Below are 72089 nucleotides of genomic sequence, written 5' to 3'. Positions count from 1 at the left end.
AAGACACTTTATTCTAATTAATCAACATTTAATTCACTGGATTGAGATTTTGTTTGCTCCTATTATCGGATCGTATACATCCAACAGATTTCCATATCAGATTTTCAACCTCTCAATAGCAACCATCATCATCATTAATTATTAAGTTTAAATCTTATTTTGGTTCAATTCTGTTTTGGTTTCTAAACTTTTAAAAATGTTAAGTGTCAAATCCTAACTTTTAGAATATACTTACTTTAATCTTTACTATTAAAATTCTATTAACTTTCAAACAAAATGATGAGATGACTTGAATTTTTATATGACTAGGCTACCAAATAAGTTAGTCACACTAAAAATATAGGATTTTGATTTTGAATTAGATGGCAAAATGATTTTTTATAGAAGAACTCAAAAGTAATTTTATATTCGAGATTTTGATTGTTTGGTATTTTTACGAGTTGGTTGTAAGCATTTTACTTCACTTTCATTTTGTTCACCACATGCTAGATGTATGCAATTTCATCAAATAGTTTTAAAAAATCTTAATAATAGGGACCAAATTAAACAACTTTTAAAAGTTTAAGGACTAGAACGGTCATTTTTAAAAGTTTAGATACTAAAATAAAATAAGATCCAAAGTTTAAGGTCAAAATCTAATTTAAACCTTATTATTATAATTATTATTATTATTTTTTACTTTCAATTTCTTTTTTTTTAAAAAAAATGTTTTTTTCCTTGAAATTTTAAAATATTTATTTTAATTTTTTTTATACTAAAAACCGACATATTTTATTTCTTTTATCTTGAATTTGTGTCAAATTGTTTAACAAATGAACAATATGATTTTAGATATGTTACCTTAATTTAAGCCTCAACTATGTAATTTGGTCAATATTACGGCTTAACTTTAGTTCTTTCCTTTCTGTAATATTTCTTTCTGTACTCTAATTCTTGTGTATAAATTTCTCAAACGACAAGATATATGTATTAGTCATTAGTGCTCGCATAAGAACATAGCAAAATAAGGTAAGCATTGAATTTGTGGAACTTTTTTTCTTTTTTCAGAAATTGAGTTGGTAAATTCTAGATGGCACAAAATAAAACATTTTGTAGTAAATATTTGGGATTAAAAAGAATATTTTGAAACTTGTCCCTTACAAACAAAATATACTAAAAATTTTATAATTAAAAAATATGTTTTCATTAACGTGTGTGTATATATATATATATATATATTAAAAATGACTATGTAGGGAGAATCTTTACCTATCCCTTTTATCCTTATATTTTTCATAAATTTCTATATTGTCGAATGGTTGTGACTTTTTTAGTGTAGGTGTCCGTTTGAAAAATAGTAGAAGTGACTTTTCCAATTAAATCTTCTATAGAAAGACACCTCATTTACAAAACAGCACAACTCAAACGAAACCTTTTATCCAAGAGATACAAATAGGCACAAATCTATAACTTCTTCCATTTGGCGTCCAAGCTTTGGTCACGGGCATTCAACTCTCTCTTCGACCATCTTTACTTCATTAATAAATTGAAGAAATCCAAGAGGAATAAGGTCAATAGACCACTTTGAAAAAGTTGAATAAATATAGATTGTCAATCCAAACGCTTAAATGATGAATAATAGAAGAAATCTTCTTAGCGTGAGCATTTTGCACGTGAATAATAAATATTTGGTAGAGTGATTCCAAACCATTATTATATTATTTTGCTCTTTTGGATATTATATTAAAATTTATTCGTTTGTTTTTAGATTTTGAAAAGTTTTGATTTAGAAATTTATTTATATAAAAAAAAAACTCAAATGTGAAACGACGAAAAAAATCTTCTCAATTATCTATGTGGATAATGGATTTTCGTAACAGGTGTAAAATTTATTTATTTGTTTTTAGATTTTCGAGGGATTTGATTTAGAAGTTTATTTATATGGAAAAATCCAAATGCGGAATAATAGAAATATCTCCTCAATACATATAGATAATGGATATTCACAAGATGTAATTTTATTTGAATGTTGTATTGAAATGTGTTTGTTTGTCTCTTGATTTTGAGTTATTGAGGAATTTGATTTAGCTAGGAGTTTATTTACATGGAGGGATGAGATTTTAATTTCAAAGGTGTTTGATGATTGGTGTCTGCCTATATTGACTCCATTGGAATGATTGATTCAAATTGGGGGCAATTTATTTATTGTATATATTTCGATTATAATTGGGTTAAGTGTATACGATTTATTTAAATTTATTTATTCTAAATTTTAGTGACTCATTCAATTTTTCTTGCCTTTCTTATTTTGCATGAAAATTGAAAAGAAAAACCACCATGTGGGGAGAGGGAGGGAATGAAACAAATAAAACTGCTAAATAATCAAATAAGGTACCATTACTTCTCTCCCTTGATTTCATAGATTGTGGGATCCATTGACTTGTTTTTTACTCAATTTTTTCTTTTTTTTCTTTTCTTTTCTTTTCTTTTCTTTTCTTTTTTAAAATTTTATTGCAATGTATTTAGATTTGAATACCCACCTCAACAAAATTAATTTGATTTCATAAGTTACACGATATTCACAATATTTCTTTTACCTTAACTTTCACTATTTTAAATTTTGTTTTATCTTATTGAATTGTATATTATAATAACACAATCAAATAAAATTCATTTGTTTTATTTTATCGCATTGTATTTGAATATAATAACTCACTTTAATAAAATTCATTTGATTTCACAAGATACATAATCTCCAACAATTATCATTGCATTGAATTTAAATATAAAAACTCACTTCCATAAAATTTTGAATTTTAGACAATATGAAATGGATTGGATGATATATGTATGGTTTCAAATATATTTTTATATTAAAATCTTGCAAAGGAGAAAATTTTGAGCATTCTACTTGTGAATAATTAATTAGGTCAAATGTCTACTAAAGAGAAAGAAAAGTTAATTGAAGGACTTTATAATTTTTTAGAGCTTGAAAGTTAATATAATTGAAATAACTTTGTGGACCATAAAAAAAATTAGATAGTATTTAGTAAATATCATAATAAACCAACATTATTGTTATTATATTATATTCTAAATCTATTATGACTTGATCTTTAATTTTTAGTTATCCGTTTTTCATCTTTTAAAAATATTAACTTACTTATTCTATATATGAAAGCTTAGTTTAAGACTAAGCAAAATATTATTTTACTTTATTGAATTCTACGAGACTAAAATTTAAAAAGAAATATATAATCTTTTGACCAATCAAGTTATCTTAAGAATGTAATCGTTTTATCACTTTTATTATGAGTTATTTTAAAATATATTATTTAAATTAATTTTATCAATGATCGACCTAAAACATAATATATATGAAAAAAACTTAAATATTTAAAATAATAAACATCAAAACTACAAATAATTGTGCTATTAATTCAAAACCTTTTTAAAAACCACAGTTTTAAATTTAATTTGAACATTCATATTTTATATTGTAATGGTAATGATTTGATCAATATTTCATAAAAGAAAATATTTTTAAAAAATAAAATATAAACTAATTCTAAATAGTTTAGTGGATACAACGTATCAATAGATAAAAGATTTATTGCCTCGAATGTAAGAGTTCCAAAAACTTAAATATGTGTTTAAAATAATTTTTAAAAATTACTTAATTGGTAGAAAACATAAAGAGTCATCTAATTTTAAATCTATTTTCTTAAGAATGAGAGACTAAAATAACCAAATTGAAACTACAGAGACCAAATATACATTATTTCTGAAAATTCGAGGACTAAAAATGTAATTTTCTCTTCAATATAAATGATAACTGTTTTCTATTTTAAAAAATAGTTTGTTCAACTCTATTTGTATTTTTCAAAGTGAGAAAAAATGTTTTTCACTCAGTCAATCAAAGTGTATGTGAATAGTCGTGTAGGGTTCTTGAATTAAATGCCCATCTCTCCAACTCTAAAATAACGGTAGAGCCATACAATCATACAATTTAATGCACATTAATATATATATATATATATTTTGAGAAGAATATTTTGAGTTGAAAAATTTAGAAGAGTAATACTTGAATGTAGCGTATTTCAAAAAATTTTTTTGGTTATATGTGACAAATTTATTGTTAGACCTTGCATAGAAAATGGGTAGATGTATTTAAATGTATATATATTAATTTAGAAAAGGAAAATTTGATTAGAAAGTGACAATTTTTTGAGTGCTCCTCTTAATTTAGTACTTTATTTATGGCTCCTCTTTCTAAATTGCTTCTATTAAATAAAATGTAGATGCAAATTCGAATTATAGTGTAATAATGATAAATATTATGTACTAAAAGTTGAAAAATATATTTTGTTTTTTTCCATATAAATCTTGAAACATGGCCAATATACAACATTTGGGTTGTGGCTTTTCAATCATTGGTTGTTGGGCACATTAATGTTGAGAAAGAAAGAAAAGCAAAAAAAATAATGTAATAATAAATCTCTTGGGCAATTGTGTTGTTTTTATCAGAAAAAAAATGTGAAATTACAATTAGGGACAAAAAAATTCATTTCCTAAACATTTACTTGTACCCTTGTAAGAAAATAAAGATTGTTATATCATCACTAGAAAAATAAGACAAGTCCTAATCTTACAAGAGAATCTCAACTTAAACACAAAATCCACATCTAACTTGTATAAATTATAATATATAGTTACAAACACAATCCTAGACAAGGGTTAATTTAGAGCATCTAACTCAAATAGTATAATATTAAATAGTACAAAAAATCAAAATCCGCATCTAACTTAAATAGTATAATATTAATTTAATGCTTTTTTTATTTTACGATGAATTTGACATACCTATTAGTTTAAATAATTTTTAAAAATATACAATTTTTTTTTTTTTTTTAAAAAAAAATCATCAATGGTTACATATTCTTCTAAAATTGATTTTTATCACAATTTTGTTTGGTTGTGTAAATTAATTTACAAATGCCAGATTATCATAAAAAGAAAGGAACAATAAGAGATTGTAAGCTTTAACTTTGAGGGCAAATTTGTAATTATAGCATGATTAAGGTTTTAGAATAGTTATTTATTTATTTGTTTATTTTTTAGCTCAACATATATACGCAAGAGATTTGAACCTGTGTCTTCTTTAGAGATGAGCATCGGTCGATTGGAGTTAGTTTTTTATCAAATCGTCGTCGAACCAACTATGATCGATTTAGTAAATATTCAAACTGACCTAGACCGTCGAGGAATAAAGTCTATTGATCTCTTTTAACTTTTTTTTTTTGAAATTTTTCCAAACTGATATCAACCGACCGACTTCGATTCAGTTGATCGGCTTGATTTTTCAGTCTATCATATTCACTTTTGATCCTCTTGGTCGACGATTTATACTTTATGTCAGCCAAATTAGCTTTAAGGTAAAAGAGTTGGAAAATTGAATCATTTCAGATTATTTTTTTTCTCTTGACTGATTATTGAAAAAATGATTATTAACCAATCTAATTATTTCATTTTACTGCCAAACACTCTAGAATTTTTCGACAATGCTTCTAGACTATAATAATTGCTAAAAAGGTTAATATGAACACTCTTGATATTTAAAAAAATGCTTATTAGGAACTATAAAGTAGTGTGGGAGTTTAGGTAAAAGTCTTAATTATCAAATTTGAATTTACACCACACGGATTCAATTATGACGCCCATATAGGTTGGTGATTTCATTTCTAAAAAGACATTTTATTTTTTTTGGTTTGAATATAAAGTTGAGTGTAAAATCTAGAATACTAAGTTTTGTAGTCCACTACCCACAATGATTAGACACGAATTTGGGCAAATATAAAATATGTATAATATTTAAATAATCAAGCATGTGCATACGTGACAATACTAAGGTGTAAATATTTTATGGGTTTGGGAAATTCCAAGACATTTCAATGTTGGTTAAAGTGTTCAATTATTTTGTTTGCTTACTTTTTAACATTTCAATTGACCATATGGTTGGTTAGGCAAAACATAAATATATTCGAATCAAATGGATGCTTCCAAAAGTCTTAGGTTTGTTTAATGTCACTTTGAAACTTCTTTTTTTCTACATATCTTTGATGGTCCTGGTGAAGTAGTTCTTAAAATTATAACCTCATTTTATTAATCTATTTTCTTATTAAAAAAATATCCCATCTCTAAATATTAAATATTATTTTATTTAACATTTTATTTTATTAATGAATTTCAAATTTATATTTCATTTGGATCATCTCTAAGTTTCATAATATTACATTTTTACTTTTTACTTTTGAGTTGAATTTCAAGTTAGTCTATTTTTGCTAATGCTTACTTTATTATTTTTGAAGATAATCTTAATAGTGATAAATAATTAGTAAAATTTGATTTAATATTTTTTTTACAATGTGGATAGGGGATTCGAATTTCGAACCATAGACTTTGAGTTATTAATATATTTATATATCAATTGAATTATGCTCGTTTTGATCTTTGTTTAATGTTAACAATAAAAATTAATGTGAATATTTATTAAAAGAATCATTCTTAAATCTTAGACACTTGAAATAAAAATTGAATCCATTTAAAGTCCATTCACATTTTTTCTAACCTAATGTTTTGCCGCTTAGACTCATTCATCTTTTCACTAAGAACAAACCAGAACATCGATTTTAATTAGTTAGTATTATATTATATTTTATTTTATTTGTAATTGACATTTTTAATTTCTTTTAAATACTTTTGACAATACATATAGGCTAAATGATAAGGGTATAAGTTAACTAAATTAAAATATCTTAACGAAATTAAGTATGCATGACTACTCATTCTTTTTAAAAAAAATTTATCAAACTATGTAGTATAGATTGGCTTCGGATATAGCGATAGAATGATAGGATATTAAAATATGACAATATTTTGTAATGATATATAAGTAATTTATATCCAATTACATCGATAAAATTTGATAAAATTATTGTTATGGATGTTTTTGGACTAAATGACATTAAACGACTTTATGAAGTTTGCAAATTATCCAATAAAAAAAAGACGAAATTCGAACCAAAAAACCACTCTTTAAGACCTAATTAAGGCGTGAGTAGAGTAGAATTTGGACCAAGTCCTTAAAGCATATTACGACCTACTTGGGCCTCAAGAAGAGGATAATTTGGGTTAGAAACCCAAACCAACCTCATTGATTTTGGTTTCAACCAAGGATGAGGCCGAGGTCGAGTCTTCAAAATTGATGAACGGGATATGTTAAATGCATACTTGGACCGATTTGGTTCGAGATTAATTTAGGTTTGACTCGAGATGACTCGGAATTCTTAATTCACTATAAATACATCATCGTGACTTTAAAAGAGGTAAATCTATTCTAAAACCCAAACACTCTACTTGCTACACGGTGATACTTTCTGACGTAGTCATTGGAAGGCTATATGGCAAGCATAATATCAGTGTGCAAATCTTTCTATCTAGTAGATCATGTTCTTTTATGAATTACAAATTTATTGTTGTTATCACATAAAGACTCAAATGTATTTTTTTCGATATCAAACCACTACAATGATCCAAATGAAAAACTTTTAATTAACATAGCTCAAATCATCATAGTGTTCAATTAAAATAATAATAATAATAAATAATGAGATGGAGTTGGAAGTAAAGTCCAAAAGTTTGATTTTGTCAAAAGAAATTTCCCTATCCCTAATCAGCCAAACCCACTAGCACTCTGTATTTGGGATTTCAGCCTCCCTTACTTGTAATTAGAAAAAAGGGCAATTGGTTGGTTGTTGTTCCCCTCCCAGCCTAATGCCCCCCTCTAGCTCTCAAAATCCAACAAAAACCCTGCCCCTCCCATCATCAACTTAATTATCAATTTTGTATCTTCTACCATATCAATACATTCTTCTTCTTTTTTTTCCCTATGTCACAAGACATATGAAATATAATATAGATACTTTTTTTTTAATACAAAATTAGGACATCTTTTGATTCGCAACCGAATTATATTTTATCCTTTCACATCTAATGACATAGAGGATTTAGATTCTGTTTCTAAAAACTATTTTCAAATTATGTGATCCAAATAATGTTAATGCTAAAAGTAACATTTTATATTTTCAGCTATCTAGATTTTGAATTTTGAATTTTAAAATGTAGAATTATATTGAATAATGTTAAACTGTTTAGAAATATGACATGTCAAGTTATAAACTCAATTAACTTTTTTTTTTTAATAAAAATATGTATCACGTAATGTATTATAATTATATAATATTATAAAATAATAATTATATAGAAAAGTTGACACAAATCATGCTCATAAATCAATTAATAATAGTTTATACCCATCCATTATTTAGTGGCTAACTATAACCAATTTAATGGTTTATAAATATATTATCAAACATATTTAAATTAATTGTTTAAATTATAATCTAATTTCTAAATCTGTTACTAAAAATATGAAATACAATTATGTTTTCTTTTAATTCGTTTTAATAAGATTCTTATGCATTAAAAAATCAGCATGAATATAAACATAAAGATTCAACAACATTTGAATCATTTTTTAATCTAGACTGGAAAAAGGGAAATAGGAAAAAAAAACTTATATTGTCCAAACTTAAAACTAAAAAAAGAGTATTCTCTAATTTTTACATTACCCGCATTAAGAACCATGCAATTGGATCTCCAATAACATTAAGCATTATTCAAATTAATAATAATAATAACAACATTAAGCAACGAAAAGCCATATATATATATATATATATTAAAAAAAATAAAAGTACAGTTTGTTGTTAAAAAATTAAAAATTTAAATTTAATTATTAACTTTCATAGAAGTGCATCGATTTACTCATTTTATTATGTTTTGTTTACAAAAAAAAAAAAAAAAGATTGTATGTGACTTGTAATTATATCATGTAAATCGATTTAGATGTTCAATTACAATTTTTTTTTTAAAATTTGTTCATGCATCAATTCTAATAATTTATTTTCTACGATCATATTTATAGAAATCTACACATGTGTGAGTATTAATATGTGTATGATTTTTAATGTTATCCTCCTTAAAAATTTAAATTGATTCACTTATAAAAACTGAAAAATTAACTGATATAAATTATAAATTTTGCACGATTGTTTTTTAAACGAAAAAGTGAAAAAAAGGACCATACAAAACGATATACCAAAAAAAGTTGATGGTTTAAATTTATACAATTATTAGTTTATTGTTTTAATTGATATGACGTATAAATTAATAATTTTCCTTTTCTTGATCAAATGTCGTAAGAAAAACGATCATTAACAAAACATTTTGGTTCCTTTTTGACTGAAAGAAGATAAGTGACAATTTCGAAAAGAAAAAGGCAATTTCGAAAAGAAAAAGCGATTCTCTTTTAAAAATAAAATAAACAAAAGACAAGATATGAAAAAGAACTTTGTTTTTTCTTTTTATTTTTTGCGTTGAAAAAAAATCTAATGGCACTTAAAATCAATACTAAGATTAAGGGAGTTCACTAACCACAACCACAAATTATAAAATAATCACATTTTATTTTCTTTTGTTTTAATGGTAAATGAGTCGGTGGGTAAGTGATGTTTGGCTCTGCTTTTTCCTCTTCTTCTTTAACCTAATTATTTTTATTCCCATAAAATTATAAACTTTCACTTTCTCATTTAATATTTAGTTGTTGAACCCCTCCTTTCTACCACCATTTAATTATTTTCCAAAAAAGTCAACCTCACTTTCTTTCTCTCTTTTTTTTCTTCATTATATATATATATATATATATATATTTTACATTTCCCCTTCAACATTAATTTTCAGTATTCCCATCCATTTTAATTGCCCACCCACATATTTATACTTCATTTTCATTTTAATTTTTAGCTTAATTTTAGTAATCTAACTCTTCTTAAATATAAAAAAATAACTAAAATATTTAAAAATATAGAAAAATATCACTTTATATCAGTGATAGACTACTCTCATGTATCGATATTGATAGATGTCTATCAATATCTATTACGGATAGATTGTGACATTTTGTTATATTTGAAAATATTTCCAATAGTTTTTTTTATTTAAAATAATTTTTCTTGAACTGTGTTCAATGATATGATTATCTTTTATATTGTAAAGAAAAAAGAAGGCTGAGGTATTTTAATTTAAAGCCATTGATCAATGAATGTGCTAAGGAGTTGCTACATATTTTTCTTTGATAATAAATGGTGTATCCTCATACTCTTTATGAAAGAACCCACAATAATTCTTTTAGGTGTGACATTTGGGTCCACCTCCAACTCACCTACCTCTTCCTAGCCCCCTACATTTACCAAAATTTATCACATCCATCACCCATGTATGTCAAGGAATGTAATTTTAAGTTTCTCTATAAATATTTTAACATAGTTTCTTATGGTTATTTTTTTTAAAAAAAATTAAACTCTTCTTTTAAAAAAAATTCTTAAAAAGTAGGCTAAGTTATACAAAACACCTATAACTTTAGGATGGGTTCCCACAACCAAAGTGTTATATTATTACAAAGTTAAAGTTCAAAAGTAAAAATAAAAATTTATGGATATTTTTTTAACTCATTTTAATGTTAAATTATATTTAATATGGTTTAGCCTAAAAAAAATACAAGTGGCTTAACCAAGTAATGTTAGATTGATAATCAAAGGGTCCATTTCTTTTAATGCATGATTTATAATTTATTTTGTAATTTTTTTTTTAATACAACAACTCTAGTGTGGGAGATCGACCTCCAATTTCTAGGGAGGGAGACAAAGTGAATTAGTCGTAGCTTTGAAAAATTTAGCATTGAATTAATTTTAATGCAAATATTGGTTTTCAAATTGATTAAAAATTTGAAAAGCGGGTGGCAGTAACCTTGGGCGGTAGCTACTTACCTTTCTTCCGTTCCGGTAGACTTGGATTAACCTCAGCCCATTTAACCAAGCCCAATGGGCTCTTGTATTCTCCAAGCCCATTTCCCCTTTGCAGACTCATTCCATACTAATCTTTACGGGGATTTCTACGTCAAATGCCTAAAGAATTCGTTAATATCTTAAATATTCCATTTTTTACACAAAAAAAAAAAAAAAAAAAAATCTATTGGACTCCCTTATTTCATTAACATCAATGATTATTTACAATTTAGCCCTCATCTGCGTTATATATATATATTTTAATTTCTCTCTTCTCATACACACTCTCTCCCCAATAGTATATTTCATATATTCTCTCCCCATAGTTCACGCTCATTTCTTCCTCTTCCCTCTTTTTTCTCCTTCACCCACCCTCTTTTTTCTCCTTGGCACAGCGAGACGAACAAATCCGGTAGACGACGACAGAGAGAGAGATCCATGGCAGTCATGGCTGAAGAAGAATGAAAATGAAATGTTATGTATTAACCCCCATATGAATTTTATTTTTTTTTCCTATTTTTTATATAAACTGCGATATATATGTATTTTTTTTAGCTTTTGTAGGAAATTTGACATACTATTGTATATATATTCATTAATTTGATATAAACAAGTGTTTTTTTAGACTGATTGTATTATGATATATATATTGTGGTGTAAATGAAATTTATGAAGATTTATATACTATAGTATCATATATTGATTTATATTGTAATTTATGTCCAACCTTGAGTCAATCTCTAATTTATAAACGGTATATATTTCATATATTGTATTTAAAATAACCATTAATTCATAAAAAAAAAACCAATCAATTGATATGTGAAAATCGACGTAAATAGAAAATAAAATTTCGTTAAATGCATTTTTTTCAAATTGAAAAATAGAAAATAAATTAAAATAAATGCATTTTATCTCACCAATTGATAAATGAGAAAAACTATATTAGATACATTTTCTCTTTATAATAAATGTATTTTCTCTTTCCATCATTAAGGTAGTTTCCAAAATAGGAAAAAAAATACATATAAAAGGAATATAAATATATAAAAAGGATAAAATTGTCCAAAAAATATTACTAAAAGACCTTTTTGAAAAAAAAAAATAAATTTAAAGACATTTATAAAAATATATGGCCAAAGATAGGCTTCTTATGTAAACTCTCATCTTTACAATCATGTAATTTTTATGAAAAACTATAATAATATTTATGCCTGTTTGGTAATCATTTGATTTTTAATTTTTGATTTTTAGTTTTTTTTTTTAAAACTAAGTCTATACATACTACTTCCACCACCAAATTCTTTCTTTATTATCTACATTTTACCAAGGGTTTAAAAGACAAGCCAAATTTTAAAAACTAACAAAAAAGTAACTTTTAGGGCCCGTTTGGTAACTAGATGGAATTTTAATCAAAATGATTACCAAACAGGACTTTAAAAACTTTTTTTGTTTTTGAAATTCAGTTAAAAATTGAACCATGATACTTAAGAAAGATATATCCATTGTAAAAATGGAGAATAAATAGACTTGATCTTCAAAAACCAAAAACAAAAAACAAAATGATTACTAAACAGAACCTTATTTATTCATCATTCAAAAAAGTTCATAGCATTTTATCCGAGTATGCATTTTGTTTTTGTTTGTTTTTACCCAAATTAACGAAGGAAGACAAATTTAATGTTGTATCATATACCAGTAATCACTTTTAAATTATTATCATTGCTAGGAAGGGAGCTTGATTGAATAAAGTACTACATTTATCATAGCTTTTGTTCCTTGCTCTATGAGTCCAGCTTGTTAAATGATTAATAGGGACAAATAAGTAATATTTTACTATTATCATAGAGTAGAAGATTCCAACCTTTTACGTCTTGATGGTACAAAAATCTTTACAAACATGTAATTCTCCCTAAATGCATACAAATAATAATAGTAATATTATTCATAATAGGAAGTTCAATAAAAAATAAATTAGTTCATAGTTTGTCGATAATGTTAAGAATATGAAAAGGTTAAACATTTGATGATATTTTATTCAAGTATATGCCATTGTTGACATTGAAATATAAAGCATCTTTGATGTCAATCGGTATCCTTACTCTTATGAAAAAACATTATTAATCTCAGTTTTGTAAGACTCGGAAAATCAAACATGGCGGTTTCTTCTACACACTATGATAGAGATGGTTTGTAAGTCAATCAAACAAGAATCTAAAAAAGAAACAGAATGAAGGCTGTGAAATTAAAAAATAATAGTTTCAAAAACACGGCAAAAAGAGCATAGCTCAATTGAAATATAGATATGTTAATCTGCGGTTTGAATTCCTCCATCACTATTGAAAGCACTTTCAAGTTGAACTCTAGGATTGAATTTTAATCCTACAACAATTTAGGAGATAAGCTAACAATCATAACATTAAGTTTAACATGTTGATTGTCTTGAAATAGTGTAATACGAACCTATTGTTGTCAATACGGGCACTTTCTCATCAAGGATGTGCCAAAGCTTCAACAAATGCCTCCTTGAGAAGTGGATTAGAAGCAGCAAGTCTCGTAGCTGTGATATCAAATTCTCTACCAGATCTGAAGCAAAAACCAGTCAGTAAAACCCAAAACAAACAAACAAGTTTCTCTACTCTTTGATTAATGTTGAAGAATACAAGAGATGGCATAAAAAGAAACTCCCTGTGATTACTTACGGGTCATAGACTAATCCTCCAGCTTCCGTTACGATTACAGCGCCAGCAGCTGCGTCCCAAGGACCTCCATAGCAATTTATATAGAATAAATCGACTCTTCCACACGCAACGTCACAGAGATTTAACGCACACGATCCACTTATCCTAAGAGATCTCACCTGCAGGTATAATAGATAGAGATGGATGATAATAACCAAAACCATTTTGAATCAAGATGTCAACTTTTGAATGAGCTTAAAAAACAACTTTAAGTGCACCTTAAAGAGAAGCCTGTTAATTCTGCCAGTAATATCATCGATTGTCAATTTGTCGCGTGACGTTCCAGTCTGCTCATCCAGCATTCAACAATTAAGATTGGTTTTTTCACCCTGTTTAATTTGAAGTGTGGCATAACATCTTGATTTGAGTGCTGAATTTTACCTCACTAGCCAGAAGAGATTTGATTAGTTCATCTTGGGAGGATACTGCAGAATGTAGAAATTCATTTAAGAAAAAGGAAATGCAAAACTTTAAGATAATTGATGTAACCAAGCTAACCATGCCTGGTTCTTGACTTGAAAGGTTGAATTTGAAAGATCATAAAAACTCACCTTTAATGGCTTTTCCATTGAGATAAGCACCTTGTCCACGAATACCAGTAAAAAGCTACACATGATAAGGAGAAGACTGAATCAAACTATAAATGAATTCCGCTCATAAAAAGCTGATATGTTAGTGAGTATTAAAAGTACAAAGGCAAATTAAGTGTGAAATTTCAGACATTATAAAGCAGAATCCAAGCTATATAGTTCTAACAGTCATAGTTAGAATTAATATGTGAGAGTTGGAAGTGGTGGAGCCAAGATTTCCTCACCTCATCAATGATTGGATTGAATACAACACCAACTGTTGGAACTTTGCCAATAGTTAAACCAATTGAGACACAAACAAAGGGAAATCTGACAAAAATTTGAAAAGTTATTGAGATTTTATAAACAATAAATGAGATTGGATAACCACAGAGCATATAGATAAACTAGCACCCATGAACAAAGTTAGTAGTTCCATCAATGGGATCAACTATCCATGTGGGCTCATCAGTCAGCTCCACAGCACCATAAGCAGCAGTAGTTTCTTCTCCAATGAACTAAAACGATGAACGATTGAACCAAAAAAGATCACAGACCAATCCAAATAACAGATTTTCCCATGAAGAAACTGACTAAAACTAACCTTATGCGATGAGAAATGCTGCTTGAGATGACTAAACACAAGATCTTCACAAGCTTTGTCAGTTTCAGTGACCAAATCCACCTCCATTCCAATACAAAACTCAGTATAATCCAAAAACAAAACAAAGGGCATTGAAATTTGACCCTGAGATAATGGATATAATAAAGGGTACCTCTCCTTTGTGTTCAACATGTTTGGTCTGGTAAAATTTCTCACGGATCAACTACAAGAAAGGAACCCAAAATTAAAATCAGAGAAAAACCCAAATCAGTATTTAGAAAAAGAAACCTGGTGGAATGGATTTGAAAGCGAAATGAGTAGAGGATCGTAAACAAGAACAAAGATCAGACCTGACCGGCTTTCTTGGCGGCATCAACAGCAGCGGCAAGGAAGTCCTGAAGGGAATCTAAAATCAGGGGAATTTTTTATAGAAATGATTAGATGGGAAGTTAGGGACGATAAAATAGAAATGAAATGGAAAATTTTGAAACGCATTCGACTGAGAAATTGACGAGGCCATTAGCCAACCCACCATTTTCCGGCATCGTTTTTTCTGTGGAGAAATCAGAAATGGGGAAGGAGGGAGTTAAAAAAGTGGTATGTTTTTCTGGATTCTATCATTAGCATATGCATGCGTCTGTATACAGTGGAGACTGGAGAAGAATCTTCACTAAGAGTCTGCAAGAAAAATAAATCAAGGGGATGTACTCAGGGAGCTGGTGATAGAAAAAGGAAATGTGCTCTGCCTTTTAATATTTAATTAGAATTTTGAAAATATATTAGTTTTTTTTAGCATGTAATAAATAAATAATCTACTGTTTTTAAATATAAAAAAAAACAAATAAAAATATTTATAGATTAGTTTATCATTTATCGCGGTCTATCACATATTGACAGTAATATTTTGTTATTATTTGTAAATATTTTTAGTAATTTTGTCAATTAAAATAATTTTTTTATAAATAATACATATATTTGTTTTAAATTTTAATTACTATAATATTTAAAAGTTAAATAATATAGCAATTTTAATTACTTATGAGTTGTAGATTTAGTATTTCGCGGATTATTTGTGTGATTTACATCGTATAGGGACAATTCAAAGTTTTTCTTTTAAGCACAATTGCAATTCCATTATGCACGAACTTGCTAACATATACCCGCAAACATCGACTAATATCAATTTGTCTAGAAGATCATTCATCACGGGTGGATTTCCTTCTAAAAGTTGGTCATTGTTTTTCCTAATTTGTTGTTTCTTGTTTGTTTTTGTCAACAACAACAATAATAATGTAAGAATTTTTATTTTAATGTTTTGATATTATCATTAATTTCAAAAAATTCTTCTTGGTTGTATTAAAATAAAAATTGTATTCATACTTCAACATATATTTTAATATAATGCAGTAATTTTTATTTCAAGTTATCACATGTTTGTCATTATAGTCACTCTCATGCACCAAAAGAATATGTAATGTTATATATATATATGTGTGTGAAATCTTATAGTTTTAATTCAAAGTAATTAAAGAGGGTTAGTTTTTGTTTTAACAATATTTATGTCCTAAAGCATATATTTAAACCTTGTTTTCATAAAATATATTATAGGTTACATTTAAATTATTAAAAAAAATGATTCAAAACTTTTTTTTTTCTCAAAGATTATGAAATCCTACATTTATATTTTTTTTATTTAAAATAAAGAAGTTTGTCCTCGTTATTTTCGTATAAGTTTTGTTTCTTTAAACCTTTTCAAAATGTTCACTAAAATCTCTTTTTTTTGGGAAAAAAATAGTTTTATTTATCTATATTATTAAATATAAGAATAGTTGAGGCAGTTAATTCTCGTAGGTTTCAAAGATTTTGTCGGTTTTATAAATTATGAAAAAAATCGTTTTTAAGAACACGATCTTGTTATTATTAATAAAATATAACAAATTTTTATATTTAAAATATTAAAATAGATACATCATTTATAATTTTAAAGTAAAATATTAAGCCTTTCTTCAACACAAATCTCAAAATTTTAATTTTAATATTTATGTAAATATTTTATATTTTGAAAAAATGGTTTATTTATTGATTTTATTAAATTTAAGAATGACTGAGGTAGTTTTTTTTTTTTTTTTTTTTTTTTTTTTTTTTAATTTCAAATTTTGTTTGTTCTATAAAATTATAAAAAGAATAATAATTGTTTTTTTAAAAAGAACAAAATCTTGTTATTATATATATATATATTTACCAACCATTACAATTTCGTGTTACATTTAAAATAGTAAAATAGACACTTCATTTATAAACACTTTTTGCGCCTCAAATCTCAAAATTTTCAATTTCAATATGTCATGAAAAAACCTATTTTTTTTTATTGTTATTATTTTTAAATGAATTTTCTTATTTTCAAGACATAATAGTTTATTCTATCTTATTTATTAATTCAAGAGAGAGATTTAACTTATCTTATATTAGTTATAGTCACAACTTTATGATGTGATAAAAAAAAATACAAAAAAAAAATAAATAAAACTAATAATAAAAATAAATATAAAATATGAATCACAATGTGATTTGAAGATATGACTTTTAAAATTGAGTTGAAATTAAAATGAGGAAGTCAACTTTTACATAATATCTCATTAGTATTCTCCTCATATCTCCCTCTTCTAATTTTCTCAAATTTAACTCATTTCCCCAATTTCATCAACAATCAGAAAATAAAATCCTCTCATATGGGTTTAGAAAAATAATGTAGGCTAAAAGAGTATTATATTTTTTAGAATATTTTCAACCTTTCCTCCATATCTCCTTATTCCCTATTTTTCTCAATTTAGTTTCCCTTCCATTTTCCTCACTATTATCACATCACGTTATTCTCAAAATAGAGAATATGTTTTCTCCATCAAAATAAAGCTCTGACTTTAAATTCAATTCTAAAAATAAACCTCTAATGTGAATTAAAAGAAAATGGAGTATATTGAGGATGACTTACATTTTTTTTTTTGTTTGCTAATAAACTTGACAGGGATGTCGAAAAAAATGTAAGGAAGAAAACATACACAAAAAAAATTATGAAACAAAAAATTAAACAAAAGAAAAAAAGAGTAACAAAGTGTTCACAAACAAATGTAAATCAAAATAAAAGAAATTCAAAATTTCCTAAAAAAATGTAGAATGTTTTGCATAAGTGATGAATTGAACACATGAGGAACTTACACATTTTTTTGTTTGATAATGCTTTTTATGTAGGGAAGAAAACATATATAACAATAAATAATAAAAAAAAAAAAAAAAAAAGAGAAACGGTTCACAAACATATATAAATCAGAATAAAATAAAATAAGAATTTCATATAAAATAAATGTAGAAAAACAAATGTAAGATGGTGGTTATTTATTTATTATTATTTTTCTACAGAAGCAGAAGCAATGAATTGGATATAAGAAAAAGATAAATGCTCCTTTTAAAAAGGTGTTTGATAAGTCCTCTTTTGCATAGAGATATTTAGAGAAAGGGTATCATTCTTGAAAAAGAAGATGTTATAACTAACTATGAATTGAGGGCAAAATGAAGGTGAAAATTATCTACTTACCTCATTTAATATAATACAACTATCTATATAATGATATGATATTGTCCTTTGGACATAAATCCTCATGACTTTGATTTTGGTGTCACCCTAAAAGGTCTCAAACCAATGGAGATAATTGTTATCTCTTATATACCCATGATTGGGACTTTAGTAGCATTCCTAATCCTCTCCTCAAACAACTAAGTCTCCCCTCAAATAGTCTAGAAATCCCTATATCCTAATCTCAATTATAGAGCACCCTCTCAAAGATTTTACACTACCCATAATCTTTTTCCACTCTCAAACCAGGGAATACATAAAAGGGAATTTAAATAGACACACATTCAAACTTAAAATGTTTCTAACTGGGACAACTTGAAACTTAAGGCATATGCTCATTTTATAGGCTTAGAGCCCATCCCCATTATTTAATTTAACCGACGTGGGACAAATTGCACTTCTAATATTTTGCCAAAAACTAGACAAATTTCACATTGATAATAAATTTGAAGAATTTATAGCTTCTGCAACATATTGTTGGGGTTGATGCCCTAAACTCTCATTGGGTCCTGTAGTTTGTAAATACTATATTGAACAAACGCTTGTGATGTAATAATATATGATATTTTTTTCACTGTTGTCTATGAAACATGGGATGTTTTATTTGCTTTACCACAAACCAATAAGCTAAGATCACTGGTTGTCGTTATAACTTAAGCATGTATGTGGAGACATACAGGTGGATCATACCTTAAGTGATAACCAAAATGGTCTGTAGTATATGGATATAGGAGGGAAACCTTATCCTGGTGACTTGCTACAGATGGTCTGATCCTAATCATTCATGTGGAGACATGCAAGCGAGGGCGTCCTATACAAAGAAATTTGTATAAGATTGGACCACGAAGTGTTATAGTCTCATTATATAACGTCGTTCATGACAGAGACTTCACTTCACAATGATCAACATAGGTAACATGACCTAAATCCGGAGTGAGTTGGGAACTCCTGCCTTTGAGGGCGGTCCTTTGATTTGCATGAGTACGAGTGACCAGATTGTCGACTCAAACCTACCACTTTAAGGATTCGTCTGATTGGGGAGCTGAGAACTTAACTACACAAGATGGAATTCACTCCTACCTCGAAGCAGGAGTAAATAGATAGATTGCTCCCTTAAGGACTGATTCCGGACTTGAATGATATGGTGCCACACACCTTCTCATGGCCCGAGAGATGTCCACACATAGTAGGACTATGTTGTATTGTTCATTAGAGGGATCAATGGTACAGTGGTACTTAAGGAGTTAGATGTAACTATAGGGGAAAAACGATAAATTGACCCAGTTGTACTTACGAGCATCTGTGAAGGATTATCGTACTGTTGATTGGTTATATCCGATGGACATAGAAATATATTTATGGTGAGAAAAGTGCAGTTGTCGATCTTTAATGGAATGTTTGGTAGTTAACGGATGGTGGATCTCATGGCTAAAGAATTTAGTCAGTTATTCACGTATCGTTCGAGCTTTAAGCCACAGGTTCATAAGGTTCCCCTTGGTAGCTCAATGGATTCAAGTTGAGAATCAGTTTTTTGGCCAGTTTGAAGTGTTCAAATTGACAAAAGGGAGTTTGATTATATATGATATGATTAAACTGGTCAATTATATATGATATAGTTGACATGATGTATGAGATATATTAACTGGAGGAAAATGATATAAATATGATTTATATCTAGTGGAGGAAAAAATGACCATGGTTTATATGTTGCATATGATGTGATATTAAAACCGTAGGTTATAGATATAATATAATTATATTTATTTTTAATTAAACAATTATAAGATAATTGTTGGTGGTTTTTCTCCATAACCGAATGAGATAGTGGGAGGCTGCATTCAGTTTTCGTAACTAAAGGATAAAATGAAAGTAGTTTTCATTTTGCAAAGACGTCAGATAATCGCTTCAAGATTACTACACTGCCCATCGTCTAGCTAACGAGAGCATACATGATAACTCAAGTTGTCCTAAACATCATGTACACGCACAACCAACCTAAACGATCGTGTAGTTTTTTCTAAGTGATCGCATGCGAGAGCGATTTACCTAAACGATTAACCTCGTTTTACTAAACGATTGTGCACCCTTTGCTAAATGATCAATCACTCGTCTATACGATAGACACGAAATCTCTCCCATTTGCTTGGTCGTTGTAAACTATTGTAGTTTCCTTCTCCCCTCTACCAAATCCAATAGAGCCCACACCTTCTGGATTCTCACTCCGAGAATACCGAGGTTACTGAGTGTGGTGTCCTCCTTGCTGCCTGTTCGTGTAGAAGATAGTTTGATGGTGAGTGACAATGAGATTTGGTGGACGATAGCCTTGGCATGCACAGCGACAGCGAAAGTTGCTGATATTGAGGAGAGCAAGAGATAAAGAGAAGAAGAGTTCTTCAAGAGGTATGTCTCTCGTTACTTTGTTATTTAATTGTTAAAAGCATGCAGTAATTTGTTAATAGATGCATAACTTATTGTATGTTTATAAATGCGGTATTTCTGTCACAATGAATTTGGAACAATCTTGCTTCCATTCATAAGTACTCTTTGATAAGAGTTCCTTCACCATTATCTTCACAGTCAATCATAATTTTTAACTAAGAGAACTATAACCTATTGGATTACCATCTCCCAAGATTTTTTTTTTCATCACATGTCGATAAACTTTGTTGATATTTATGGTGCAACTTCCACCTACTTGACTCACCTGGAAGTCCTTCAGCCATCGACATAACTTCCACCACACACCTTGCATAACCGTCAAGTCAACGTCCACGAGGATGTTCTTTGACGAGAAAGACACTGTCTTGCTTTGTTTTTCATGTGCTCAGTCTATCTGCATGCCCAACCACTCTGAAACTACACTGGAACACCATCGCCACTTAACTTGCACTTGTGTAATCCATATTGTATCAACACATCTTTGACTTGCACTTGCTACGAACCTGACGCTTTAATATCACTTGATAAGGCAACGCCCCTCCAATTATCTCCACAATGATATAATATTGTTCACTTTGGGCAAAAACCCTTATGGCTTTGTGGTGTCACCCTAAAAGGTTTCATACCAATTGAGATCATTGTCATCCTTTATATACCCCCGATCCTCCCCTTATCTAACCAATGTGGGAGTTTGGTCGCATTTCCAATAAGTCTCACCCTTGCCATTGTTAACATACAAGCAACCATAAACCTCCTTTTATTTTTGAAAATTCCAGCATCTTTATAGTGGATTATTTTGCTTCAAACCTTCAATAAACATTCAAATTCTAGCATAATAACAGGGTATATGTAATTAGTTATTATTTTGTTGTTGAAGTTAGTTATTTATCTTTGTGTCAATAAGCTCTTTAATAATTGTTAAAACTTCTCTCTAACTTGTTCGTATTTCTTTTCTAAAGTACATTGTGATTCCCAAGAATTATAATAATAAAAAGATATTACTCGAGACTCTAAAATTTCTCACATAATTCAGAGCTCCCCTCCAATGGTTTTTCTATTCTTTTTTTTTTTTTGGTCCAGAAAATATGGTTTAAAAGTGGGTTTTCAAGGCGATGGAGTATGAGGGGAGTTTAAAGATGGTAGAAGGAAAATTTTACAAAATTAATCAAACTCAAAAAATTTTTTATGAATGACTTATTCCTAAATACTTATCTATGATTGACCTTTTGCCCATGTGAAATACTAATTTTACCCCAAATTTAAAAAACTCTTTAGACCGCTTTATGAATGATCGTTCACCCCACTTTTTTTGCTTACATCTCTCACTGTATGATTTTGGCTCTTGTTTTCTCTCGTTTTCTCTCGTCGTCTCCCATCTTCATCCGAGCGTTTGGCCACCTTCTCGTCGGTCGTTTGTACACATTTTCCACCATCATCGATCTCTGAAAGGTATGTGATTCTATGCATGTTGATATTCGTTTAGGGTTCTTGCCTGTCATTTAGGGTTAGCAAAGGTTTGCGCCTACCTTTTGTTAAACGATCTCTCAACTTTTGTTAAATGATCGTGTATTTGTTCTTAAGAGATAATTTAGATAATCCTAGGCGAGCGTTTAGTATTCTTTAAACGATCGGTTAGAGAAACGTAAATGATCGTTTAGATAAAGATGTGCGATCGCTTAGTTTTGTTTACATGGTTGTTTAGTTCTTTGTAATGCAATCGTTTAGTTGTTTGTTACGTGATTGTTTAGGTATTTGTAATGCAGTCATTTAGTTATTTATTACGCAACTGTATCATTTAGTTTTCTGTTATGTGATCGTTTATTATTTGTTATGCGATCATTTAGTTTTATTATGCAATCGTTTAGTTTTTTTATGTGATCCTTTAGTTGTTTTAGGCGATCGTTTACGTATTGTGGTAATGTATACATTTGTTACAGGTTGCTAAGATGACCATCCCTATTGATAAATATTTTCCTGCTATAGTTTCTTGCCAAGTCCACAAAATGCGTCGTTTATTAAGAATAAGTTGACAGAAGAGCATATGAGAATGCTTAGGATAATGGCCTTTAGTCCAGGTTGGATGTAGATCTTGTATTTAATGGGCAACTTTTTCACCATTTTTTGTTGAGGGAGGTAACGAACGAAAACACAGATGTTATATCATTCAATATATTGGGGAAGAAGGTAACATTCTCCCAGGACTATTTTAATTTGATAACTGGGTTGTGGCCGACCAAGGAAATAGTAGAAAAAGAAACAGATGGTGAGAGATTGTGACAACTTATTCTTGGACCGAATGACCCAAATGATAAGGATAGTTCTTACAAGGACATGGAGAATGAATTTGAGAATTTCACATTTACAAACGATGAAGATGTCGTCAAGGTTGCATTGACATTCTTCATTGAAACAATGATTTTTGGAAAATACAAGAAAACCCAATTTGATGTGAAGGCATTTGGGATTGTCAATGACCTTGAAGTCTTTAGACATTATGACTGGTCGTCCGTCTTTTTCAAACGTACATTGAATAACATGAAGACTATCATACGCGAGAAAAAGGAGGCACATGACACAGAAAAAGTAGAAAATGCTCATCATACCTCATATTACTATATAAAGGGATTTGCACTTGCATTCTAGGTATGTACTTTAGTTTCCATTTCACTTTAATTTATGTGTTATGTATGTGTAACAAAGCTCCCATATTATAGGTTTGGACTTATGAAATTTTATCCATGTCAAGTAAGTTTATAGCCACCAAAGTCAGTAAGGTTGCAATTTCTAGATTTCTTAGATGAACATGTTCTCGTGCTCTATCTTATAAATCGTTCAGCCCAAAAAAAATAAGTAACTGATTGCTTAGTATGACATCTGTAACGCAGATTTTGATAGGTATGATTGATGATGTTCTATGCTCGAAATGATGCGATACTACCACTAGATATGTGTTAATGATGGGTGTTCACGTAGTATGCCATGCGTTGTCACAAGTTTCCTTATGATAGAACGAAGTGTAATTCCACTGCAAGTTTCTCGGTGTGATCCGAGGTCGAACACGGGGACTGATTTAGGTTATTGTGGTATGTTCATGATATATGCGACCAGGTTTTCAATCTTTAAAAATGTGTTTGTACAGTATATAAATTGAGATAAAATAAAGTAAAACAGTAAAGATGCGATAATAAAATGAAATACAATAAACCTAAGCTAGATGATATAAGATATAGGCTTTATATACAAGATGCTGGGGTCAAGGCTAGTTGTGCAAATACGTGGAATGCGGTGGCAAGTCTTATGAACAGAATAGAAAGACAAAGACAAATAATATAAACAACGCAAGTTCTCAATTGCATTGAAGCTACAAATGTTGTTCCGCTCTTCCCTTGGCGTACATCTTTTAGTGATCGGCCACACTCCCACATGTATGTGGTGAAACAGAGACTAACGTAATGAACGCAAGGTTGCTTCAATGTCTAGAAGTACTACTTGCTTTAGTTAATGTATTCTTCTGACCTTCTCTCGATAGATCAGAATGGCATCTTCACTTCTGCTCTCACAGGTGAAGATGTCGTCTAGCATGCCTTAGCTAAACGCATTTTATATCTTTAACACAGATTAAGTACATGGTTAATTCATATTGCTTATCAAGGAATTAAGAAGATATCATGAAGAAAGTGATTGACGGGTGAACGAAAATAGACAGAAAATGATAAATGAAAGCTATCGAAACATTTAATATCTCTATTAAGCGTTTGATACGTGGTGTGTGAATGAAAAGAGAATGAGAAAATGAAATACAATGATGACAGAGATAGAACAGATACAAACAAGTGCCAATGTCTTGGCACTGATTCGATGGAGATCTGCTTGTCGGATAGAATGGATTTGATGGTAGGAATAGCTTCCCTCTCAGGCTTGCTCCATCTGTAGCAGGGATCTTTGCACAGAGCTTTCAATCCGGTATTTGGCAGGTTAGATCTGAGATTCACCTCTCGATCTTATCTCGTCTTCTTCCTGGATTTCTTTAGAACTTAGCTCAGCCTTTTCTCTCAACAGTTTTGTAGCATTTACCCTGTATCCCGTAACATTCTTTTTCTCTGAAATCTATGGGGTATTTATAGGTACAGGTCTTTGACTTCAGCCTTGTGGTCCCCACTGATGGTTATGTTAATTCCGAAGATGGAGGGATATTATTCCTTCTATTATGCAATCAGACCGTCAATTCTGTACAACCGTTAGTTGTACACGTATCTCAATCCTCCGCTTTTGCGTTGCTCAGCTGCATCTTTCGATCATAGATTTGCATGCGGTGTTGTTTTTATTCCTGCATGCGGTTGAAATATAACTCTGGATTGACTATCGCATTACGCCGTCATTGCGGTAATCGTCTCTTCATTGTTGATTGACGGGCGCAATGTGACAGAGATGCGTTGATCAGTTTCTCGTGAGCCTTGAGCGCAAGCAGTGAGTTGGTCTCCTGCAAAACAGAGTAAAATTCGGCTTGTCTTCTATCTTTATGGTGTTAGTGGGTGTAATTGCAAACATTTATAATTATTGTAATACTGGGCTAATTTTCATACAATCGGCGCATATTTACTAACTTTTGGCCGCAATAACTAGATAAGGTGGCATAAATAACTTGTATTTCTACAAGTTATCAACATCTATCATAATTTCATGCATTCTGACTTACTCATTCGCTTATGTACAAACAATGTTTTGACGAGACTTATATCGAGCGCAGAGGAGATAAGGTACAAGAAGGACCGACTGGAAGGACTCGATGTAATCTATCATGTTGAAGGAAGAATGATTGTGGAGGTTAAGGGACATGAAAACTCTCTCGATACTCATGAGTCCTTTAGGGGGCACAATGGGTTTGACTAGCATGTTTGGGAGCAAGAACACCTTCCGTCTGATGAACCCCATGTTGGTGAACAAGATCAACATGTAACTAAGCATCGTGCCATAGAGCCCAAATCACGTAGGTTGGTTCAAACTAACCAGGAGAAAGGTAAGAAGGGACAAGATGAATCGTTAAATATGCAACATAAGTCCTAAAAACATCATCATTCCAAATCCTACAAATTTTTTAGGGAAGAAATTAAAGAAGTTCGCAAAGATTTGGGGAACTTGACTACCATGGTCCGTTAGATGGGTGATTGTTGCATTCTAAATGCATCAATCGTGAACTACACTAGGATATATATGCGATGTTATGTTATACGCTCAGCTGTAGTCAATCATGCGTTAGTCACAAGTTTTCTTGTTCTTTTGCTAAGTATAACAAGATAACAAGTTTCTCAGCTGACCCAAAGTCGAACATGGGATCTGTACTAAGAATGCTAGAGAAATGTGAGAATGCAGCGAAACCAATGTCAATAAAGTGGAATTGAAATCATGTAATTAACTAAGCTTTGCGATGTAAGTATCTAAACTAGCAGAGACTACTTTGAAATTGATTATGGGAAAACTTAAGTAAAACATCAATATTAATGCGTGAGAAATATATGGAGAAACTAGGGTTTGGGGAAGATCAATGTTGCATCCCTAAGCTTCAACTTAAAAATTAATCTTGGCTCACAACTTCTATTCATCACACACCTTTTTGTGGCCAGCCATAGTGATCATATTTTTATGATGCATGAATGTTGTTGCCTTGAGCGCAAGGTTATTTTTATCTCTAGAAATACTTCTTACTTTACTTAATGAGATCCACAATTACTTACCCTCTCGGGCAGTTAGTTATAGCTACTTAACTCAATGAGTGATCATAGGTAAGCATTTAAATAGTCTTACATTCAGCAAACGGGGTAACTTTTACAGATTCAACTTAGTTCATGGCCTTAACCTCCCCCTCACCCCGTGAAGACTATTTACTCATGATAAAAGAGAAAGTGAAGGTAAAGATGGAGAAGATGATGAAAATATCCATGATAATATCAAGATAAAAATAGAGTTGTTGTCTACAAAATGAAGAATCTCTTAGATAGAATGTAATACAACAACAAATAATAGTGAGGAAGTAAAAGGAAGAGTAGTTATAAACAATTTCTTGCATTTAACAGATGGATGTCAAGACTGTTGGTGATAGGTGTTGGGGTTGATGCCCTAAATCTCGTAGGGTCCTATAGTTTGTAAACACTTGTATGAACAAACATTTATGTGATTAATAATATATGATATTTTATTCACTTCTGTCTATGAAATATATGATATTTTAGTTGCATTAACCACAAGCCAATAAACTAACATCTATGGGTATCGCTGTAACTTAAATATGTATGTGGAGACATACAAGTAGATCATGTTTAAGTGATAACCTAAATGGTCTGTAGTATATGGATAAGGCTGTATACCTTATCCTGGTGACACTACGAGTATAACCCACTTTGTAGGTATTACAAATGTTGTAAAGTGCTACAAATGTTATGATCCTGATCATTCATGTATTAGACATGCGAGCGGGGATATTCTATACAAAGGAGTTTATATAAGACCGGACCATGAAATGTTTAGTCTCGTTATATAACGCCGTTCATAATTGAGACTTTCATTTCACTAAGATGACCATAGGTAACATGATCTTAATCTAGAGTGGGTTGTGAATTCCTGCCTATGAGGGCGGTCATTTGATTTGCATGGGTGAGAGTGGCCAGATCGTCGACTCAACAAGCCTACCATTTTAGGGATTCGTCTGATTGGGGAGTTGGGAACTGAGCTACATAAGATCATTCCTCGAAGCAGGGGTAAGAAGATAAATTGCTCCCTTAAGGGCTGATTCCGGGTCTTGAACAATGTAGCGCTACACCCTCTCTTGGGCCGAGAGGGGTTTAATCATAGTGGAACTATGATCTATTGTTCATTAGAGGGATCAGTTGTACTTAAAAAGTTAGATGTAACTACAAGGGCAAAACGGTAATTTGGCCTAACTGTACTTACGAGCAATTTGTGAAGGGTAATCGTATTGTTGATGGTTATATCCAATGGACACATAAATATATCTGTAGTGTGAAGAGTGCAACTATCAGTCTTTAGTGGAGTGTCCGACAGTTAACGAATGGTAGATAATGTGATTAAAGAGTTTAATCAGTTATTCACGTATCGTTGGAGCTTCAAGCTACAGGTCCATAAGATCCCATTGGTAGCTCAGTGGATTTAATTTGAGAATCAGTTTTTGGGTTAATTTGAAATGTTCAAATTAACATGAGGGAATTTGATTATATATGATATAATTCAATTAATTCAATTATATATGATATAATTGACTTAATATATATGATACATTATAGTTTGATTGGATCAATAAATATTTGAATATGATTCAAATATATTTTCTATGAATAAGATTCATAGTTGTTAAATTTAATATAAATATGATTTATATTAAATACCATAATATAGAGAAAAAGAATTATGGTTTAAATATTGTATATGATGCAATATTAAAACTATACGTTATAAATATAATATGATAAGTTAATTATCATATTTATTTATAATTTATTAATTATTTGATAATTATCATTTTTCTCTCTAACCACCCTTAGTAGGTAGTTATTTAGTTTTGTGGCAAAAATTGGGATAAAAGAAATTTGTTTCATAATTCCACAGAGAGACAAGCATTCACAATCCATTTACTACATGATTGTTGTTGAGAGCCTATGTGATAGACTCGCTTCTCTAAACAATCAAGAGTTCTTGCTATACGATACCCTTGCTTCCTCGATCGTCTTTCTCCTCCAACTCCAAACTTCCCTCTAACCAAAATTAGCTAGAGCCTACCACTCATGGATTCTCACACCGAGAATACCAAGGTCACTAAGAAGTAGTGTCCCTTTTTGGTTCGAGGACCACGTTGTTGCTTGCTGTTGTTTGAGAGGAACTTCGTGACTTGTTCGACGCGTTCATGAAAGAGTATGATCGAGGGATTAACTTGAAAAACAGTTCTTCAAAGGTAAAATCTCTTAATCTTTTGTTTTTATTTCGAAAGCATGCTGTAATTTAAGTTTTATGCATAATCTGTTCTTGAATGACTGTAAATATATGCATTCAATTGAAATGAGATTTGAATGATCTGCTTCCGCTTAAAGGTTCTCTGTAAATAGAGTTCCTTCAATAGAATGGTTGTGTGAATGGAGAAGGCCCTCTCCGACTCTTACTCTAGCAAAGCTCCAACGATGAACTGGGATGGAGTTTAAAAGGTGGAAGTTCTATCATCAAAATCTCTCTCTTCCTTTCCTCCTGGGCATCAAGGCTCTATTTATAAAGTCATGCGCTGACAATTGTTGGGATTCCTGCTTGGATTAGTCATCATCATCTGATGTGGTAGGTGAGGATATCAGCATTGTAATCATTGTCAATATTCTGGATGCTTCACAGAAGATCCGCTGGTATAGGCTCAAAAATCCCAAGGCATGTGGTCAACTATTTGCTCTGGAAGATCAACGCATGCAATAAATCTTATGATCAACTACAAAATAGACACTTTAACGTAATATAACACATGATATGTAGTCAGTGGGTATTTTTAATGTACTTCAACACAAGTTTAATATTCATCATGAATTCTTAGTAGAATCAACACATATTCTTCTTATCTACATTGCTTCAATAACTTGTATTACAAGTTATTAGTGATACCTTTATTGTCCAACATTATTTGATGAGCCAATAGCTGAATGAAATAAAGTTTCTAATCCAGCGTCTATATGGGGTACGTATGTATATAATCCTAAACGATCGTCGAGAAAATTCTAAGCGATCGTTTGTATAATCCTAAACGATCGTTCAGGAAAATCCAAATTGTTTAGAAAATCTTAAATGATCGTGTGGATATTTCTAATCGATTGTGTAGAAAATCTTAAACGATCATATAGAAAATCTTACACAATCGTGTAGAAAATCTTAAATGATTGTTTATATAATCATGTATGATCACTTCTTTACTTGTATATTTTGTGTGATTTGTTCAGGATTTCAACGAAATGACTTATAACGGTAATAATAATGATGGTAATAATGAAGGGATTCATGATGATGGTAATAATAATAATAATGAAGGAACCCCCATGATGAGCAGTCCAAATTGATTAGTGATCAATATGTGGTTGTTGAACACAAGACGACAGAAGTAATAGTCGATGAAAGACTTAAACTCCCAATACAATCGTTCAATCTTAGGAGCCACTTCGATTTGGATCCAACCAATGTTATGGATAGTGCAACTCAAAAGGAAGTCATTGAAATCAAGGTAAGGTCGTTGTATGAATTAATTATCTTAAATTGAAATCAAGGTAAGGACATTATTATCTGACTGATTTACAATTTAAATGTAGGAGAAAAATGACCTCTCAACCAAATTTTCACCTGATGATGTGAAAAGGGGGAATAAGTCACATACAGTTGGTAATAGAGAGGGAGAAGCTCAACCACCTTCAAATGATCCTCATCCTTTAAGTGATCATCAACCATCTCTTTCAAGTGATCCTCAACCACATCAAGTGATCCACACCCTTAATCACCTTCAAAATCTTACCAATAAGCTCAACCATATGTAATTGAGTCTTAGCCACAAGCACCTGCAGTGGAATTGAAACTAGCCACCAGTGTTATCAATCTCAACCCCTTGGTTCCGATATTTGACTTTTCCATAAGAACCATTAGTTCCTATGACTCATTGTTCCCAATCCCGAATGTGTTATGGAATGCATACAAAAAATGGAAAAGCCATTCAAAAAATAAAAATGAGGAATGAGTGATGGTATATACATTCCGAACCAAGGAGTTCTTTAAAACACTTGAGCAGAACATATGGGTGATTGAGGACATGAGTAATTCTGTAACGACAACATATAAAATTTCCATATGATCGTTTAGAAAATGTTAAACGATCACTTAAAACAATCCTAAACGATCATTTAGAAATTACCAAATGATTGTTTAGCAAATATTATACGATTGTTTAGAAAATCCTCGACAATCGTCAACGATCATTTAGAAAATGATTGTGTAGTAAATCTTCAACGATTTTGTAAGAACACCTAAGCGATCATTTAGAAAATCTGATTTATACTTACATTGTTTTCTGTTTAGATCAGAATATGGATCTTTTATTGGTACACATGCATCATAAATTGCAGTCGAGACCTGATCTGTGCAAGTACCGATTCACAGTGGTTGATTCCAACTTCATTATAACTTGTAGAAATACAAGTTATTTATGCTACCTTATCTAGATATTGCGGCCAAAAGAGAAGGAATATGCGTCGATTGTATGAAAATTAGCTCAGAAATACAATAATTATGAATTATCGAAATTACACCCACTAACATCATCAAGATGGTAAAAGAGGATATTTTTATTCTGTTTTGCACGAAACCAAGTCACCGCTTGCGATCAAGGCTCAACGAGAAACTGAACAATGCATCTCTGTCACATTGTGCCTGTCAAACCATAATGAAGAGATGATTAACGCAATGATGGTGCAATGCGACAGTCGATCCCGAGCTGAATTTCAACCGCATGCAGTAATAAAAACAACACCGCATGCGAGCAACCGATCGAAAGATGCAGCTGAGCAACACAAACGCGGAGGATTGTGACACATGTACAACTAACCGTTGTGTAGATTTGACGGTCTGATTGCATAACAGAAGGAATATTTATTCCTCCATCTTCGGAATTTCCATAACAATAAGTGAGGCCCACAAGCAAGAGTCAAAGCTTTTCACCTATAAATACCCCCATAGAATTCAGAGAAGATATACTCGATATGGGTATACTTGATTTGGGTAGAATTGATACGAGGGCTAATTGATGCTAGATTATTGAGAGAAAGGTTGAGCTGAGTACTGATCGAAAGAAATCTGGAAAGAGAAGAGACAAGGCCGAGAGGTGAGTCTTAGTGCGAATCTGTTAGATCCCCGCCATGAAGCTCTGTGCTTAGATCCCTGCTACCGATTGAGCAAGCCTGAGAGGGAAGTTCATCCATCCGTTCACCCCATCCACGCCGGCCAGCAAATCTCCATCCAGATCGGCGCCAAGACGTTGGCGCTTATTTGTATTTGTTACTAACTCTATTTCATCAGTTGTATTTCATCTTCTTAATCTCTTCATTCACAAATCATGTATCAGACGCTAAATAGTTTTATTGAATGTCTCGATCATTTTCATTCCTACTTCTCTGTTTATTTCTGTTCTTCCATTAATCGTTTTCTCCATGAAGTTTTCTTAATACCTTGGTAATTAATATGGATTAAATGAGTAACTTAATCTGTGCTAAGGAGATAAATGCGTTTAGCTAAGGCATGCTAGACGACATCTTCACCTGTGTGAGCAGAAGTGAAGATGTCATTCTGATCTGTTGAGAGAAGGTTAGAAGAATGCATTAACTAAAACGAGTAGTACTTCTAGAGATAGAAGCAACCTTGCATTCATTATGTTCGTCCCCATTTCCCCACAGAGATGTGGGAACGCGACCGATCATTGAGAGGTGTATGTCAAGGGAAAAGCGGAACATAACTTATATCTTTAACACAATTAAGGAACTTGCGCTATTTATATTAGTTATCTTTTCTCTTTCTACTTCGCACATAAGACTTGTCACCACATTACACGATCTTTGTATAATCTTCACAGCCAGCCTTGACCTCAGTATCTTGTATCATGAAACCTGTATCTTGTATCATCTTAGCTTAGGTTTACTTTATCACAATTTATCTTATTATCGCATCTTTACCGTTTTACTTTACTTTATCGTATGTTTAATTAATTGTACACAAAAATCTTTTATTAATTTGAAAAAAAAACCCTGGTCGCATATATCACAAACATAACACAATAACCTCAAGCAATCCCTATGTTCGACCTCGGATCATACCGAGAAACTTGTGGTGAAATTATACTTGGTTTCAACGCAAGGAAACTTGTGACAACGCACAACATACTATAAGAACATTCGTTAATAACACATATCTAGAAGTAGTATCACATATCATCGCATGAATCTATGTCATCAAGTTTATGGCATGGACTTGCATCATAGTACAAAATATGCATTACAAGTTTATGGCGCCGTTGCCGAGGATTAGTTAACGGTTTATTGTTTGAGTGTGTTTGTGGTATTTTGCAAGACAGATTTCGTTGTACTGGCTGTTCAACGTGGAGAGCAGCTTGACGGTTTATGAGTACTGGTGCTGAACCAAAATTTGAAGCTGACTCTAAGATCGAGCGTACCTTTCGCGCACGGGCATGTCAGAATCGGATAAGGCGAAAGAAAGCAGCGAGTATGGCAGATAATAACGACAATGTGATTCCCGTAGGAAATCAAGGGGCTGTTCGACCAGCACAGGATCCTATGTTCCTGGCTGCTGATCGAAACATCCCTATGAGGAATTATGCGGCACCCAACCTGTATGATTTTTCGCCTGGGATTTTGAGGCCTATTGTGGAGGAGAACGCAAGGTTCAAAATAAAGCCGGTCATGCTACAAATGATCGAAAATGCAGGACAATTTGGGAGTCTGCAAGGTGAAGACCCGCATGCCCACTTGACCAACTTTTTCAAAATGTGCGGCAACTTCTCACTACCTGGCGTAACCCTAGAGAGTTTTAGACTGTATTTGTTCCCTTACACCTTGAGGGACGAAGCGAAAATGTGGGCTCACTTACTGGAGCCGAACGAGATCACATCATGGGATCAACTAGTGGAACGATTCATGAAGAAATTCTTCCCTCTTGCCGTCAACGCAAAGCGACGAAAGAACGTGCTAAACTTTGAATAAATGGAGAATGAGACCCTGAGCACCGCCTGAGTGCGATTTAGAAGATTGGTGAAAAACTGCCCGCATATCGGGATACCCGATTGCATTTTGATGGAGACCTTTTATAACGACCTGAATAGATCGATGCAGGTTATTGCTGACGCCTCCGCGGCGAGAGGTTTTATGGACAAAACGTATACTGAGGCTAAGGTCATCCTTGATCGCATATCGCGAAACATGGATGATTGGATTGATGATGGCTATGGAGGCTGAGGCGCTGAAAGAAGAAAGAATGAAACTGCCATTGTCCCTGCGGAGACAATGACCACGTTGGCTGCTCAGATGGTCGCGGTGACCTCGATCCTTCAATCAATGGCAATTAATCAAGGAGCCATCTCCCTAATCAGCCCAACTTGCTATGCTGGCTCAAGTGGCCTAAATAAGTTGTGTTAATTGTGGAAGGGCTCATGTAGCAGAAATGTGCCTATCAAATCTCCAGCAAGTATGCGTCATCCAAAACAACCCCTTCAGCAACACCTACAATCCTGGCTGGAGAAGCCATCCTAACTTCGGATGGGGAGGCAATCCTAACCAAGGGGGGCCAATCAACCATTAGAGTGGCAGTCGAGAAAATCCTTCTTTTCACCATAACTCGAACCAGGGGCAACCAAGGCAATCGCATAACCAGCAACCCTCATCATCAAACACCTCTGGAAGCTCATTGGAGGCCCTGTTGAAATAATACATGGATAAGAATTACGCAGTAATACAGGCGCAGGCGTCTTCAATTCGAAACTTAGAGATCCAAGTGGGCCAGTTGGCATCTGAGCTGAGAAATAGAGCACCAGGAACGTTGCCCAGCAACTCAGAAGCAACAGGATCCAATGGAAAGGAGCAATATCCCTAGGACATTAGGCAGGCACGCCGGACCGCCTGCAGAGATATAGATTTCGCTCATTCAAAGAAACACATCTTCCGGTCCATATCTCACATCTATGTTTAATGCTTTCTTTAAATTCGCGTCTTATTGAATTCCTGAATTTTGTCTTTACTTCTTCATTTAATTCGTTTCTTGACTTTATGAATTTATTCTTCATTTATTTCCTTTGCATTTATTTTTGTACCGTCTTTAATTCTCTTAACTTTTTTTTTTTTTTTGTAATTAATGCGTTAGTCCTTAATTGGTGAATGATTGAGAAATAAAGGGAAATTTAGTGCCATAAGTCTTAGCAACTTGCGTTAAAAATAAAATAAAATAAATAAAATGAAGCAATCAAAATCTAGTATGCAAGGCGATGATGGACGCATCCTAAACCAACAAGATACGCTTTTCGTTCATCCAACTCAAATGCATTGAAACCGAGGGGTGTGTAGCATGCGTATATGTCCGTTGCCCGTCCTTGGCTAAATGCACTATGTTAAGGTAGTGTTGCACTGGTAGCCATACCATGCACCCGATCCTCCAAAAATGTGTTTAGTTAAGGGGTGTGTTGCGGGGATGCATGCGTTGTTGCCCGTCCTCTGCAAAGATGCAGTTGCATTGGTGAACATATTGCATTAATTTTTACCTTGCGTTCAATCGAATAAAACAGTAAAGAAAATTCTTTCTATCATTGGAGGAGTCCAATCGTTTCGTATCACAAAGCAATGATGATTCTGCAGACGAAAGGACGTTTTTCTGAAATTTCATAAATGAGGGAAGTTCGAGCGATGAGCCTTTTGAGTGTCTCAAGATCTGTCACCAAAAAAACTGCATTGGGCGCACTACGGCCCAACCTATAAATAGAAACCCTTCCCCATCTGTGAACTCTTTACCTTATTTTGAAAACTGAAAATCCTAGCGCCCAGCATATGAAGCTTTCTTCTTCCCAGAAACCCAACGATTTTTCCAATCCTCCCAAGCTTATCATCCATGGCTGACCAAGCTTCCCAACACTCTGCTTCACCATCAACCCCTTCCTCTGACCAAATTGCCATGCAAGAGGCAGAATTCCTTGCTGCCAATTGCAGACTTGTTGCCCAACCCCACACCGTCCCGAGAATCGCCAATAGAACTTGAAGAAACTTCTTAACCGTCAGACCTCCTCAATTCAAGAGGGGGAAAAACACTGAGAGCACCCCAGTTCCAACTTCTACTGTCTCAACTGAGAGTGAGAAGAAGAGACGTGATGATACGAAGGTGTTTGGTAACATTCTGAGCAATCTGGAGCAAGGAGGGGGATTACCCAAGGCAGGGGTTGTAAACCAAACACTAACGACGGAGGAGGTGACGGTGGTGGTGAATGAAGAGATGGTGGTGTCGGAGGCAGTGGTGAACGAAGAAGAGATAGGAAGAGGCACTCTGGCCTTAAAGACTCCCGAGGTAACTGGCAACGCATAAACCTATGATGGAACCTTCAAAGTTGCGGAGGAGAAGATTGCGGTGGCTGAAGTTGCGATAGATGAGGTTGCAGTGGAGATGCAACTAGAAGTAGTTGAAGAGAAAAAGAAGAAGAAAAAAAGCAAAGGGAGACAGGTTGGAGAGGCGGAGTCTTCTCGTCATCGCAAGGAGAAAAAGAATAAAGAAAAGAAGGAAAGGAAGAAGAAAGAAGAATGTGCCGGTGTGAAGAAATGTGCCTAAGAAAAGAGGAAGAAAAGAAGCAGAGGGTTGCGAGCCTGGAAAAGGATGGAGAATCAACCTCTGTAAAGGAGGACAGCGGAAAAACAGCGCAATTAATGGAGCCGGTGCAACCTGAAACAACACAAATGGTTGCGACGGAGGAAAACGAAGAAGGAGAAAATACCCCCCTGATGCAGCGTCGCAGGGAGAATATGCCGCAAAGGTCTACTGTTGACCCTCAAAGATTATTCATCGCATTAGAAGGACAGAAAAGAAGGAGAAAATAAGAGGAGGAGAAGCAGGAGAAAATGGAGCGCGCAAAACTCATCATGGCATAAGGAAATCGCAGGAGAAGACTGCAAGATGAGGAAATGCACAGTAATAATGAGCTCGCAAGGGTCGAAGGGATAAGGAGGCGCGAGGAGAAACAACGTCTGTTGCTGGCCTCCGAGCAGTTTGTAGAAGAGTTCGAGAGAGAAGAAAGAGAAGAAGAAGAAGAGAAAAAGAAGAAAGAAGAAGAGGAGAAGAGATTGGAAGAAGAGAAAGAGAAGAAGCGCGAAGCTAATAGGCGGCGCTTACAAAAGAAGAAGGGTAAAGAACACGCAGAACACGAGAAGAAAGAACAACATAAAGGGCGGGAGAAGAAGAAAAGGCAAACAGCCCGCCTTGCATTGGCAAAAGAAAAGGGCAAAGTAATTGTAGAAAGTAGCGAGCCCATGTTGGCAAGGAAGCGTCCATCCAAGAGAAAAAAGAATGATGACATGCTGATAGAGATGGGTTTCTATCCTGCGCCAATGCCACTACCTGACCTCATCACAAGTGTGATTGTGGAACATGGCTGGGACATATTTTGCCAATGCCCAACCATTATTGTGCCGTAGGTGGTGAGAGACTTCTACGGAGGGTATCTACACAGAATCAGGGATGCAGTGACCTTCAAAGGAGAAACGGTGTTCTTCAGCGCAAGGGACATTGATGAGATATACCAAATGAAGGATAACCCAGATGCATCGGGGAACAAAATTATTGATGATCCCACGGAGCAGTAGATGGAGGACGCGCTAAGAGTATTAACGCAAACGGGCACGAAGTGGTCAGTTTCACTTAAGGGCATCCGCACCCTGGCATCCAAGTCTTTGCTTCTGGAGGGAAGGCTTTAGGTCTACTTGGTCAAGAAGCGGCTGATCCCAACCACACATGATAAGACTGTATCAAGGGATAGAGTCATGGCTGTATATTGCATTGCCCACGGCATACTGATTAACGTAGGGCGACTGATCGCAAGACAACTCAGAGCACTGGTGGGGCATATTCAAGGACAGTACTTCTTTCCGTGGACTGTTTCAAGTCTGTGCCTATCAATGAGCATAGGCGTTGATGAAGAGCCTATGCCTGAAGTCCACGGCCTCATCAACATAAAGATCTTGAGGTTGCTCCTCAAAGACTCCCCCCATTGCACTAAGCTACCCTTAAAGAGGCCCGCAATCGACCTTAATGCGCCGCAGAGACCAAAGCCTAAGAGACCACGCAGAGAAGACAAAGGAAAAGAAAAGATCCAAGAGTCAACAACGCATGATCCAGAACCTTTGGACTCTTTGCCCTTGGTAATTCGCCCTCTAAGCCCTCCAAGCCCACCCGTACAACCTTCTTCTCCACTCTTTGAACACTTTACCAATCTTCTTCTCGTTCTTAATTCTTCAATTGTTCACCCAACAGCCCTAACTTCACCCTCAGTCTCATCACCACAACCTTCCATTCTATCACCGCAAATTGATGACCCACACGATTTGGGTGAAGGCACCCTAAAACGATGCTGGCGAGACATCGTAGGCAAGACCCTCCCTAAGCTCTCTGGCTACCGAGTTAACAGAAATGCGGTCACTTCTGACCCAACAACAACAACTTCTCTTCCAACAGCAGCAACTCTTCAATCAATAATAAGCCTACTTCGACCAGCGGTTTGATGCAGTTATGGAGCAAGTTGATGGTATTCAGTGCAGTGTTGCCACATTAAGGGAGGCGTTGATCAACATACATCACAACACTCATATAATCAATCGCCACCAAAGACAACTTGCGGAGTGCAACCATGAATACTTTAATTTTCTCACAGCATACCTTCATGGTCCATTGGTGCCCTCGCATCTCAGGCAACACTTGCTTCTTGAAGAGACTTCTTTTACATCACCGCGAAACCCTCCTCCAGACCCTCCGACTCCTCAACAATAATTCTGACATTCTATTTTTTTTTATATAGCCATTCTATACTTTTATTCAATTCATTATTTTTCTAAATTAACGAAATTCTTTGATTCTTTGTATAGGCAATTTTTGTATTGCGTTAATTTTTAATTATTTGTATACTTTGTTAATATTCAATACAAATGAGTACATATTCACTCCTTTTTGCCCCTGCCTTTCTCTTTATCATCCATTGACAATATTTGCGATGTTCTTCATCTTTTACTTTTGCGTTATTCATTGCGCTGCCATGATGTAATATATGTTTATACTTAGAAACATGTCCCATACTTTGTAAATTCTGCCTAACACTTAGTTAATTCTTAGTTTAGCAGTACTTTACCTTTTATCTTTCAAAGTTCTGCTCAAACCTTCTTTTTGAAATTTTTGTTCTAAGTGTTTGTCTAGTCCATCCAAACAACGCAATGAGGATCTTGCTCATCTTTAAATTTGGGGGTCGGGAAGGTCTGAGCAGATAAGATCAAGAATATGCGATCTTCAAGAAAATGCGTTCATATTTCCAAAAAAAAATTATACAAAACTTCAATGTCAGTGCAAGGAAAAACCCCAAAAACAATCCCAACTTGATAAGAGTTTAGTTGTGAAAGGAGCCTGCTCATAGTTGGATATTCGTATGACACCCATAAGAGCAAGCCAAAACGAAGGTGAGTTTCCAAGAGCAACGCAGTATGAAGAGAAATATATATATATATATATATATATATATATATATAAGTGTGTAAAAGACAATTCCTCTGAATATCATGAGTTAAAGTTGAAATTGGCACACAACTATAGTTGGATGTTCGCATGACACCCATGGTAACAAACCAAAACGAAGGGTGTAATCATGACCAACAGTCTCTAATAAATGACACAATATTTGACCACCGCATATAGACGTATCAAGTTGTTTTGACAAAGAAGAGATAAATATTCTATTTAAAAAAAAAAAAAGCGTCTTTGAGCAGAATTTTATTACATAGAAGAATAAAGTAGGGCTTTGTTCAGAATTAGCAAGGATAGAAGGAAATTGCGTTGTTAAGAAATGTGCCTAAGTGTAATATTCGGAGCAGCCAATCGATGCAAAAATATAAGAGAAGAATTTAGCATTATTATCTTAGTAGAAGATATGCTTGAGGACAAGCATATATCTCAATTTGGGGGTGTGATAACTTGTAGAAATACAAGTTATTTATGTTTCCTTATCTAGATATTGCGGCCAAAAGAGAAGAAATATGCGTCGATTGTATGAAAATTAGCTCAGAAATACAATAATTATGAATTATGGCAATTACACCCACTAACATCATCAAGATGGTAGAAGAGGATATTTTTACTGTGTTTTGCAAGAAACTAAGTCACCGCTTGCGATCAAGGCTCAACGAGAAACTGAACAACGCATCTCTATCACATTGCGCCTGTCAAACCACAATGAAGAGATGATTAACGTAATGACGGCGCAATGCGTTAGTCGATCCCGAGCTGAATTTCAATCGCATGTGGTAATAAAAACAAAACCGCATGCGAGCGACCAATTGAAAGATGCAGCTGAGTAACGCAAACGCGGAGAATTGTGACACGTGTACAACTAACCGTTTTGCAGATTTGACGGTCTGATTGCATAACAGAAGGAATATTTATTCCTCCATCTTCGGAATTTCCATAATAATAAGTGGGGCCTACAAGCAAGAGTCAAAACTTTTCACCTATAAATACCCCCATAGAATTCAGAGAAGATATACTCGATACGGGTATACTTGATACGGGTATACTTGATATGGGTAGAATTGATATGAGGGCTAATTGATGCTAGATTATTGAGAGAAAGGCTGAGCTGAGTACTGATCAGAAGAAATCTGGGAAGAGAAGAGACAAGGCCGAGAGGTGAGTCTCAGTGCGAATATGCTAGATCCCTGCCATGAAGCTCTGTGCTTAGATCCCTGCTACCGGTTGAGCAAGCCTGAGAGGGAAGCTCATCCATCCGTTCACTCCATCCACACCGGCCAGCAAATCTCCATCCAGACCGGCGCCAAGACATTGGCGCTTATTTGTATTTGTTTCTAACTCTATTTCATCAGTTGTATTTCATCTTCTTAATCTCTTCATTCACAAATCATGTATCGAACGCTAAATAGTTTTATTGAATGTCTCGATCATTTCCATTCCCACTTCTCTGTCTATTTCCGTTCTTCCATTAATCGTTTTCTCCATGAAGTTTTCTTAATACCTTGGTAATTAATATGGATTAAACGAGTAATCTGTGCTAAAGAGATAAATGTGTTTAGCTAAGGCATGCTAGACAACATCTTCACCTGTGAGAGCAGAAGTGAAGATGTCATTCTGATTTGTCGAGAGAAGGTTAGAATAATGCGTTAAAGTACTTCCAGAGATGGAAGCAACCTTGCGTTCATTACGTTCGTCCCTGTTTCCCCACAGAGATGTGGGAACGCGACCGATCATTGAGAGGTGTATGACAAGGGAAAAGCGGAATAATACTTATATCTTTAACGCAATTAAGGAACATGCGCTATTTATATTAGTTATCTTTTCTCTTTCTGCTTCTCATATAAGACTTGTCACCATATTACACGATCTTTGTATAATCTTCACAGCCAGCCTTGACCTCAGTATCTTCTATCATGAAACCTGTATCTTGTATCATCTTAGCTTAGGTTTACTTTATCACAATTTATCTTATTATCGCATCTTTACCGCTTTACTTTACTTTATCGCATGTTTGATTAATTGTACACAAAACTCTTTTATTAATTTGAAAAAAACCCTTGGTCGCATATATCACAAACATAACGCAATAACCTCAAACAGTCCTTGTGTTAGACCTCGGATCACACTGGGAAATTTGCAGTAAAATTATACTTGGTTTCAACGCAAGGAAACTTGTGACAACGCACAACATACTACAAGAACATTCATTAATAACGCATATCTAGAAGTAGTATCACATATCATCACATGAATCTATGTCATTAAGTTTATGGCATGGACTTGCGTCATAGTATAAAATCTGCGTTACATTTCACGATATATAAAATTTGACATCATAATAACTCTTCATTCAACTTTATATTTACGTATTGCTTTGCCTCAGGATGCAATAATATCGCCAGAAGGAATTATTTCTAAGATCTGGCCAGAAGGTGTGGAAATGAAAGATGGAAAAATGGTAGATTGGTTGGATCAGGAACTACATATGAGATTTTGGGCAAGGTCCCCTTACTTCATTGACTATATGCTTGAACAACACGAAGAATATAAACCATCATGCATAAATGTTGACTTCATATTTGGGTTAATCAACATCAAACGTGCACTGTATATGTATTTGGCTTCATACCTAACTACATAGGTAGTGATATACTTGATGGTTATCTTCAGCTGGTGGTCAGATCAATACCTTCAATGTTGTTTTACATTGAATATGACAAGCGACATAGAAAATTCAAGTACGGGCCATGGGAAGTGAAGAGATTAAAGACAACTCTCCAACAGGGCAGGTCTCTTGACTGTGACATTTTTTGTACTAAGTTTGTAGTATGTTGGAATTATTTAGGAAACAATACATTGCCCAATTGTGGGCTAATAAATATATGGTAATCTATACTTGAATTTGTTGGATTTAATTTGCACTGTATATATATGTTGAACCGATTAATAATAAACGTTCACACAGAAATAACCAACAATCATCTATAAATAACGATCGTGAAGTAGTATATAAAAGATCGTTTATATAATACTAGACGATCATTTAAATATTATACACACGATCGTCCATATAGTATTAAACGACCGTTTATATAATACTAAACGATTGCTCATATCATACTAAACGATCGTTTATATTTATATAAACGATCGTTTATATTGTAATGAACGATCGCTATATATTACTATACGATTGTTCATTCAATTCTAAATAATTTGGGGGACAAGAAATACTGTAGAATATCACTTACATTCTCTCTATTTCTGGATCTGACGAATGAATCTTGCTCTATACCCAAAGACACGATGAAATGAACAAAGATGAAAGTGATCGACAATGAGGATGTTGTACTGAAACATTGAGAGAACAATGGGAGAACTTCATGGTGAATTCGACGAAAAATGAATAATTGAGAATGACCTTTCATTCTTGATATCAATTTTATTTAATGCTATTAGTAGAATATTAATTAGGAATAAATACGTCGGTAGAATGTTAGTGTTGAATACATATTGAATGAAAAGCTGAAATTGTTGAAGGAAGAAGAAATATGGCGCAATTTGAAGAGTTTTTTTAAATTGGGGGTAAAATTGATATTTCACATGGCCAAAAAGTCAATCATAGATAAGTTTTTAGAAATATGTTATTCATAGAAAATTTTTTAGAATTGGGTTATTTTGTGAAATTTTCCATGGTAGAAGGGGGAGAAAAGAGGTGAAATTGGAACTTTGCTAAAGGTTTAGGGGCGGTGACGAGGAAGAATGGTAGGGGAAGGTGCAGATGAAAGTGAGAGAGAAAAAAAATATTTTTTTAATAAGTTAAATATGTATTTCAAATAATTGAGAAACACTTAATTAAGGTAGAAATAAGAAGAGGGACCTTTTAATCTATTTTTCAAAAGTGGGGTTCTAAAATGGCCAAATCAAAACTTTAGGGACCAAATGTACCTATTCCCAAAAACTTAGGATTAAAAAAGTAGTTTTCCCTTTAAAATTTAATAATTTGGTTTAAATCTTATTTTAGTTTTGGAATATTGAATCTTGTTTTATTTTGATCCCTAATCTTTCACAAACATTTGCTTTAGTCTATATACCTTTAAAAGTGTTTATTTTACTCCTTACTGTTAAAATTATTTTAACTTTTCAACAGAAATATGAGGGGGCTTATATTTTTGGATAACTATACTCTCTACATGTATTGAGCGAGATGAAGGTGAAGTAAAATGCCAACAACCAATATGCCAAAATACTGAAGGGCCAAAGTTTTGACTAAAAATGTCTTTTAAATTCTCCCACTTTGCCACCTTATTCAAAATTGAAACTTTATTTTTTTTAGCGTAGCTAACTTATTTGTTAGCCTAGTCATCCAAAGATATAAATCACCTCGCTAGTTTGTTAAGGAGTTAACAAAATCTTAATATAGCAGGTACCAAAATAAAGCACTTTTAAAAGTTCAGGGACTAAAATGAACAATTTTAAAAGTTTAGAGACCACAATAAAACAATATTCAAATTTTAGGGACTAAAAGAACATTTTAAAAAGTTTAGGGAACGAAGTAGAACATTATTTAAAGTTCAGGGACCAAAATAAGATTTCAACCTAATAATTTTGACATTTTGCTTACACTAATTTTACAAATATCCTAATTTATTTTTATCTTCTTCCTTTGAAATCTTTCTTTCTTTTTTCCTTTTCTCTAGTGGGACCGCAACTTCTTCGGCATAGAGCGAGACCGTCTTCTTCTTTTCCCCCACTATCCAAGTGCTGCAAACCGAGAACAAGCACCAAAGTGCGAGAGAACGAGAGAGCCTATTCCACATGCACGAGGTTCTTTTTAGTAATTTCACTTAAATTCTCCAACTATTTCTTTAGCTATTTCTTTTTTTTTTTTGGTCATTCGTACAAAAAGTTGTCTTTTGAAATTTAATAATTTTTTCCCTTTACTTGCATCATATTCTAACCATTTTGCATGATCTTAGTTCTTATGATTGAGTGAATTTATTTGATCTTGAATTAAATCTGGCAACAAAAAAACCCAAAATCAATTTTTTTAACGTAATTATGAATCTAGTCAAAAATATCAAAATTAAAACAAACTTTTGAATAACGATTACAGTCTAGGAATTATTTGAAACTAATAAATTGTTTAATCAGCTTAAATTATCTGATTAAGCCAAAAGCTTAAATCAAATAAAAAGTTCTTAAGTATAGTATACGTATAAATATCATAATATATATTATTTAAGCATGACAAAGGATATGCCTTAGATTAGTATAAATAAACTTTCAAAAAAATAAAAGAAGAAAAAAGAAAAAGGAAAAAAAATGAACAAAGACTAGTATAAATACGAACATTGAGTTGAGCCTCTTGAATTTCGTTCAAGAGGTTTCTGGAGACTCTGTGAAAGGACTCACCAAAAATATTAGGTAAATTTTGCTTAAACATTAAATTTTTAATTTAAATTATCAATAAACGGAAATACGATTCGATGTCCACGAGGCGGAGCAGGGACGAGAAGCCTTCCCTGTCTCCGTCCCCTTATTCTATTCCCCATCCTCACAAATTTTTCTGGAGAACAGGGCGGGGATTTCCTATGGGGATTTGACAAGATCGGGTTCTCCAAGGGAAAATTTTTCCACAATCATTTTTTTCTAACGATTTTTTTTTTTAAATTTTCAATTAAATATATATGTATATATATATTTAACAATTCCTTAAACATATCCGATATAACTTTCATTTAAATAAAATATTATCAATTTTAGTAATAAAGACAATAATACACATTCAATTTAAAGAGATATAATTAAAATGTTAGATTCTCATAATTTTCATAAATTAAAATTCAACAATTAGAACATCATATCTTAAATATTACAATATTTAAGAAATTAAAGTAATAAAGTTTTAAACAAAAATAATGAAAACCTCCAATATCTATATATATATATACACAAAAGTTGGGACGGGGTGGGGTAGGGGTCGAGAATCATATTCTCTGTTCTTGGCCCCGAAATGCGAATAGAAAAAAATTTCTCACTCTCTTACCCATTTCTTGTGTATTCAGTGATTCCTTGTCTCATTCGGGGTGGGTCTCCATGCCCCATAGATTTTTTGGACAACTCTAGATTTAATGGTTTCATTCTTGTGACAGTACTTTCTTAAAATAAGGACGTATTAAAGATAGAGGCAAAAAATATAGAGTATTGTGTTGGAGATGAGATGAAATAGAATAAGGTGATCATTCTACATAAAGTTTTCATCCATGTATCAAAAGTAATTTCTTTTTATTTATTTTTTAATAGAGAAGTGTTGGGTTAGACTTGTGATTTGGCATGATCATCTTGTTTGTAACTCGATGAGAGTTGTTTCTAATGAATGAAGTATACACATTTTTTTTTATATATATAAGTTGAAGGTTTTTTTGGTAGTTTTGTATATATGTCAGATTTTTTGTATATATCTTTTTAATTAAGAATATTAATAAAAATATTGGTTGTTTTCAAATACAATAAACGAGCCAAATTATTTATAGACATAACAAAATATTCCTTACCTGTATATATCAGTAGACAATTTATAATAATTTATGTTTGTTATATTTGAAATATTACGGAGAGATGATAAAAAGAGGAAAGACTCAAGATTTATATGGAAATTTCAGGAATAAAAATATCATCCGTCATACTGGAAAGAGAGATTAACCGATATAAAGAATTTATTCATATTCAAATATTCTATTTTTATTAAAATAAATTAGTAAGAATATGTTCCAAACAGTAGGGGAAAATAAATGAAAATTTAACGGCGTCACTAATTAACTTTCCATTTTTCATTAAAATAATAGGAAACTTTTTTTTAAAAAAAACAATAAAAACTATTTACACAATAGAAAAAATTAACCGTTGATATAAGTCTATTAGTATCTATCAATATTTTTACTATTTTTATAACAGTTTTGATATTTTTTTTATAGGTGAAATTTTCCTAAAATGTTATTTAGTTCCTATTATCAACTTTGTTCAATTTTAATTTTTTTAATTATTTAATTTAAGTTTTAGAGGGTAATTTCAAAATTTGTGGCAAAAATGCTATAAATAACAGAAAAAAAGAGTGAAAAATAAATTAGCACTGAGACTAAATCTAAGATTGATTAAAAAAATCGGAACTAAATTTAGAAAATTGTAGATAAGGAAACTGAAAGTAATTAAACTCGGACCAAAATTAATATTAATATTAATATTATTATTATTATTACAAAAGAGTATGGAAAATCCAACGGACAAGGCATTTTTTTTTTTTTTTTGAATAATGAAAAAAAGGGCATTGGCAATTTACCGTGGACTTCAAGTTTAATTACAACTAAAGTATTGTAATAAAGGGCGGCATCTTTTAATGTAATTCTTATTTGAAATCCGGGCGGTTGTTTTCTAGGGGCGATGAAGAAGAGTGATGACGTGGAAAGATCAGGGCCATAAACCAAATTACAGTTACAGTAAAGTTATAGTACAACTTGCGCACCGAAGCTTTATCCTTTTTTCTGAATAAGAAAGTTTGTAATAATAATTCGTAGAAATTTCGGTGTGGTTGGTGATGACGCCTCTGAGGTGAACCATTTCGACTTTCCTTCTTCACCATCTCTCCGACCGCCACCGATCGCCGTCTCCGCCGTCCGCCCTACTTTCTCTCCTCCTACGCGGAGTATTCCTCACTGTGATCATCTTTTTGTCTTACTTGGTGGTGGGTGGCCCACCTTCAATGTCTATCACCGAATTTCCTGCCACCGTCGATCGCGTACACATCACCGCCGGCACTGCCGCCTCCTCCGCCTCCTACACGGACGTCGAACACTGTCAGCTCAATCGCCACCACTCTCAAGGTCATCGTCATCCTTGCGTCTTGTCCAAGCGCAAGTTAGATGACTATGGTCCTAGTTTCGACGACGAGGACGAGGACGTTCAGTTGTTTGACTTAGTTTCTGTCAGGATGAAGAAAGGGGAAACGTGTGCAATGGACTCCTCTTCTGATGGCCGGCTGGGTGAAGGAATTAGCTCCGACTTTGACCATCGGGGTTTTGATGATTCCTCGACCTCTATGGCGGCAGAAACCTCAACAAAACCCATTCTCTCTCCGTACGACTTGCAATTTTTTGTCAGAACGATCTCAGTTGGGAATACTATGGTAATGCTTGCGAATATTAACGATACTGTGATGTCGCTTCATGAGCGGATTCAAGCTATTACGCGTATACCAATTTTCGAGCAGAGATTGATATATAGGGGAAGGCAACTCCAGCACGAACAGTCACTCCTCGAGTGTTCGATACAGAACAATGCCGAGCTGCAATTAGTTGGTCGCATGAGGAGTACTGAGCATCCGAAAGCTTGGCAGATTGTTGACGACATGGTTTCGTTGGTTCTACGACTTTATAGAGGCGAATTTGTGTTTTCTGCTTTGGAAATCATCACTACCTTGATGACCGATTTCTTAAGTTTGGCTACGGAAACGGACTTAGATCCAGCAATTAAGCAACTCCAGGTTTTCTTGTCACTCTCTGCCCCAGCAGCGCTAGTGATGCTTTATTTGTCTCCGATTAAAGGTAATAAAGAGTGTGCTGAAAATTTGATTAAGCATTTTATGGATTTGCTTCGTCACTCAGTTCCCAAAACGTTGCATGACTGTTGTGCGATTATAGTATTAGAATTTTGTAATTTGCTTAGGAGAGAAACGCCGGAAGAGAGTTTATATGTTTTATGTCGCAGTACTCTTGGATCATTGTTGGAAACTGATGGGATTATTCGTGGGATGAGATGCTTAGAAAGTGTTAAAAGACCCATCGAAACGCCCGAACTTCTTCCATTTGTTAATGAACTGGCGAATAAATTGTCCATAGACTTATGTTCAAGCATACAGTCTCCCACAAGTGCAGGGCCTTTGGTGACTGATATTCGGGATTTTACAGCATTTTCACTTTCTTTGCGCAATGCGATTCAGGAGCAACTGAATTTTCATGGCTCCAAGCTTGTGCCACTGTATACGCGAAGTTCTAGAGATCCTTCTTATGGAGAAGAGGGTGAATTTCTTCGTAATATATATCTTGGTTTGTCGAAAAAGATGGATATATGTCTTCATGGAATGGAAGCTTTCTTGATTGATAAAGGAAAAGGGGACTGTGTAGTCCCCTATACCGGATGGTCTCAGTATCTTCCAATTCTAAAAGAATTGAATGACATCTCTCGTCTTTTCCAGGGTCTTGAAGAAGAATTTTGGGCAACCATGAGGTCAAGGAAATCTTCTATTTGTGAGCTTATTATTAGATTTGCAAAGCGAACTGATGATTACATGTGGATTCTTTGCCACAAGGATATAATGAATTCAGAATCTAGAAGACATCTGTCAATGCTTATGTTTCCTGAACCAACAGAGGATTATGAGGAACTGCAGGAAATGCTGATTGATAGGTCCCAGTTACTGGAAGAATCATTTGAGTACATCACAAATGCGAGTGTTGAGGCTCTACGCCATGGACTATTTATGGAATTCAAAAATGAGGAAGCTACAGGTCCTGGTGTCTTGCGAGAGTGGTTTTTGCTGGTCTGCAAGGCTATTTTTAACCCACAAAATGCCCTTTTTGTTGCATGTCCTAATGATCGAAGAAGGTTCTTTCCCAACCCTGGTGAGCTTACTGACAATTTCTTTGATAGTAGGTTTTATTTGGTACTTTTTCTTCTGAATGTAAATGAGTAACCAAGAATGCAGAAGTTGCCTAAATGTGTTCCATTTGTAGTAAGTTACAGTAGTTCTTGCTCATCCACCGAAGTGGGGAACTTGCCATGCAGAATGAATTTGAATTTCATTTTGCATGAATAAGTTAGTTTAGTTGTTTTTGCCAGGCAGGGTAGGTAGACAAGTGCTTATGAAACCGTTATTTTTCAACTACACCTATGGACTATATAGGTTAATCATTCATTTCGTTCAATTTTGCAGAAAACAAATTAAAAGTTATCCATGATCCATCATTAAGTATTTTCCTTATCAACTGTGTGCACGAGCAAGTTCTAATGTCATTCACAGCATCTCCCCCCCCCCCCTTTTAAAAAAATAATAATTTAAGAGAGTAGTTGGTTGCAGTCAGCTTGCTTTTTAGCCTTTCAGTCACTGCATCTATTGCAACATTTAATCACTGGTTTAATTTTGATGCTAGATGAATTGGTTAGGCAAAGTGAGGCAAAACAATGATTTAGGGACATATTTTATTAATTTTGGTGGCTGTGAGATCTGAAATCAGATTTGCTGCTTTGAACACCTGGAAATATCCATTCTAAAGTTAGAGGTCGAATCGTGGGTTCTTTTCACATAGGAGAAAAGGAAAGAGTTACAAAAACTTGAGGACTGAAAATTTGTCTCATGTATCTTATTAATCCCTTTTTTTAGATTCAAGTCATTAATCCTCAAGCTATATAATTTATGTGGGAAAGTTGTAGGATCTTAGGTTAAGTGATTGATAATGAACTTGGTTAAAGATTTCTTTTTTGGATGAGAAACACAAAAGATTTCATTCCAATAGATCTAAGACACTTGCAAAAGTCAAGGAAATAAGATATTCCTTCCAACGAAAGTTTCCAAAAGATCAACTTCGTTGAAAGGTTTCACTCCGCAACAAGTGAAAGAAGTATAGCTATATGAGTGAGAACTATTCATCACTTTTGGGATTTTGTCGTGGAGAAAGTGCTGAAGTGGCTGGCCACTTGGAAGAGGAGCTTCTTTTCCTAGAGTGGTAGACTGGCCCTCATTCATTTGCTGTTGAGTGGTATCCCTGCCTATTTTTCTCTCTTATTAGAGCCCCTGTTCGGTTTGTAACACCATATAAGAAGCCTGTGAGGAACGTTGTATGGGAATGGGTTGATGAGGGGAGAAGCACGCACTTTTTGAGTTGGGAGGTGATGGGGAAATCGATAAATCCTGGGGAGCTGGAGCTAGGGAATCTAAGGACACAAAAATAGTTTCAATATTTGAGAGGAATAATTGAACTTTTAGAGAGTTGGAGAGGAATTGCCTTGACATTTGGCCCCTTGTTAGGTTCAATATTTCTCTCTGGGTGTCGGTGACAAAGACTTTATGTTATTATTTGTTAGGTCTCATTTTACTTAATTGGAGCTCCATCTTTTAGTTGGGTTTTTTTTTTGGTGGGCTTGATTTTTTTTATGCTCTTGTATTCGTTTCTTTTCTTTTCTTTAATGAAAGCTTAGTTTTATTTATTTATTTATATATTAAAAAGAATGATAACAGAAAATAAATAAGCTATTCCTGTGGAAATGGATTCATTGATCTGCTATTCCTCCCACCTATTACCTGCGCTCCCTACCACCCCTATTAACTGTTTTGCTATCAGATAGTATCTCTTATTCCTAATCATAATGCATTTGTTAATTTACGAGTAGAATTGAAAAATATGAAGTTTACGACCTATCCTTGGTTAATAATTAGTTTACACTCTATGAAAAATAAAAGCATTTCTTTTAATACAGCCATATAAAGTACCTGGGAAGTAGTATTTAAAGTGAAAGTAAGTGGGAAATAGCATTTTTATTTTCATCTGAGATTTAAGGTCCATAAGTGCATTGTGCCTCTACTCAGTTATGGTGCTGTCTATAAATCTTGTGTGAAACAAACATTCGAGGCAAATTATTCGTATCTTTACCAGATGATTACATGTTGCAGCTTCGAAGGTGGACCCTATGCATCTCAATTATTTCAATTTTTCTGGCCGAGTTATCGCACTAGCTTTGATGTATAAAGTGCAAGTTGGTGTTGTCTTTGATCGTGTTTTTTTCTTGCAATTGGCTGGAATGCGTATTTCCTTGGAAGATATACGAGATGCTGATCCATGCTTGTACAATAGCTGTAAGCAGATTCTTGATATGGACGCCGAGCTTGTTGATTCAGATGCTTTAGGACTTACATTTGTTAGTGATTTCGAGGAGCTAGGTACAAGAAAAGTTGTGGATCTTTGCCCTGGAGGCAAAGACATGGTTGTCAATAGTAAGAATCGTGAGGAATATGTTAAGCTTCTAATAGATAACCGCTTCATGAAATCTGTCTCTGAGCAGATATCATATTTTGCAAGTGGTTTTTCTGATATACTTTCTGACAAAAGAACACATAAATGCTTTTTCGAAAGCCTAGAGCTTGAAGATCTCGATTGGATGCTATATGGGAGTGAAAGTGCAATCTCTGTTGGGGATTGGAAGGCGCACACTGAATACAATGGCTACAAAGAAACTGATCCTCAGATATCCTGGTTCTGGAAGGTATACATTTCTGAATTGGTTTTTAGTAGCTATCATCATCATTTTTTTTTTGCATGGCTTGCCTGCTGTTCCTTCCCATAACTTCACAATTGGTTGCCTTACCACATCTCGTTTTAAGCTTTTGCATTAATTTGTCATCTTTCACAAAAATTCACCTAGTAAATGAAACTTTGATGGATTAATAGGAGAGATTTCATCTCAATCATATGCAAGTACATCATGTATATAAACCATTGGATCTATTATTTAACATTCCGAATGACCAAGCATATATAGATCATCCAACCCTATTGGCACCCCCTTCAATCTGTTTCATCTAATATTGCTCTCTAATAATAAACTCATCTCTCCTTATGGATATAACTAACACACTGTAATGAACCACATAAATTTGTGTCGATCTTTATTATTTGTCGATTTTGTAATATAAACGATGAATTTCCCCACTTGTGATGGCAGATTGTGTCTGGGATGATGCCGGAGCAGAGGAAGAATCTTCTGTTCTTCTGGACCTCAATGAAATACCTTCCAGTTCAGGGTTTCAGTGGCTTGTCTTCAAAGCTGTACATTTATAAATCTTCATCCCCATATGATCATCTTCCTTCTTCTCATACGTGCTTTTACCGTTTATGCTTCCCTCCTTATCCCTCCAGGTCTATCATGAAAAGTCGCCTTCAAATTATCACTCAAGAGCATGTTGGATGTAGCTTTGGTACATGGTAACGTAACCCCCTTTTGCTTGCTTGTACTTCAGTCCCAGTAAATTGATGGTATATTGTTGTCTGCACATATTTTTGTTCTTGCCCTTGTACAGAATCCACAGATAAAGAATGGTAATACCTGTGTTTTGTGATTAAACGCTATTGTGACTCTTAAGGTCTTAACTGTACTTGTTAATTTTTAATAAACTGTATTATCTGCTTTTAGATTTTTTTTTCTCCCTATGATTTGGTTTAGGGATTGAAGCTTTGAAACTGTAAGTACTACTGTGTTGCGTGTACAAGTTTATAGAAGCTGAATATAGATCCAGCCTCATTATGTCCATATTTTCTGATTACAAGTTTGGTTCATGTGCATTAAAAAGTCTTTTTAGGGTTTGAATATTAGATTATGCCTATGAAATCCCTGTACTTGAAAGAAAATTTTCTAATAGACGTCTTTGAGCCTTTGATGTATACGTCAATGGATTGTTGAGCTAATGAATTGTGGTTGACTTTGGGTGTAATTCTTAAATGATATGATCAATGTGCCATATAAACATTAAACTGAATAAATTATGTCAAGGTGATTACTTACTATATGTAAAACTAAAAATAGAATTTATTACAAACAATAAAATATGTGGACTAGGTAGAATTGAACTTGTTTTTTTTAATAAATGCTTAAATTTGAATCTGAAGTAATTTGACATGTCAAATCTTAAAAACTCAATCAATTAATCCCCGACAAATAAAGCTTACTATATAGCTCACTATATGAACAATTAGGGATCAACAGATTTATGAGTAATACTTGGGTTCCATTTCTTTATATTTCATCATAGCACAAAGATAAAGATAGCTATTGTTTGAGATGTACTAAATACATTCTTAAAAATATTAAAGCATGTAGTAAGATGTTGCTCGCGTGAATATAAACGTTCAATATCCAATAAAACCAAAACAAGAAGAAACAAGGCAAGATATCATCACTTGTATAGCTTCTTTATTCTTAGTTTATGGTGAAGATTTTTCTACAGAGATGATAAAATAAAACCTACTTGTAATTTAAGTAGGAACATTAGCATATTTGTTTGAAATGACTTTTTAATAGTTTAAATTGAAATTGTATTTGAGTGCATTTGTAGACACTTCCTAAGGTTATTCCAATTTCACTAAATGTTCAAATGAAGGTAGTCCATATGCGCACTAATTTGAAGTGTATTTAGATTGATCATTGAATAAGAGAAGACAAACAAAAGAAACTATGTAAGTTGTTAGGGAAAGGACAACTTAAGACACAAGAGTTAGTAAAATATGATTTTATTCAAAGCTAGAGAACAACATATTCAACCACACAGAATAGTGAATGAAATGACTCTTCTGGGACTGACATCCATATCCTCATATTGGCAGACCTTAAATTCCAACTCTGTGTTTTAAACTCTTTTCGACTCAAATTGAAAGTTGCCACTATGAAAATACAGTCATTTTAACTCCCAACCCTCATGACTTTGCCTCGATCCATAAACCAAACACTGAGACCAACAAATAAAACTAACTCCTCCGACCAACTTTTAACATTCCCATTAAATTGTCTCTTTATTCCTCCGCTTTTGGCTTCTCTTCTTCAGCTGGTGCTGCAGCTTCTGAGCTCTCTTCTTCAACAACATCTTCACTTTTCACCTCCTGAGGTTTTTCTTCTTCTGTCTTCTCCTCCACTGTTTCCTCTTTAGCCTCTTCCTCCTTCTCCTCGGCCTCAACCGGTGCTTCGGGCTCGGAAGCACCGACTGCAGGCTCAGCCTCCTCTGGCTTTGTCTCTTCCTCTACCACTTCCTTGGTTTCAACGTCCGGTTCGGTTGCGACTGGTGCCGGTTCCTCTGCCTTCACAGCTTCAGGGGCAGCTTCTTCCTTTGGCTCTTCAGCAGGGGCTTCAGCCACTGGCTCTTCTACAACTTTCTCCTCAGTTTGAACCACTGGAGCTGCCTCAGGCTCTGGCAATACCACAGGGGCTGATTCAACCTACAAAACCCAGATCACAGAATTGATTATCAAATTGGAATTTGCTCTTTAGCAATGATTATTTAAGGAAAACATTGTTGATCATATGAGAAAAGGCCATTAGTTAATTTTTTTTTCTTTTGTTAGTAGAATATGATTCAATATATATAGATCATTTCAATGCATTGATGAGAAAAATCCCACATTGCAAGATCAATTGGAACTTGATCAAACTTACATATATAGAGAGAAATGGAGAGTTAGAATGTCAACAGAAAAACAAAAAAGAAGAGTTGAAAGAGGTTTGATCTGAACCAAATACTAAAAAGCTGAACTCAGAGCTATAAAAAGCTTGAATTACCTCAATGGTGGCCATTTGGGAAATGGAAGAGAAGGAAAAGAAAGTGAAGAAGAGAGTTAAAAAGATGAACTCAGATGAGTTTTTGAGGAAACTAAAAATGTGAGCACAAGTTGATTTGTTAGAAGCAGCAGAGAGGGTTTATATAGGTGTATGAAAAATGAAGGATTGCAATAAAATATGATGAGGTTGGGGAAAAGAGGAAGAGAGCCATGAGGAGTCTAAAGAATCTTTAGTAATTTTGCCACCTCATTTTGCTGACATTTTTGAAAGGACATTAATTTTGTCTACCTTTACTTATTTCTTTTAAAACACTCAATAATACATATTTGGTATCGGAAAAATAGTCTTCCACGAGTTTTGAAATATCAAGATTTTGATTTTATGAAGATACTGATTTCGATGGAAATTTCGGAAAACTTAATGAAACTTAATGAAAATTATTATAATTAGTTAATGAAATTTGATTGTGATTGATTTTGACTATAATTGACAATTTTTAATAATCATTTCTATAAAAGAAGACAATATTTAGATGTATATTGAATGTTGAGTCAAGAGCAAAAATTTTTTAAAAAATGAAAAAAAATTATAAAATAATATCAAATATTGAAAATTAATGACAAAATTAAATAATATGAAATATTTGCATATAAAATAATTGTAAATTGTTTATTATAAAATGAATTAGATAAAGAAAAAAAAAATATAGTATTAAACTAACGTAATGTAACATAATAAGATAGAAAAGTCATAAAATTAAACATAAGAGGGATGTAAAAACTATAACATTAAACATAACACGACATAATGGAAAAGAATGAAGAAAAAGAAAACTCTATAAGTAGATGGAGCTTGAAAGAAAAGAGAGAAATATTAGAGAATCCACGTTAATTCGAGTTTGAGGCGAAATATTGTGAAAATTTATTGGAAAATATTTGAATGAAAATTGAGGGTTTCTTGAAAATGAAGTTCTTTTATGGTAAAAGAAAAAAAAAACTTTCATTGAGTTAGTATAACTAATTGTTTTAAAAAAAAAAAAATCGATGGAAATATCGATTTCAAGAATTTTTGAGAAATTAAAAAAAATCAAAATTTCTCCCAAAAGAAATTTCGATTCTCTCGAGATTTCGACCAAAATTTTAAACTATGGATTGAACTATTAACTTTTGAGATAATAATCAGTAATTTATCCACTAAATTATACTTAAATAGGTGTATTTTTCTAGAATGTTAAATACTCAAATTGCCTCCTTATTTGCAAATCGAGATTTATTGTTTTTCTCGTACGATAAGGGGTAAGGTAATTCGAACCAAAACCCCTTAGTAGCTGACATATTATTTTGATAAATTAAGATTCGTTTTGGAATAAAGTATTAAAATCATAAATAGTGTTTTACTTTTTTTTTACAGTAGAATTATGAAACTTAAATCACAAATCTCTTGATCGTAAACACATTTAAACGGTAGTTGAGCTATGTTTGGTATGGTAAATAATATTTAAATTAGGTTGATAAATATAAAAGGAAATACATAATGGATGAGTGTGATTGATGTGGTTGATGACGAGGCAAAAAATAGGAAAGAGGAGAGCGTAGGCCGGTGGCTGGAGTGGGGACCGGAGCCACCAAATGTCATCTTGACCGTTGAATGAACATCAGAGATGGACCCCACGAAACTGAAGGTTTTGCTGGCGTGGCACAGTTTGCGATTTTGCCTTTTGGGATTGTAACCGCCCTTTGCTTTTCTATGGGCCCCATCTCAATATGCTTTCCAGGTCGGACGCTCGTGAACCCGGCCCCACCTCCACAAACCGCCATTTAATTTGCCACGTCATATCTTACTAATCTTTAAAAAGCTTTAAACAATAATAATCATCGCCTCCTATTCTCAACTTAAAATATCTATCATATCTCATCTATTAATCTCGAATATGAATACTAAAAAGATGATGTATTATTAAGTTTAGTAATAAAAATAACTTGATAATTAATCTAAATAATTTTGATATATTTTTTTTAATTTACAAGCTGTAAATTGAAATTGATATTATTCTTATTCCAACAAAATTTTCAACTTTTCTCCCATATTACAGACGCCTACATTAATTTTAGAATAATAATCTACTCAATGTATTTCATGATGTGACCACATTTTTATCGCTCAAAATTGTAGCAAGATTCACTTGTATAAAAATCAATTGATAAGAAAGAATACATCAAAAGTAAGTAGGAGCTCCTATATGAACAAATTTTATTTTTAATATTATGTAATTAATTTTCAATTTCTACATGAGAGTTATATTATATATACTTATTGAACATGGTTATTAATTGAAATTGAAGAACTCTGATGGTTGAGATCTTTTGACAATAAATGTAGATCTATTCAATTTCAAAAACTTTTAAGCCAAAAAATGTTATGTTGAGCTTAATCAAATCTTTTTATCCATTTAATTTGATCTTGATCTTGATCATTGTTGGCTTAATTTTGTTGATTTCAATATTTCTAATTATTGAGGATATATAATTATGAAAAATTTGAACTTTAGCATCAAATTCTATTGAATGGAGACCCACTCACTCCCCATTTTAGGGTTCAAATTCTTAGAACCATTGAAACACACAATTTAAAGTTACTAAATTGTTTAGAATTTCACAACAAATTTACCTTCTAAATATCAGATCCGATGCAAATACATCATTACTCATCACATTTTCTTCATTTGCTATGTTCATCATTTTCAAAACCTTTGTATTTATTCACATTTTGTTGTTTATTAAACATATAGCACAAAAATTCAAATAAAATACTTTGATAAATTTCTAGATGATTGACATCTAGACTTTTTAAATATTTCATATTAATCATTTCCTTAATTTTTAATTAAAATAATAAATATTCATCGATACTAAATTTAAAAGGCTATATCATTAAACTTATGTGTTCGTATTCTAGCAGTGACAGATTATTTGAAGTTTAAAAAATGTAAAATAATCGTGAATTAACTTGGGGATTTATAAGGGCAATTGAGTAAATAAGAAAAACTGATGGGGGTGGAGATTGAGAAAAAAAGTGAAAATTGGGGACTGTTAAAGTAAAATAGAGGGAATTAGAGGTGTGGATCTCAAAACAGTACAATCTGGCTATTTGGAATTAGGCCAAGTGGTCAACCGGAAATGCGTGCCATCATGCATTGGCCTTGCCTTCCCCTATTATTATTATTATTATTATATCGAAAAGATTGATTGACAGCTGGACGGTGGATGATGAACCTTTAAGTGGGACCCACTAGAGTACCGCTACTTGTTTTCTCCAATTACTCTCCGCCACGTGTAGATCTAGATCCCTCGCATGGAACGACATACTTCTCTGGCGTTTGGTTACTTTTTCAATTTTTTACAAATAAATTACGTAATTTCCTTTTATTTATTTATTTATTTATTTTTTTGTCCCTTACTCTCTCTTATAAAAATAAATAACAATGTATGTGCTATACTTCGTAATCTACATACTTCTAATTTTTAAAAATCATTGTCAATAATTTTAGTTTCTAAATTTTAATACAGAACAATTTAGGTTTATAAACACCCGTTAATTTTATATGTTTGTATCTATATTTTACTATTATTTTAAAATATCAAGTGATTTTTAAAATTTTGTTTTTAATTTTATGATCTACATTGAAATTCAGATCTTTTATTTAAGAAAGGTCAAAACTACAATAAAGAAATTTAGATAAAATAAATCAATAATTTGATACATATGCTCTAAAATTTAAGGTTATTTTTAAATATAAGAAAATGAATTAACTTATTTATAAATATAGCAAAATATCACTGTCCATCAGTGTCTATCACTTTACATTTTGCTATAATTACAAATATTTTCAACAATTTTAATATTTATACAATTACCCTAAATTTTATAGCAATAGAACATTAAGAAAAATTTTATCAAAGTTAAGTGTCAATTTTTATTATATAACCTATAGTATTTGTAGTTTATAAATACATTTGATCCCAAATTAATTTATATGCACGTAAAAAATCATTAACTTTTCACTATCTTTTGTTTTTTGTTATGACATAGGGTAAATTGTTATAAATTTTAAACTACGAGAATTAAATTGTTACCTATTATAATTCATGACTATATTGTTATAAAGTTAAAAGTACGAAGAAGTCAAAATGACCATAAAGGTAATTCACATGTAACTCTTTCTTTCATACTTCTATTTGTTGTAATTAGTAAAATTAGAGAGACTAAATCATTATAAATTAAAGTTTAACATCTTAATTATTACTATCATGAAATCAAAAGCTTTATTTATTTTTTCTTTTATGTGAGATGTATAAGATAAACATTGCATTTGCCTCACATTGTCATGTTGTATAATTTTCACTACAAATTTTTAATTTCGTCCAATTGGATCACAATTTTTTTTCCAATCCACCAACTATTTTTTTTTTAAATAATGTAAAATTTTCATACACTCTCGATTTCAACAATATCAAAATTTGCACGAATTTATGTTTGACCCAGCTATAAATTTATTGCTCATTAACTTAGCCAAAACTCACAAATTTTAATAAAACTCTAACTCTTACATCATTTTTGCTTTGAAAATTAATCAAAATTTTGTACCATACTTATAACTCATGTTTAAGTGTATTAACAATGCATACGTAAATACATTTTTTTAATAAATATGATAATTATGAAGATAGGAGATTTGAATTTCCAATCTCAACTAAACCCACTTTGATAACGTGAGTATATAAATTGTTATACCGGTAAAAAAAATGTTTTTTCTCTTCATTTTTTGTTTTGTTTTGTTTTGTTTTGTTTTGTTTTTTTTTTTCCTTTTTTGCTAAAATGAAAGGAAAAGAAAAAACATGGGGATGGAAATGATGGGAGACAATGGGTTAGAATGTGAGTGGTTGTAGGGGATTAGGGTAGCACGTAGGCATTGATGACGTGGACCCCTTCTCACAATGCTTCCATTGTGATTGTCAGATTGTGGGTCCTTTTAGTCTAATCAACAGTTACAAAAACCTTAATTATTCTCCAAATTATGCTAATAATTCAGTCTTGCCTTATGTCATGTTGTGTGGTACTATTTGTTCCTTTTTATTTCTTTGAAATTTTTGTTCCCCCACATAACACATTTATGATTAAAAAATGATTCCCTCTTCTTAGTGGTTACCCTTTTCCCACATTTATGCCGTAAATGTTTAGTAACATATAGTTGGAATTAGAGAGTTGAAGTGCTTTTATAAGTTGTGTTTTCGATAATTTAAAAAGATAAGAAAATGTGCTTTACGTTCTAAGTGCATTTCTACTTGGTTTTTTTTGAGACATTACTAACTTGTCATAAAAATATATACCGATTAAAACATATTTCAATTGATTCGATATTCATTATTTTTATTAAAATCGGAGATTTAAATCTAGTCTTTATATTTGATTTTAAAAATATGGGTACAACTATTTTTGTGTAGCCTAGATTGCACATTAATAAAAATTTGTTACGATGACATTTTATTTTACTATATAAAGAACGTGGAATGCATACTAAGCTGCATCTAATCATTGTCTTTAATAGAATAAATAATTTACAACCAAATTTGTTAATTTGTTACTTTTTACCAAGTACTTTAAAAGTAGTCTTTTTTCCCCGCTATTTAGCGAGGAAATTTATAAACCTTTGAGCCCCTTTGATCATGGTTTTGTTTTGGTCTTTCAACCAAATTTATATTCTCTATTTTAAGCACAATTTCTAGATACAAGTTAAAGAATTAGGAGAAAAAAAGCTTCTAGTGTTACACGTATTTACGCATAATTATAATATAGGTTATGTATGTGGATTAATATAATTATAGTATAGGTTATGTATGTGGATTAATAATTTATCACAATGAGATATTTTATTAGATTGGTCCCTATTATGTGATCTAATTAATTAAGACCCTAGATTTCTAATTGAGTATGAACTTAATGGGTAGAAGCTCATTCCTAGTTAATTAGGATTTAATAAGAACCCTAATTGAACTAGTATATAAAGAGACTAGGGCTATAGTTTCTTATATACCAAAACAATAAACACTTAGTCTTTCTTGAATCTCACCTAGAGAAAGATCCCACTAAAGACATTCGGAGTTTTTGGTTGAGGAAGACTATAGTCATCTTAAAGCTATCATCAATCTATTAATGGAATCTGGTAGGTTATTTATTTTTGGCAATTTGGCACGAATGATTCCAGGTTAATCTATTCAATATAGATTTAAAGTAATTATGCTAACAAGTGGTATTAGAACATGAATTTCATGTTGGATTGTTGGTTAGGTTTGTTTTCCATTGGGATTTTAATTTAATTTTGATTTTGGTTAAAGAATTAAAGAGAGTTTAAAGAGTTTAAAGAATTTATTTTTCTTTTAAAAAAAAAAAACTGCCTATTCCGCCATGGTTTCCAGCGTCAATAGAATTCATGGTGTTGGGGTTGATGCCCTAAATCTCATGGGTCCTGTAGTTTCTAATTATAATGTACAAACAATTTTATTTTTTTAATAAAATATGAGATATTTTATTCGACATTTAGTAGCATTAACCCACAAACCAATAAACTAATATCCAAGATTATCTTCTGTAACTTAATCATGTATGTAGAAACATACAGATGGATCATGTTTAAGTGACAACCTAAATGGTCTGTAGTAGATGGATAAGGCTGGGTACCTTATCCTAGTGATACTATGAATACAACTCACTTTATAGATGTTACAATTGTTGTAAAGTGCTACAAATGATCTGATCCTGATCATTCATGTGGAGACATGTGGGCGGAGATACACTATATAAAGGGGTTTGTATAAGATCGGACTACGGAATGATTAGTCTCATTATATAATACCGTTGATAATAGAGACTTACATTTTACCAGGATGACCATAGGTGACATAACCTGAATTCTGAGTGAGTTGTGAACTCCTGCCTATGAAGGCGATCCTTTGATTTGTATGGATGAAAGTGGCCAGATCGCCGACTCAATAAACCTACAATTTTGGGGATTCGTCTGATTGAGAAGCTGGGAATACAACTACACAAGATGAAATTCACTCCTTACCCAATGTCGGGGTAAGTCATAAATTGTTTCCTAAGGGCTGATTCCGAGGTTTGAACAATATGGCGCCCCACGGCTTTCTTGGCTCGAGAGGGATTTGGGTACAGTTGGAGGCTCTCTGACTTATTGTTCATTAGAGGGATAACCTGGTACTTAATGAAGTTAAATGTAACTACTTGGGGTAAAGATGGTAATTTTGATCGAAACTATACTTAATACAACAATTTGTGAAGGGTCATCGCGTTGTTGACTGGTTATAATTCAATACGCACACATAAATATATTCTTAGGTGCGAAGAAGTGCAACTGTCGGTCTTTAGTGGAGTGATCAAGTTAATAGATGTGAATAATTTAATTAAAGAAGTTTAATTATTATTGAAGTCCGTTGTAACTTCAATATACCATGTCACATAAGGTCTCCTCATGTTAGTTCAATAGGGATTATTGAGAATCAATTTTCGATCAATTTGAATTGTTAAATTAATTGAGGAAATATTAATTATGTGTGATATAATTAATATATTGTATTTAATACATTATATTATAAGTTTATTTGAGAGGAAATAAATATTTGAATAGGATGCAATATTAATTATATGAATTAGATTCATATAATTAAATTTAGTATAAATGTGATTTATATTAAATACCACAAATGATTGAGAGATTAAATTATAGGCTATATTTTATTTGATACAATATAAAAATTATAGGTTATGTGTTATATTTGATATAACAATATAGTTATATTTACATATAATAAGTTAGTTATTATAATATATAATAATTATTGTTTAAATATATTTTATTTTATTTTAAATTTAAATTTCAAAATTAAAGGAAGGGAATTGCCCTTAATTCTCTCAATTAGATGTGAATGAGCCAATTTTTTTTGAGTTTTTTTTTCATCTTCATCGTAGAGAGTGTCTCTGTGTATTTTGAAAACTCTCTCTAAAAGAATTTTTCTTTCCTCTAAAATCTTTATTACCTCTTCACAAAACATACAGAATCCACACCTTCTGTGATTTTCTTTCCCTACAGAGAATACAGAAGAAGATTTTGTGGTGATGACCATCTTGGATCGTGATTGATCTTGATCGAAGAAGAGAAAATTCGTGAAGAACGGTTCTTCAAGGGTAAGTTTCTTGAAATCCTAACCCTTATTTCTCTTTTCCTTTTCTTTTAACATGCTGTAATTTTCTGTGATAATGCTATTTTATTTTGTAAAATTTCTTTTCTGTGAAAATAAAATTTTGGGGCCGATCCCTACTTTTGCAGTGGAACTTAGGGTTCCTTCACATAGATGGCTCTAATTTTTTTTCTTCCAATTGTCACCAGAAAATTTTGATATATATTGGTAAGATTCCTTGGATCTACCGTTGGAGCCATCACTGTTAAGTTTTTGTTTCTAGTGGTATATAGACTTTGGAAGAAGGTGTTGGGTGTTGTTTTGGCTTTTAATATAGCATGAATTCAGTGGTTTGTTAATCTGATTTTAATTTAATGAATTCGATGAAACTAAGTGCAATTCGGTGGAATTAAGTGGCTTTATTTGAGTGAATTTAAATCTAGCTTTTAAATTAATAAATTTATGAACTTGAATATAAAGTTTGATTGATGATTCAAGTTTAAATTAGATTAATCATATTATAAATGCACGTTTAATTTTGATTAATCATGTTGTGGATTCAAGATTAATTGATCATATTGTGGATTAAACTTGAATTTGATTAATAACTTTTTGTGATATTCACATGTTTATGTTGCTTTAATTGTATTATATGTATGCAATTATAGGGTAAATTTTGGTAAACATTATTTGGTGTTCTTCTCCCATTATTTTTGTACAATAATATCATTATATTATTGCGTCTTATATTTTAGATTGAATTGGTCAAAATAATATGTTATCAAAGTAGCCTATTTTATCTAGATTAGTTTATTTCTAAAATATAAGATGTGCATATTCATGAATTTATGTGGATAATTATCGACCCAAAGGAAGATAATTATTTGACTAAATTGTGGGTGTTAATGAGTATGTGATGTGACAATTATAAGGATTGCTCATGTGAAAAATAGTCGGTCGAAAGAAAAACTATTTTTTGACCGAGTTTATTGTCAATACTTTGATTATTACGTTGAAAGTACAGTTTACAGTTGGTGTCTTTGCCCAAAGGCTAGATAACAATGTTGTGCTAGGTATCTTGTAAAAGGGGTCCACCATATATGTGAAATTATTTTTTCATGTTTTATTTTATGACATATTGCATTAATTGTGAGTATATGCTTTATTCAGTTGATCTTACTCAAATATCTGGAAATATAAATTCAATCCCTAAGTTGAATGAATCGAACTTCAAAATTTGGAAGGAAAGCCTAGAGATACTTCTTGGGTGTATGGATCTGGACCTTGCATTAAAGATCGATAAACCTACTTCTACTAAGGAACAATCGAATACGACTAATAAAGAGAAGTGAAAATAGTCAAATCGCACGTGTCTGATGATCATTAAGCACTCCATTTCGGAGCCTTTTGAAGCTCTATCATGAAAAGTGAAAATGTCAATAAGTTCCTTGCTCAAATTGAGAAATATTTTGCTAAAAATAAAAAAGGGGAAGCAAGTAGTCTTTTGACTTCTTTAACTTTCATGAGGTATAAGGGCAATGTGAACACAAGGGAGTACATTATAGAAATGTCCAATCTTTTATGTAAATTAAATGCACTAGATATCAAGATAAATAAAAATTTACTCGCACATCTAGTACTTATCTCTCTTCCTGCACAATTCACTCAGTTTAAGACAAGCTATAATACTCAAAAGGATAAATGGAATATTAATGAGTTTATCTCACAATGTGTACAAGAAGAAGATAGGATTAAGAGAGAAATGATAGAAAGTGCTCATTTGGAAACTAGCTCTTGTGATAAAAAAAAAAAAAAAAAAAACTGTAGATGCTGCAAAAGGGACATCTCAACAGAATAAGGATAAGAAACAAGCTACTGAAAATCCTTATTTTTCTACAAAAAGGAAGGTCACTTCAAGAAAAATTGTCCAAAGTACTCCAAGTGACGTGTAAAGAAGGGTAAACTTCTTACTTTAGTTTGTTATGGAGTTAATTTAGCTTTTGTATCTACAAATACTTGGTGTATAGATTCTAATGCTACTACTCACATAAGTATATCTATGTAGGGTTACTTGTGGAGCCGACTACCAAATGATGCTGAAAGATTCATCTATGTGGGCGATGATAAAGTAGTTCAAGTTGAAGCTATTGAGAATTTTAGATTACTTTTAAAAACGGGTTGTTATTTGGATTTGAATGAGACTTTTATTGTACCGTCATTTAGATGAAATTTAGTTTCTATTTCCAGTTTGGACAAATTTGGTTTTTATTTTCTTTTGGAAATAATATAATTAGCCTTTTTCAAGTTTCCTAGCTTATTAGTATCGATTCTTTAATTGATAATCTATATATACTTGATTTTTTTGCTTCATTTAACAAGATCCCATTATCTGATTCATGTGGTACAAAGTGTAAATTAATGAGAATTTCGCTATGTTATGGCACAAGAGTTTAGGTCACATCTCTATACAGAGAATTCATAGACTTGTGTTAGATGGAATTCTTAATTCCCTTGATTTAAATAACTTTGACATTTTTGTCGAATGCATTAAGGAAAAACAGACAAACATAAGAAAATTAGGTGCCAACAAATGCTTGGACGTCTTACAACTAATACATATAGATATTTGTAGTCCATTCCATGTGACTTCTTGAAATGGTCAGCAATATTTTATTACGTCCATACGCGACTATTTAAGATATGGGTACCTATATTTAATTCATGAGAAGTCTTAATCTTTGGACGTTTTCAAATCTTTCAAAGCTGAAGCTAAACTTCAACTCTGAAAGAAAATTAAGGCTGCCAAATCTGATCGAGGTGGTAAATGTTACGTTAGATATGATGGATCAAGTGAACAACGTCTAGGACCCTTTTCCAAATACCTAGAGGAATGTGGAATCATCCAACAATATACTATATCGGGCAAACCTAACATGAATGGTATGGCAGAAAGATGAAATAGAACACTTAAGGATATGGTAAGAAGTATGATTATGTTGGGGTTGATGCTCTAAACTCTCGTAGGGTCTTATAATTTGTAAACACCTGTGTGAACAAACGCTTGTGATGTAATAATATGAGATATTTTCTTCACTGTTGTCTATGAATTATGAGATATTTTATTTGTATTTAACACAAACCAATACATTAAGATCCCTGGTTGTTGTTGTAACTTAAGCATGTATGTGGAAACATACAAGTGGATCATGCCTTAAATGATAATCTAAATGGTCTGTAGTATATGGATATAGGGGGGAAACCTTATCCTAGTAACACTACGGATGCGACCCGCTTTGTGGAATGGTCACAAGTGTTGTGACTTATCACAGATGGTCTGATCCTGATCATTCGTGTTGTGGACATGCGAGTGGGGGCGTCCTATACAAAGAGTTTGTATAAGACCTGACCATAAAGTGTTAACGTCTCGTTATATAACACCGTTCATGACAGAGACTTCACTTCACTAGGATGACCATAGGTAACATGACCTCAATCCTAAGTGAGTTGAGAACTCCTGCCATTGAGGGCGGTTCTTTGATTTGTATAGGTGCGAGTGGCCAGGTTGCTAATTCAAACCTACCATTGGGGATTCGTCTGATTTGAGGGCTGGGAACTCAGCTACATAAAATGGAATTCACTCCTTCCTCGAGGCAGAAGTAAGTAGATAGATAGCTTCATTAAGGGTTGATTCCGGGGCTTGAACAATGTGGCGCCACACACATTTCTTGCCCCGAGAGGTGTTCACACATAGTTGGACTATGTTGTATTGTTCATTAGAGGAATCAGTGGTACTTAAGGAGTGAGATGTAGCTACAGGGGTAAAACGATAAATTGGCCCAGCTGTACTTACGAGCATCTGTGAAGGGTCATCGTACTCATGATTGGTTATATTCGATGGACACAAAAATATATATGTGGTAAGAAGAGTTCAGCTGTTGGTCTTTAGTGGAATCACTGACAGTTAACGGATGATGGATCTCATGGCTAAAGAGTTTAGTCAGCTATTCACATACTATTGAAGCTTCGAGCCACATGTCCATTAGGTCATCTGGATAGCTTGGATAAAGTTGAGAACCAGTGTTTGGGTTAATTTGAAATGTTCAAATTGACAAGAGGAAGTTCAATTGTATATGATATAATTGGAGTGGTTAATTATATATGATATAATTGATTAAATGTATAAGATACATTATTTTGGAGGAAATTAGATATAAATATGATTTATATCAAGTAGAGAAGAAAATACTAAAGTAGATATGTGATATCAAACTATAGGATATAAATATAATATGATTATATTTATTAATTTAATTAATTAATTAATTATATGATAATTAACTAATTTGTCCACGTTCGGACGTGGGAAGTGGGCAGCAAAAGTTATGGTAACCGATGGGTTAAAAATGAAAATTGTTTTCTTTTTTCACAATCGTGCATTCAAATTTTCGTCCGCCCAAAAAGAATTCGTGAAAGCGATGGCGAGAGCCTATACGATAGAAGCTCGTCCGTCTAAACGATCGTCTGCCTCACGATTTCTCTAAACGATCGTATACGTTTTTCCTAAACGATCATTCAGCCTTTCATACACGATCGTGTAGCTTTTCTATACGATAAGCACTTTCGCTATACGATAGAACAATGTTATCTCCCACTTTCTTATCGTTTACACGATGCATTGTCTTCCGTCCTCTACTAAACTCACCAAAGCCCACTCTTTGAGTTTTCACTCCGAGGATACCGGGTTTCACTAGTGGTGGTGTCATTCCCGCTGCAGTGTTCGTGTACGTTCTGATCGTGCTGTTGCAGTCGACATACCCACCGGGTGTTTGTAGAACTGTTGGAGAGTTTCCACTGCTTAGGGTTTAAACATGCGAAGAGAGTCTTCAACTAGTATGAACCCTTTCCCTGTTATTCATTATGTTCTGAGCATGTCGATAATTAGGTTTATATGCATAACTGTTAGTGTTGAATGTATATCTTTTGTATTTCGGTCACTGTGAAATCGGAGCGATCTGAACACGCTCATGAAACTCTTGGTATGAGATCCTTCAATTGGTATCAGAGCCAGGTTTCTGATATTCCGATTTCATCTGTTGCAACGAAATAACATATACATTCATGGTGGGTGCATTTCTACGCTGTTTTAAATGTTAAATCTGCTGTGGATGTATCGGATTAATGGATGTTTTCGGGATGAATTTCCTCAGTTTGTTTAATTCCTTTTACATTTGCGGTTGTTTGTAAAGACCCTGTGTTTTTAGGCATAAATAATCGTTATCGAGTCTGTATTCAAAGTGTTTGAAGTCTTAAGTTGTTCGTCGAAGTTCTGGGCAAGCGTTATGGATCTTCGAAGAAGGAGGCGATCTAGGGTTGATCACATCATGCAAAAGAAGTTTTACACGGTCGCTGTCCATCACATCGTAAAGATGAAGGAGTACGCAATCGTGGTTGAACGCATCAGTTAAACGATGGGGTATGCGATCAAGAGTTGGTCGTATCGGGTTGTCGATCGGGCACGCTTCATCGCTTAGTAACTGACTAGACGATCGTTTAGCATCGCAAGATAAATTGTTTACCAAGTTGCATGCATCGGTTAGACGATGAGACACTCGCATGTCGTTTAAAGTGCCGTGCTAGACGATCGTTTAGATCAGAAAGCTTTATCGCTTAGTAACTGACTAAACGATCGCTTTGTAACTCAAGGTAAATCGTTTACCTGTCGTTGCGCTACACAATCACATGGATGATCAGGCTTCGCAGCCTCGTCATTGTCTATGTGATTGTTTACTTTTGTTCCTATCGTCTAGTGCGCGGTGAACGATCGTCTACCTGCTGGAGTTTGCTACACGATGAAGACCTCCTGGCGGTTCAAGACCCGGTTCGCCTGTGAACCAGTTTGCTCAATGAAAAATGTAATAGATAGGGTTTTTCATTCTTTTTTTTTTTTGTGTAAAGGCTCATCCCGGTCCATTAATCATTTGTTTATTACATGCGATGTATATTTTATATGTCATATGGTATGCACATATAGCAAATCCCACCTTAGGTTATGCAATGATCATGCATCTTCTCTTTATTGTAATCGTTATAATTTAGAGAAGCATGCTTTAATTATGTAAAAGCATGCTCATGCATCATATAATATAAGAGTTATATTTATGCATACATAAAAAGCATTGAAGTGCATAATCTTTATATTATTATCGTTATAGTATAAGGGTGAATGATAACATGTTTGCTTGGTTATTAAGCTTTATATAAAAGTTATATATAGTAATGAGCGGACATTGCATGAAGCATGACACATAGGTTATTTTATAAATGTTATAAAATGCCTCGTTGTGTGCAATGTTTTTAGTTGTTTCTTTTTAAAAGTTAAGGAGAAATTAGAACTAAAAGAAATAAGAAAGACATGCATGCTCACTTAGGTTTAATTCATGGTTTTAAAATGTTTAAAACTTGGATCACATAGACCTAACATCACGGTTCTAATATGATTAGCAGCCCTAACGCTTTAATCTTGTAATTAGTTTAATAAGATTAAATTGGCTAATAAAAGGTTAAAGTGTAGCAAATCTATCTATAAGGGACCTTTTGTCTAAGGCGGGTTCTGTCTAGGCTGGGGTATTTAAGTTGACGAAAACGTAACACCCCTACCTGGGAACTTACCTGGAAAGGTAAATTAGATAGATGTGATGCATGCATGCAAGCTAAGGGCAGTCCATTAAAGTATTTAAATGTGACTACTTGAACTTGTTCATATTTCATAGACAATCGTTGTTTATGAGCAGAGTTTAAAAAGACCACTTAGACTAAAATCAGTAGTCGGATTATCTAGGTTAATGAATCCCTAGGTAGAACATTCAGTGGGAGGTATTTGGGGCATAAGATGCTTCACTTAAACCTTTCACTTTTCTCCTAAATAGTCCACACTGTGAGATCTATCCTCGGCCTCGCGGCACCTTTGGCGTGTCCCCCCAATGGATGGTTTTTGGGTAGGTCAATATCAAGGTGGATGGAGAGAATGTTCATAGTAAGTGGGAGTGGGAAGTGCGACAGCATATCCCTCGGTCTCTCTTGTTAGGCTGAATAAAGTTACTACACATCGTCTCGAGTTACCCTGGGAGTGTCTCCTAAAAGATGGTAGTTTTGCGCGTTTCTTTATTTGATCTCCTGTAAGAGGATAAGGTAACTTAGTCTTTTATCCTAATCTGTCTTTTCCCTATGGAAAGTGCATTAGGGCGGGACTCTAGTACCAAAAACGATGGGTTACACTTACACGGAATAATTAAAAGTTAACTATTCTGGACTAAAAAATGGTGGCTGTTAGGTTCAGTTCCAAGAGTTGGTTCTGCCTAATGGTTGAGAATGTCTCATTCTAATGAAGGGGAAACTGATCATCTATCGGTGACGTTTTTCCTGACTCACTGGGGCATCATTTCAAAATAGAAGTCTATAACTTAGGGTACTTGAAACTGTTTTGCAAAACTCGTTGGTTTAAAAGTGGTTTAGCAAAATCTAATAAAGTTTTGTTCGTATTTTCAACAACATTTTCAAATGGCTACAATCACGTTATCATTGTTAAGCGCCGAAAAACTAACTGGCAATAAATTTTCAACATGGAAACACATGATCACGACGATTCTAATCATCGAGGATCTCATGTTCGCTCTCACGAAGGCTTGTCCTCCTATTCCAGCTTCAAATGCCACTCAAAATGTTTGGGAGGTATACGAGCGATGGACAAGGGCGAAGGAGAAGGCTCGAGCTTATATCTTGGCAAGTCTTTCTGACGTCTTGGCCAAGAAGCATGAGCCTATGGTCTCAGACTGTGAGATCATGGAGTCCCTGCGGGGATGTTTGGACAACCGTCTAAACAGCTTATGCATGAGACTCTTAAATACATATTTCAACTCTAAAATACAAGAAGGCACCTCTGTTCGTGAACATGTGCTAAACATGATGGTCCATTTCAATGTGGCGGAGTTAAATGAGTCTACCATTGATAAGGGCAGCCAGGTTAGCATAATCTTGCATTCTTTGTCGGAGAGCTTCCTGCACTTTGTTAGCAATTTGATTCTTAACAAAGTGAAATATAACCTTACAACTCTCCTCAACAAAGTAAAATACATTCCACTTCTAGATCATTGTTTGAGATAGGAAATGTCAAGTTCCTTGAGGATGTTGAGTTTGGGGGGGAAAATAGCATAAGGAAAGCTGTTTTTCACAAAGAACTAGTTTCTTTTCCTTATGTAATTATAGATGAGGTTCAAACTCCAATTCCTGACTTCACTATTGAACCAATTATAGATCAAGACAACATTGAAATCCCCATCGTTGAACCTGAACTTCAAACTCAACGACATCAAGAAATGCCACTAAGGAGATCTACTAGAGAGAGAAAAGTGAAATTTCAGATGATTATATTGTGTTTCTTCAAGAACATCAAGATGATATGAGCATGATAGAAGATGATCCAATCAACTTCCAATAAGCTCTTCAAAGTTCTAACTCTAAAATATGGATAAATTCTATGGAAGAGGAAATAAGATCTATGAAAGACAATGACATTTGGGAACTTATCGAATTGCCATCAGGAGTGAAACCCATAGGTTGTAAATGAATATTTAAACCATAAGAGATTCGCACGACAATATCGAAAGATATAAGGCTCATTTTGTTGTAAAAGATTTAACTCAAAAGGAAGGCATTGATTACAAAGAAACTTGCTCACCTATTTCATCGAAAGACTCTTTTAGGATAATTATGGCACTGGTAGCTTACTTTGATTTAGAGTTACACCAGATGGATGTAAAAACTGTGTTTTTCAATGGGAACATTGATAATACAATTTATATGGTGCAACTAGAAAACTTTGTGTTGGGTAATTCAAAGTCTATGGTGTGCAAATTGAAGCAATCCATCTTTGGTCTCAAGCAAGCCTCTCACCAATGGTATCACAAATTCCATGAAGTAATTACCTCTTTTGGTTTTGAGGTGAATATAGGGGAAGATTGTGTATATCATAAATTCAGTGGGTGTAAACCAATCTTTCTGATGTTATATGTCGATGACATACTCATAGCAAGTAATGATGTGAGTTTATTGTATGACACTAATAGGTTTCTCAAAAATAATTTTGGGATGAAAGATCTTGGTGATGCTTCTTTTTTATTAGGAATTGAAATACTGCAAGATCGTTATTAAG

At 32.9% G+C, this 72089-nt stretch overlaps 3 protein-coding genes across 6 annotated transcripts; 1 reads left to right on the top strand and 2 right to left on the bottom strand.

Moving 5' to 3' along the window:
• Positions 1-11247: 11247 nt before the first annotated feature.
• Positions 11248-15592, bottom strand: LOC120073866 (inositol monophosphatase 1-like). Of its 4 annotated transcripts, none has more exons than XM_039026756.1 (12): positions 15390-15592; positions 15208-15263; positions 15030-15080; positions 14858-14938; positions 14668-14771; positions 14499-14583; positions 14236-14290; positions 14066-14109; positions 13903-13971; positions 13646-13803; positions 13407-13529; positions 11248-11394 (listed from the first exon to the last, which is right to left on the bottom strand). In XM_039026756.1, exons 1-11 carry the CDS (start codon positions 15400-15402, stop codon positions 13436-13438), a joined length of 810 nt encoding a protein of 269 aa, XP_038882684.1. In that variant the 5' UTR covers positions 15403-15592; the 3' UTR covers positions 11248-11394; positions 13407-13435. The 4 variants fall into 4 exon arrangements, with proteins under 4 accessions (XP_038882684.1, XP_038882683.1, XP_038882681.1 ...); XM_039026755.1 differs by lacking the exon at positions 11248-11394 and adding an exon at positions 13157-13325; XM_039026753.1 differs by lacking the exon at positions 11248-11394 and having other exon boundaries at positions 13157-13529.
• A 31221-nt stretch (positions 15593-46813) lies between these two features.
• On the top strand, positions 46814-52616 carry LOC120073191 (E3 ubiquitin-protein ligase UPL5). The gene is made up of 3 exons (XM_039025867.1): positions 46814-48937; positions 50983-51572; positions 52032-52616. The coding sequence occupies exons 1-3, from the start codon at positions 47020-47022 to the stop codon at positions 52293-52295; spliced, it is 2772 nt and encodes a 923-aa protein (XP_038881795.1). The 5' UTR covers positions 46814-47019; the 3' UTR covers positions 52296-52616.
• A 975-nt stretch (positions 52617-53591) lies between these two features.
• Positions 53592-54793, bottom strand: LOC120072513 (probable serine/threonine-protein kinase kinX). The gene is made up of 2 exons (XM_039024891.1): positions 54633-54793; positions 53592-54292 (listed from the first exon to the last, which is right to left on the bottom strand). The coding sequence occupies exons 1-2, from the start codon at positions 54645-54647 to the stop codon at positions 53873-53875; spliced, it is 435 nt and encodes a 144-aa protein (XP_038880819.1). The 5' UTR covers positions 54648-54793; the 3' UTR covers positions 53592-53872.
• Between the last annotated feature and the right edge of the window lie 17296 nt (positions 54794-72089).

This window comes from Benincasa hispida, chromosome 3 (assembly GCF_009727055.1).
Source record: "Benincasa hispida cultivar B227 chromosome 3, ASM972705v1, whole genome shotgun sequence".
Taxonomy (NCBI): domain Eukaryota; kingdom Viridiplantae; phylum Streptophyta; class Magnoliopsida; order Cucurbitales; family Cucurbitaceae; genus Benincasa; species Benincasa hispida.
This window is presented reverse-complemented; position numbering and strand designations above follow the sequence as displayed.

What these genes read in the sequence shown, in the direction of transcription:
- LOC120073866 (XM_039026756.1), bottom strand. An exon ending in AGCATTTCTCATCGCATAAG is followed by an intron (nt 14,772 to 14,857) that starts GTTAGTTTTAGT and finishes TCATCGTTTTAG; the next exon opens with TTCATTGGAGAAGAAACTAC. An exon ending in ACTACTAACTTTGTTCATGG is followed by an intron (nt 14,584 to 14,667) that starts GTGCTAGTTTAT and finishes AATTTTTGTCAG; the next exon opens with ATTTCCCTTTGTTTGTGTCT.
- LOC120073191 (XM_039025867.1), top strand. Translation starts at nt 47,020, where the DNA reads ATGTCTATCACCGAATTTCCTGCCACCGTCGATCGCGTACACATCACC. An exon ending in AAGGTTCTTTCCCAACCCTG is followed by an intron (nt 48,938 to 50,982) that starts GTGAGCTTACTG and finishes TACATGTTGCAG; the next exon opens with CTTCGAAGGTGGACCCTATG. An exon ending in AGATATCCTGGTTCTGGAAG is followed by an intron (nt 51,573 to 52,031) that starts GTATACATTTCT and finishes TTGTGATGGCAG; the next exon opens with ATTGTGTCTGGGATGATGCC.